Source organism: Schistocerca cancellata, chromosome 4, assembly GCF_023864275.1.
Source record: "Schistocerca cancellata isolate TAMUIC-IGC-003103 chromosome 4, iqSchCanc2.1, whole genome shotgun sequence".
Taxonomy (NCBI): domain Eukaryota; kingdom Metazoa; phylum Arthropoda; class Insecta; order Orthoptera; family Acrididae; genus Schistocerca; species Schistocerca cancellata.
In genome coordinates this window covers 598,678,736-598,750,824 of record NC_064629.1, presented here as the reverse complement: position 1 = coordinate 598,750,824, position 72,089 = coordinate 598,678,736, and the positions used below count along the sequence as shown (strand labels likewise).

Genomic DNA, 72,089 nt, shown 5'->3' with positions numbered 1-72,089 from the left:
ACTAAAATTACAGCAACGACCCTTTGAAAAGCTCGATTGTATGAATGTTTGCTTCTAGCGACTACGACTAAAACACATGCTGTGAGGCATACATATATACATGGCAGACTGTGTTGCCGAAGGCGTTTGCTGCCGCCGCTTGTGATGTTGTCGCTGGCTGAACGTTTCATCTCCTAACGCAAATGACTGGCACGCAAGCGAACAAAGGAATACCATGATTGCTGATAAGCACACAATCAAGCACGCTGGTAAACTGACGAAGGCAGAATGAGAGCGAGTGCACCACGTCCTCTGACCCTTCCACCTGCCTTTTTACCCAGGGAGCCAATAGGAGTGCGACATCCTACCCCACCTGCAGATGAGTGCTCGTCAGAGCATGCGGGACGAATTGGTACCGGCCATGGTTTTCGCGTGCTCTTGGATGCGGTCGGGAAGACCCTGGCTTCCGGACTGCACAACAGTCTGTGGTGAGCTGCGGCCGAGGGTGGACCTGCCGACACTTTGCATGCCCCAAGTTACGACCGTGCCTCTTGTAACAAACTATTGTGATAGTGTGTTTAACAATATTTTTCAGGATCGTCTTCAGAGTTTCAACACGGTGTATTTGCACTCATTTATTTTAGCAATGTAATTTTCTTCCGAGTGTATTTTGCCATAATGTATTTCTGTTCCATGAGCACTTGGGAGGACAGTGCAGTGTTTCGTGTGTGAGTGTACTTGAAACAAATTGTTTAAAGCAACATTTGCAAATGTATTGAGGTGTTAAACACTTTACTTGCATGCAAATATTCTGGAGTAGTGGAGGAAAACTGAGAGGTTTCATAAGTGTGCCGCAATCTTTTTTTAGAGTCAGTGGCGGTATACATCGCAAAGTTGAGGTAATCTACTATGCATCGATCTTTTTGAAAGTGTATTTAGAGACTTATTCAATTGGATTTAGTAACTTCTGAAGCATTTCATGCTCAAAGACAAGCGTTTTTCCCACAAAAGCGCGCGAAGAGCTTCAGGGACGGTTTCATAACTCTGCCGCGATCTGTTTTTAGAGTCGATGTTCGAGAGTGGCGGTATACATTGCAATACTGAAGCAAACTATTGTGCATCAATCTGTTTGAAAGTGCGTTTAGAGATGTATTCAGATGGATTTACTAACTACTGAAGCAATTCGTCTTCAAAGACAAGTGTTTTTCCCACAAAAGAACGCGAAGTGTCTCTGGGATGGTTTCACAACTATGTCGCTATCTTTTTCTTTTAGGGTCCGTTTTCAAGTGTGCCGGTGCCGGTATTCCTCGGAATAAAACGTCTAATTGTTTAAACGGGATGAATCTAATCGTCTGCAAAGCTCTCTCTTTCTTTGTGCAATGATACGATTAGTTCCTGTAATATCTTCAAGTTACGTATGTGACAATATACCCCAACACAAGATGCAATAACTCGTGAAGCATTTCGTGTTCAACGACAAAGGCTATAAATGCACCGAAGATGAGAATGGGGGAGGTCGCGAGTATTTCCAGTATGTCAGGAAGTACTTAGCGGCTACCGTGCGACCGTGCCGTAAGCTGGCGTCGAGACTTGGGAGCAGATAGCCAGGCACGTTGCCCTCCTGAGTCCCTGGGCCTGTTGGAAGGCGCCGTGGGTGAACGTCTTGCCTCTTGCGCTTTGGCTGGACATTCATCAAATGATCTACAATTACAGCAACCACATTTATCAGTATGAGTTTCGAAGTGTAACTTAGCCCTTATTTGTCTTCATTAAATATCAATGCTATCGATACAGTCCTCAGATGCTAATATAATCTTTCTCCAGCACAGACATCTCGTCCATCGAACACAGTAAACAATTACATCTATCCTCCCAGTCCAGCAGCTAGACACAGACTGAGTCGTATTCCCGCCATTATTCCCCAAGGCCGCCGTCTTGCATTATGTCACTGAAAGGGAGAGGGGTGACAGCGCACTCTGGTGGCGATACTGTGAAATAGGTCAGTTGGACTCGAGACCTTACTGTCAACACACTGGATGGAGCTACAGCCTATGACAGGTCAAGTTGTTTAAATAAACAGTGCATGCAAAATAAAGACTTATGTCATCTGATCCAGCACCCCAGCACAGACTGAGTCCTTTTACTGCCAATTTCCAGATGACATGGGGAGGGGTGGGGAGTAATGGATACAAAGTAAAGACTCACATCTGTCCTATCCTGCAGCTCAGCACAGACTGAGTCTTTTTCACTCCAATTTCGAGATGAGGGTGAGGGGAGGGAAGGAGACAGGAAAGGGGAGATGTTTAGGTTAGTGGAGGTAGACCAATTAACCTATTTTCTCGCCAAAATTTGAACTTCCAACCATGACGTCATTGCGATGTGCCACATCTATGGTGGCCATCATGGATCCGTCATCTTGAATAAATTTGGCAACAATGCAGAGTTGGGTGACGCCGGCTTTGTCCTACTACTTTTGTGTACTAATGATTCGAGGAGATTTGAGCACAAAATGGTTCAAATAGCTCTGAGCACTATGGGACTTCACATCTGAGGTCATCAGTCCCCTATAACTTAGAACTACTTAAACCTAACTAACCTAAGGACATCACACACATCCATGTTCGAGGCAGGATTCGAACCTGCGACTGTAGCGGTCGTGCGGTTACAAGCTGAAGCGCCTAGAACCACTCGGCCACACCGGCTGGCAGATTTGAGCACACCACGTTATAATTTTTACATGGAAGAAAATCTGTCTTATGTCATTAACCCACAACCATGGGTTTCAGGGAGAAAGAAAAAATAATTCATTGAGCCATATTGAGCTGGATCTTCTTTGTTTTATACCATCCCATGTTTGAGCCAGGCCACCTTCCGAACTAAACTGAGCACATTATCACTGAAGTGACTGAACTCCATTGAAGACATAAGTATTTTGTATTAAATGGTACAAAACACTTAAATTAGCACACGTTTAGTAAACAGCAGAATTTTGGTGTGAGTAATACAGCAAATTAGATAGTCAGGCCAGCTGGACACTATGTCTACAGGCAGTGCCGCTGTCGTCCAACCGTGCACAGCACCTCTAGGGAAGCCCAATTTAGTCTGTCAACCACCCGTAGACTACCCTCGCAGATTTGCCATAATTGTAGTTTCAAATCAGTGGTTAAGTGCATGTTATAATAAGAGTAATGTATCTCAGTGGTGGAGTGAACATTCAAACGTAATCTTAAGACGTAATTGGTCATGAGGGATGATTATTACTGGGATGCATGGGCATTGCCAGAAGATAAATCGCGGGATGTGGTAGTTCTTTAAGTGCATACTGCACCATGGGCAGCAACACACACACTGCACACTCTATCTTCATTTCATATTTGTGACCCATCATGTATATATTGCAAGTAATAGATAAGCTAGTGTAAGACTCATTTTATTTTTTGGTATTATGGAAGTCAATTTTTGTATTCGCATTATCAGTGACTTTCTTGTATTTTTAATTAGTGGATTGTCACTAGACGATTACTGATGGCATGTATGAGGTGCAAAGTTGCACATGGCATGTGACAGCGCATACATGCAACACATAGTGTCAGTGCACTGGATATGGAGGAGTCTTTGCAACCAGATGGCGGGTGCTAGAAAATACCCAGTTGGTGTGCTCAGCTGACTGGCATCCCGGTTTCACGCCAATAGCACTTAACACAGCGGACCTTTTGAGGGATGTGGCCTAATCTACCTGGGTGGATGCAGCGAAGGAAAGCAAGAGTGACAGCAGACATCCCAGGAAGATGGACACAATGTTGACAAACTCGAGAGGTAGTATACAGCAAAACACCAGGAGGCAGTGCAGCCAAAAAGCTCTTTCCCTGGGCATTACTATCTGGAGAATTCCCATGTGGCTTAACACCTCTTTGGCAGACTGTCTATCATGACCAACTACAACAATATATCTCTGTAATCCAGTCTAATAACCTGCACAAATTCCTTCTTGACGACTGAGTTCCTGTGACTCAGTATCTTCACTCAGGCTGTAACCAAATGAAGCTTTAGTCCATGAGATTACCTGTAACATACATATACATATCTTTTTCTCCTAGCGGAAATAGCCAGCTTCTATTGGCTGTGAAAATGGAACTGGTCAGGACAAGCATACATCAACTGGCAATTTGGATAGCAACAACACGACGGTTGTGCTACTTCTTTCTGAAGATATCTTGCTCACCTTAGAGTCACGTCTATTTCACTATCAATCTTGTCAGACACTCATAACAAAGAAGGCCAACAGCAGGAGTTACATAATCGACAGATCATACCAGAGAACACCTAAGTGGATCCATTACAACAGCCTGTACACCTTTCATGACTGCCAAGCCATCACCCTATGCTGCCAACACATCCACAAGAATATATCATTCTACCCCATGCTGCTTTTGACAGGAGGGATAGATGTTCATTATTGACCACAGCTGTCCCACACCCAGAGGCAGTACTGAGGGGAGATCATTGCAACTGCCCACCGAGTCTTGAACAATATGCCTACTCAACAACTCCTGCCACAATTCACCACTCAACTGAAAGTGACAGTGTCGTATACATTGCAATTAAGAGTTATTGTGAAGTCACTTGACACTCAGTGCTACAATAACGAGTTTTTGAGATTCCCATCATAAAATTCTTGACCAAATTTCTAAAAATTCATATCTAACAATTTGTATGTTTTGTGTAATATCTTATTATTATTTTTATATTGTAACACTCTACACTGTCTTTAGCCAGGCACTTGATGAACACCCAAAAAACATATTCTCTGTGTACTCATTTTTTTGACTATGACTGCAATGACATGATGCATTGATTGTTGTTGTTTTCATGTGTATTTATTATGTACCTTTTCCTACTTACCATTTACTAAGTTAATCATTATGAAGTTAATATGTTTTTATTCTTGTGATATCATGTACAGTGACACATATCTAACAAATATTTTGTTTGTATGTATTTGCACCCTCCAAATTTTGCTTTTTGTTTGGACACTGTAAGAATGAAAATAAGGTTTATTTTACATACGCGCCATAATAGTCATGAGGGTTAGTTACCTTTGAGATTGGCTGAGATGAGTTGATGTTAGTCAAGAATGCCTTTAAGGTGACAAAGACGCCATTATCAACTCCCTACAGAGTTTCAACAAGGTCGTGTAATTGAGCTACGAGAAGCTGGATGCTCCTTCTGCGATATTCCAAGAAGATTTGGCAGGAATGTAGCCACTGTATACGATTGCTGGCACCGATGGTCACGAGAATTTATGGTCACAAGAAGACCAGGCTCCAGATGGCACAATCAAGAGCAAAGACCATCGTGTTTAGCATATGTCTCTGGCGCATCGTACTGCATCTGCAGCAGAAATTTTAGCAGCAGTTGGCACCACAGTGACACAATGAACTGTTACTAATCTTTTTGAGGACAACTCTGACCCAGACATCCTGTACTGTGCATTCCATTGACTCCAAACCACCGCCACTTACGACTTCAGTGGTATCAAGCGAAAGCTCATTGGACAGCATGTTGGAAGTTGTTGTGTTTTCTGATGAAAGCTGGTTCTGTCTTTGTGCCAGTGATGGCCGGCAATGTGTTGTTAGAAGGAGGCTGGTTACGAGCCTGCAACCAACCTTGCAACCAGCCTTTGTGCATGCTAGACACACTGGACCTACACCTGGACTAGTGGTCTGAGGTGCGATTTCGTACGACGTCAGGAGCACTCTAGTGGTTATCCTATGCATACTAATGCAAATTTATTCATCAATCTGGTGACTCAAGCTGTTGTGCTGCCATTCACAAACAGCATTGTTAGGGCCATGAACAGCAATCCAGGGGTGTTTTCCAGCAGGATATCGCTCACCCACATACCACTGTTGCAACCCAATGTGCTCTACAGAGTGTCGACATGTTGCCTTGTCCTGCTTAATCACCAGATCTGTCTCCAATCGAGCAAATATTGGACATCATCGAACGACAACTCTAGCATCATTCACAATCAGCATTAATCATCGATGTATTTCCCGGGCAAGTGCAACAGGCATGGAACTGCATCCCATAAACTGTATCTGACACGTGTACAATACAATGCATGCACATGTATATGCTGGAATTCAACATACAGGTGGTTTCACAGGTTATTAACATATTAGAATTTCACGTTTGAAATGGCTTATCTTGCACTCATCTTAACCTGTGATCTTGAAATGATATCATCAGACAACAACTCTAACACCATCCACAACTAGTATTGATTGTCGCTGTGCTACATGAATTCGTGATGTCTGTCCAAAAGAACAGACATCAAGCAGAATCCACAGCTGTGAGACATTATATATCCCTGTATTGACTGCCCAAGTGCAACAGGCATGGAACTCCATCCCACAAACTGACGTCTGCTACCTGTACAACACAATGCATGCACATTTGCATTCAGTATTCTCACGATTGCACCAGTTATTAATATACTAACATTTCACATTTGCAATGGCTTACCTCACACTCACATTAACCTGTGATCTTCCAATATTAATCGGTTAAATATTTTACCTAGACAAATGAGTTCCCAAAATTTCATTAGTCTACATTAATTATTTTTTGGTATTGCAATTTTTTGTCAGTCTATTATTGTCACATGTCACATTCGATGTCTCCAGCTAGTTTCATATTTATTATCTCAATACTTTGTCCAAGTACACTGTGTTTTACCATAGGCACTCACACATTTCTAAATGTTGATATTATGCACACATGTCACACATCAATTGTCCCACTAGCTATTACTTTTTCGTGAATGAATGTTAGCAAGAGGAGGGTACTGAAGCCAGATAAAAAGACAATTAAAACATAAGTTTCTTGGAATTGTTATCAGGGAGACCATATTTTTGTAGAGATATAGAAATTATTTAATATTTTAAAAGTCTGTTTTACATATTTGTTCTTTGGCCTCAGTAAATAAGTTAGGTTTCTTTTTGGACAGCTGAATTTGTTTCATTTGAGTTTTATTTATTTTTATAGTGTAACTGTGAGGCTGTACTGTCCTGTCAAACGTCAGCAACATCCACCATGGTCTTCAGCCCCGTATTCAGCAGTAAAATACGTATATATATATCTGTTGGGATCCATGAGAATGTTTGTGTGTTGATTGTTGGCTCATCTTTTTCATGTAATGTTTAATCACCACACAAAATTCTTTTTCGTCCATTTTTTTGACAATCAACCGACTTCCTTGACTCACATGAATAGCAAACACAAAGAAATACACCAATATGGCTGAAACTTGGTGTGCATTCTTTCCAAAGATTCTAATAACTAAACATGACCTCAATACGCTCTGGTGGTGCCAACTCTCGGACTTTGCAAGGACTTTTCAAACGCCCCTCGTAGATGCGCAGGGCAGTGTGGTTTCCCCCATGCATAAAATAACACTGTGTTTATTGGAATGTAGTCTGTCACATCAGAAATCAATGGATGTCTGTTCGATGCCTCGAGATGGTGTGGAATTGAAGGAACAGTTTTTTTCCCGTGTTATGGAGAGAGGATGTATGATACACAGAGTGATGCAATATGGGTGTGAGAGTGCTTTCCGAGTTTTGAATTGGCAGCTTTAGGTTTTTGGCGCAAGCGCCATGTGGAGCTTTCTGCGGACTTACATACAGTGTGAGGAACAAGGAAGTTTTCCAGTCGCAATCCATGAAGGAATGTAGCTGAATTTCGGTTGTGAACTGAAGAAGAGATCTGATTTTTTGGACTTGGGCGCAATGGGCACAATGGGCGCTGCAGCTCGAGTTTTATGCATCCGTACAGGCAAACCTATGTTTCTGGCATTTGTAGACTTAGAGAAAGCGTTTGACAATGTTGACTGGAATACTCTCTTTCAAATTCTGAAGGTGTCAGAGGTCAAATGCAGGGGGCAAAAAGCTATTTACAATTTGTACAGAAACCAGATTGTAGTTATAAAAGTCGAGGGGCATGAAAGGGAAGCAGTGGGTGAAAAGGTGATGAGACAGGGTTGTAGCCTATCTCCAATGTTATTCAGTCTGTATATTGAGCAAGCACTAAAGTAAACAAAAGAAAAATTTGGAGTAGGAATTAAAATCGAAGGAGAAGAAATAAAAACTTTCAGGCTTGCCAACAACATTCTAATTCTGTTAGAGACAGCAAAGGATGTGGAGGAACAGTTGAACGGAATGGATAGTATCTTGAAAGGAGGATATAAGATGAACATCAACAAAAGCGAAACGAGAATAATGGAATGTAGTCGAATTAAATCAGGTGATGCAGAGGAATTAGATTTGGAAATGAGACACTTAAAGTAGAAGATGAGTTATGCTATTTGGGGAGCAAAATGACTGATGATGGATGAAGTAGAGAGGATATAAAACATAGGCTGGCAATGGCAAGCAAAGCGTTTCTGAAGAGAAATTTGTTAACATTGAGTATAGATCAAGTGTCAGAAAGTCTTTTCTGAAAGTATTTGTATGTAGTGTAGCCACGTATGGAAATGAAACATGGATGATAAATAGTTTAGACAAGAAGAGAATAGAAGCTTTAGGAATGTGGTGCTACGGAAGAATGTTGAAGATAAGATGGGTAGATTACGTAACTAATGAGGAGGTACTGAACAGAATTGGGGATAAGAGTAATTCGTGACACAACTTGACTAGAAGAAGGGATTGTTTGGTAGAACATGTTCTGAGGCGTGAATGGACCATCAATTTAGTATTGGGGGGGAATCACGGAGGCTAAAAATCGTAGAGGGAGACCAACGCATGAATACACTAAACACATTCAGAAGGATGTAGATTGCAGTAGTTACTCACAGATGAAGAAGCTGTCACAGGATAGAGTAGCATATAGAGTTGCATCAAACCAGTTTCTGGACTGTGTTTCACAGCAACAAACATGGTTGTCATTTTGCAACAGTGCCTCTAGGAATCTTTTGAGTGAATTTCTCTTACTTCACTGCATGCCCACTCCAGCAGCAGATGTTGTACAATTCCAGCACATCATGGTACTTCGTTTCAGGGTTCAGCTCACAATCTTTGTAATTAGCATTAATCATGGTAACATCGCGCCATCCATTTTTTAAATCACAATTAAAGCCAAGTCATCACCCCAGGTTCAACTTCGTCAGCTGTCTATCAGAACACTTCACTTTATGAACACGAGCTAGAGTATAATCTTTGTGTTATGTTGACCTACGTACTATTTAACTCATGTTTTCATGAATAAATCTGTTGAATTTTATCTATTATTCAAGTATACATGAGCCCATGATCACCTTTAATAATTTTACTTATTGATGTATGAAATAATAGCAGTAATCTTCAAGTAAAAAAAATACAGCATGTCATCTTCAGTTTCACTACACAGGACCTAATTTTATAGTCATTCACATTTAAATCCATTGCATATGATTTCCACAGTAGTCTCACTGAAGTGCTGGTTCTCTGCCTTAGAGATATTGAGAGGCAGATATTCATTAGAGGTACTCAAACGCCTACCCACCAGAGAGGCATATTGTATGGTTTGACATCTGGAGACAGTGACTTTGCTATTGTTATCATATGGAAGCATGAAGAGAGTCGTTTATTCCTGCTTCCATATGCTAGTGAAAGGGAATTACTAACAGTCATATAGTATATCCTCCACTAAGCAATGTATGGTGGCCTGCAGAGCATGAATATAGTTTTAGATGTAGATGTAATGCAAAGTCTGTCAGTGACCCCCAAGTAAGTATCCAGACACTAATGGCTGACGCATAACAGGAACTAAAGGTGACAAAACAAAGGCAGAAATGCAGGACCCCATTTTTAAATTTTCCTTTAAAAATGGAGATCCAGGAAAACTGCTGCAGATTAATTGTTGCTCCACTGCCAAGATGAGTGATTTAGATATTAGTGTCGATGACATCAATGAAATAACTAAAATTAGACAAGGCCCCAGGGCCCAATTGATTTACATTCTATAAAAGATTTGCATCTGTGTCGGTTCCTGTATCAACCATGATTTACCATAGATCTCTCAACAAAAGGCCTACCTGCAGGTGTTGGATGAAAACACTGGTAACACCAGTTTACAGAAAATGTAGCAGAAATAATCCATGAAATACTGTTCAATATCTTTGACACCTATCTTCCTTGCAAACTTGGAAAATATCCTGAACTCAAATGTAACATAATATACCGAACAGAATGGCATCCTCCAAGAAAATCAGCATGGTCTCCAATAACACACCACACAAAACCCTACTTACGCTTTTATCACGTAACACCTTGAAAGCCATGGATCAAGGCAGACAGGTAGATGCAATATTGCATGATTCCCAATAAGCATTCAACTCACAAGGTAATATTTCCATGTGTAAATAAACGACCTTGATCAAACCTGGTGAGCATGTAGAGGGAGAAAAAATAATGCAATACATATTTTTATGTTTGCATCCAGTTTCAATTTTAAGGGCTAAAACACATCACAAAAGGCAATTTGACATTTCAGGTTTAGAGGGAATATAATAGAAACAATGATATGTAAAAAATGTTTTTTTTTATAAATATTGGTATGGAATTAACAGTCTTGCAAACTATATAATCAACTTTTGTAATAATTTGAAAGTTTGCAAAATAACCCCCTACTATTAATCAATTTTGAAAAATGAAGACTTTAGTTACAGCAGAAATTAAAGAAGCTTTCAAGCCACATACATTTGTGCGTAATAAAGCTCATTTTTTAAACAATATTTTCGGAAATTAAGCCATAAACAATGTGCTGTCAGTATTAGCATAATTAATTAAAATATGAAAATATTATTAATCTAACTGAAGTGCTAAAAACCATTAGGGCCTAAAGCAAAGTGTCATCGGGTTTGAGATTTTAGCATGTATGGTTTCTCTTAACATCTGCGCTCGGCTTACAGTGAACCAGCTTTATCTTTTCCTGTAGCCCCATACAGTATATATGAACATTCACTGAAAGCTGTCTCACCGATTTCTCGGATGTTAATTTCCATATGGGCCCAAAGCACAAAGTGAATTTTGTTCCTTACTATTGTTCCATTGTTATGAAGAGTACACAAGTAATTTAGTGTCTGCATCATGCATGTGGTAGTAATACTATATAATCAGAGGTGTATTGGCAGTTTTATTTGAGCCCCAAGCCACAGCATGTGCTTAATGAAAATGATGATAATGAGGACCATGAAGTGTTGCAATAGGTCTTAATTGTGTGTTTGTGAGTGATGTATCTAGTATTTGTCCTTTATGTTCTGATTTAATTTTACATTAATTACAAACTTTACAGTTGTAAAGGACACTATTGTCACTAGCCTGTACGTGGAAAATTTTGTGAACTAAAACTAATAATAAATATAATCTTAAATATTGATTAATATTTCATAACACAATGTGGGAAATTAATTTTTAGTAGGAAGTATAGAATATTGAGACTTGATTAAAAACCAGTTCAGACCTATGAGACTTTTAGTTTGTCTACAAAATTTATTTTCACAAGCAACTATTTTTCTCAAAACTTTATTTCTGTACTATGGGCCCTTATGGTTCTTAATGCATCAGTTTTTATTTTACTTATATTAGTCTCGTGTTTTAAATAGTCATTTTGTGTTTACATTCTTTCTCTGTTTTTTCGTTTACCATTTCACGTACATCTATTTTGTTACCTGAAAATAATAAGTAACCCATTATTATGATACAAAATCAATACACTAATGTTAATCTGTAAATAAATGCTTAAAACATAACAGTTTTTTACATCATGTGGATATCAAACTAAAATTGTAATTGAATTTAGAAAATTTTAATAGGGAGGGCTCAGCAACCTGTCTTGGATGGAGAGTAGTCATCAGCCCTAGTAGTAACTTGTGTATGCCCTGGAGATGTATGTTCGATCCCTTATTGTTGATATATATTTATAATTAGGTGGAGTATATTAATATTATTTTCAGAGTTTTTTGTTCAAATGATGCAATTATCTAAATTAAAAAAAAACACTGTTCTTTGCCTTGTTTCACAAATTTTATTATTTTTACCACAAAACACAGGTTTTGGGTTATAAGCCCATTTTCAAATACATTACAGATTCCAAAGATGGTAATGGCAATATAAACATGATGATAAGGCAAAGATAATCATCTGAGCTTCTTAATCTATCGATCCTTGGCTTAATGGAAAATTACTTTAATGACCATTTTCGACAAATTACATGTGGAATTAAACAATTCAGCCATTACACTAACATGTCGAAACACACCTAGGAATAAAGCTATACATCAGTCAAGAACCTTTTATCTACTGATAGATTGAGGCCCAAAGTTTTACTTCTATCCTGGAGTTGTTGGCTGATGTATAACATTATTCCTAGGTACGTTTAGTCATGTTAGTGTAATTGCTGAACTATGTAATTCGATGTGTAATTTGTCAAAAATGGGCACTGGAGTAATTTTACATTAAACCAAGAATCCATACATTAAGAAGTCGAGATGACAATCTTTGCCTTAGCATCAAGTTCGTCTTTGCATTACCAACTTTGGAATCAGTAATGTACTTGGAAATGGGCTGATAACTCGAAACCTAGGTTGTGCAGTAACAATAATAAAAATTGTGAAACAAGGCAAAAAACAGTGTTTGTTTAGTTATTTTGCAATATTTCACCAAGAACCCACAGCTGATTCAATTAAAACAGATGCAGTTCTCTATGATGGAAAAATTGCACAAATTTTGTCTGTGGCCTAGATAACTTTCCAGTAAGATGCTTAGATTAGCAATCTGTTTTACATGTTTGTTAATGTAAAGTAATAAACTTCACAAAATGTAGAAAAGTGACATCATGTGAATGTAATATAAATGAATCGCAACTGAAGTCAGTCAGCCTATGCAAATACTTGAGTGTGACAACTTCTGAGGATATGAAATGCAATGATTATACGGAATTGGTAGTAAGTAAAAGAGGGGTCAGCCTTCTTTGGTTCATTGGTGGGATACTTCGAAAATTCATTCAATCTGCTAAGGAGACTGACTGCAAAATTTTCATGTGACCCGTTGAAGAATATTACTCAAGTGCGAGGGATCCATACGAAACAGATCTAACAGATCTTGAATGTATACAAGGGAAGGCAGTACAGATAGTAAAAAGTATGTTTGACCCAAAGCAGAGGATCAAGGATGTGCTGAACAATCTTGACAGAAGTACTCTTGAAGGTAGTCTCCCATTACCTCCAATAGTTAAATTATGAGCTTCAGTATTCAATATTAACTGTGGAATCTTCGAATATTCTGCAGACCACCATGTGTCACTCGTGTATAGACTGCAGAGACAAGTAGTCTAATCACAGCAAGTACAGAGGCATTTAAGCAATCAGCCTTTCTATGTTCCACATGCAAATGGAATGAGAAGAAACCCTAATACATGGTACAGTGAGAGGTATGCCTCTGTCATGCATTTCACAGTGATTTCTAGAATATGTATTTATTTTTCATCCAAAAGCTCTTTCCACATTGTGGGATATAGTACACATACATACTTACATGAAGTTCAGAGACAGTAAGACTTCAGCAAATAAATGATTCTTTCTTATCCATTGTCTTGTTTCAAGTCTCTTTTGTTTCACACATTCTAAAAATTCTGTTACTGAACAGAAGTAGTGATCTAATAAGAATACCCTCACGTTTTTACAAAAAAAAGCGAACAGTGAAACAATTTTTACCTTATATGGAAGACTATTGTAAATCAATACAGTTTTAGAAGTTTGTGTCCTCACTGACTGAACATGAAGCTTCTCATTTTGCCTTGTATCATGATAGATATTAATTTTTTATTTGTGTTTTTTAAATTCCTTGTAACAAATTTTCAAGTTTGTAGCTCATATGAACAGCAAAGTGGGAAGATTCACAACTTTTGTAAGAGGCATTTTAAAGGATCTGTTTTGTCCAGGATGTTCCATTTCTCTTACAGATCTTTTCTGAGTTAAGAAAATGACTCAACCAAGTTGTGTATTACCAGTATCCCAAAATACAATTCTATAAAAGCTGGGTAATTGGATAAAGTAGTCGATTCAGACAGTATGAACACTTGTTTTAGCTGAAAGTAGATGCACGCTATCATCTTATTTTCCTTCAGCTTTTGTCCCGTGTGGCTGCGGCGTCCGCTACATGCGTCCATTGTCTCCATTTCGCTGTACCATGGGCTGCATCTGGGTGGATGTTCACGCATTTAAGGTCTTTATGAATCGTATCAACGCAACGTGGCGTACGTTGTCCTTTGGGTCTTCTGCCAAGGACTTCAAGCGTGTAACCCATCTTAGCAATAGAGTCATCCCTGGACTGTAAAACATGACCAAACCATCGAAGACGACTCTCATGCATCTTGTCTTGGATCGGTGCAACACCAAACTGTTTCCTAATGCTGTCATTGGAAACGTGATCTAACTTAGTGAGGCCTGCTGTCCACCTTAGCATCTTCGTTTCCAGTACACTTAGATAGTGTTCTGTCTCAACTGCAGTGGGCCAGCAGTCACAACCATACAACTCACAACCATCGTATAGTAGATGTAGACTATAACATATTTTATTTAGTGTCTCTTTTTTTGTTTATATGTGTATTCCATTTGAAGTCATTTGAAGTCACATGCCTGAAAGCTTTGTGTTCAAAGAAAATGTAATCTTGTTGGAGTCTGTTGTTACAATGATGCTGCATAGAATATCTTTTAATCAGAAACACAGGATTTTTTGGTGTTATCATCACTGTAATAACCACAAACCATCTATTTAGCTAGGCTATGGTTTTATTTACAGCTGCTAGTGATTGAGTTTGTTGTTTCTTATAATAAGGATGCTTGTGTCATCCGCAAAAAAATTATTTGTGTCTTAACTGCTAGGTCTAGATCATTTGTATACAGCTAAAAGAGGGTTGGCGCAAGAATTGATATTTCAGGAACTCCTTTTTTCGAATTTGAGCGTCTGAGAAACGTGACTTAGTATTCTCCTTCAGTTCACGTTTTATTTGCTTTTTCTGTGTCCTGTTTGTCAAGTATGATGTGAAACACTTCAGTAAAGTGCCTCAAATACCATACTTGGAGCTTCTCCAACAGTATGTTGTGTTCCACAGAGTCGAAGGCTTTACTTAAGTGTAAATAAGTGGTAGTGGAATTTTGTTGATTGTCTTGTGTTTCTAGAACAATTTGTGATAGATCATAGATGGCTTCAGTTATCAATTTATTTTTCGTGGTTCCATGCTGAGTATCAATAAGATTTTTGTCTAAACATTTCTTTAACCTACTACCCATTACTTCCAACTTTTTCTATGATTTTACTGAAGTATGAATCTATAGTTTTCTGCAATTTATTTGACTTCTTTCTTATGAATAAGAATCACTTTAGCCATTTTTATTCAGTTTGAAAGTCCCCAGTTAGAAAAGATGAATTGACATCCGCTTGAAGCAAAAAAATGTTTGTAACACATTGATTTGTGATGTAATCTGGAATATGATCCATTCCAAATGACATTTTATTGAAAGTTGATGTAAAACAGATGATTCCATGACGAGTTGTTTCGAAAATGTATATTGAAGAGGAACAAAAGTGTACTTTGTTTTCCTATTAGTTTCTTCTTCCACTTTTGTACTGACTATTAAATTGATTGTGATATTTGTATAGGCTGGGGATCATAAACACTATTTTTTATGATTCAGATTGATATTTTCTATTTTAGGGGATGCTTCATTTGCTTCCGTTTTTAATACTTTCGACACTACTCGGCTTTTATTTCCTGACTCTGAATGTAAATGTAAAAACTCCATGTGATACTTGAACGCTATGGTGAGTGGTCTGGATCTGCAAGTTTTGAGCACCTGTAGAAGGCGGCTCATTTCAATGAAATCGGTATCAAAGATGTTGATTTGCAAAGATGTGACTGATGCTAATTTGTGGATTAGCTGGGGGTGTAAAAATATCTCGATCAGGGGTTTTGGTATACGACATGTGTATGTTGTTCTAGTGGCATGAAGAAAGAAATAACGAGTAGCACAAAACTTTTTTTGTGTTGAATACAGTGAATTGAAGTGTGGTATAGTTAAGCTTTGACAACTGTCTCGCTATGGCTTCAAAAGGTGGACCAATTGCTCTTGGCACGGATGGAGCTGATTTTGTGCATCGACAGCGTGTAGCAGCACAGTATCAGATTAGGTTTGTGTTATTTTTTTTAAGTAGATTATTTGAACTTTGCTTGTCAGTACTTTAGGTATCGGCTGTTTCTTAAACCAAAAGATGCTGTACGTAGTTTAAAAAACACAAATGAAGTTACTTCCAACTAAGTTCCATAAAGAACCTGTTATGCTTGTAACATTCAGAGTTTTCACCAGTTGTAAATTATGACGCAAGGAAACATGTGATTGGAGTAGATGTTAATCAATGGGAGTTTCAGCGAAACTTTTTAGATTGCGGATTCATGTATTTGCATGTGAAAGTTTTGGAATAAATAACTTTCCGGTTTAAGCGCTTTCTTATCGCGCAAATTTTCTAGAAATTATGATTTTGTGATTCAGTGTCATACCACGTTATTAAAAACTAACAAACCAGTCTGCATTAATCAAGACTATAAAGAAGAATGATTGATTGTATCAGTATTTGGAAATGCATTGAACATCGTCATTGTAATGGAACAGTGCAGATCTTGTTTAACCAATTCACTAACGAGTAGTCGGACTACCCAAAATAGTTGCGAGCTGTACCCCAACTTCACCAGATCAAACTTTCAGTGTAAAATTTACATCATGTGTGTTTCGTGTTTACCTTGAGATCTTCCAACAGAAGCCTTGTCATAGTCATCATGTTTATTTTCGTAGTTAGTGTCCAGTACTCCCTCCTACAATATTGCTGCTTTAACATCTTTCCTGGGAGACAGTAATAGTTATAGTCTGGTTGTACCTCAGATTTCTTGTCTCCCCCATTCTATTCAGCACCTCTTCGTTAGTTACATTATCTAGCCATCAGATCTTCAGCATTCTTCTTTAAAGCTTCTATTCTCTTCTCGTCTAAATGTGTATCGTCTGTCTTTCATTTCCATACATGGCTATATTCCGTACAAATACAATCAGAAAAGACGTCACAACAATTAAATCTATGTTCGATGTTTACTAATTTCTCTTCTTCAGAAATGATTTTCTTGCCCTTACCAGTCTACATTTTGTATACTCTTTACTTCAGTCATCATCACTTATTTTACTGCCCAAATGATAAAACTCATCAACTACTTTCCAAGTGTCTCATTTCCTAATCTAATTCCATCAGCATAGCATGATTTATTTTGAATACATTCCATTATCTGTGTTTTGCTTTTGTTGTTGTTCATCGTACATCATCCTTTCAAGACTGTCCATTCTGTTCAGTTAATCTTTCTGTCTCTGACAGAATTACAGTGTCAACGGCAAACCTGAAGGTTTTTAATTTTTCTCCCTGAACTTTAATTCCTACTCCAGATTTTTCTTTTGTTTCCTTTACTATTTGTTTAATGCACAGATTGAATGTCTGATTCCCTTCTTAACCACTGCTTCCCTTTCATGCCCCTCAACGATTAGTATTGCCACTGGTTTCTGTACAAGTTGCAAATAGTCTTTCACTCCCTGCTACCTTCAGAATTTACAAGAAAATATTCCATTCAACATTGTCAAAATGTTTCTGAGTCTACAAATACTATTTACATAGGTTTGCCTTTCCTTAACCTTCCTCGCAAGGTAAGACGGAGCATCAGCGTTGCCTTGTTCCTACATTCCTCTGGAATCCAAATTGATCTTCGTCAAGTTCAGCTCCTACCAGTTTTTTTTATTTTTCTGTAAAATATTAGTGCTGGTATTTTCCGACTGTGATGTATTAAACTGACAGTTCAGTAACGTTCACATCTGGCAACAACTGCTATATTTGCAGTTGGAGTTATTACATTCTTCAAGTTTGAGGGTATTTCACCTGTCTCATAGATTTTGCACACAGGATGGAAGAGTTTTGCTGTGGCTGGCTCCACCAAGGCAATCAATAGTTCTGATGGAATTTCGTTTACTTCCGGGGCATTGTTTCTACTTAGGTGTTTCAGTCCTCTGCCAAATTCTTCTCACAGTATCATACCCCCATTGTATGTTCATCTACGTCTTCTTCCATTTCTATAATCTTCCGTGTATGAACTTTCGATATACTCCTTGCACCTTTTCCTTATTTGTGTAGGGGTGGTTTTCCATCTGAGCTGTTGAGATTCATACAGCTGCTTTTCTTTCCCATAAAAGTCTCTTGATTTTCCTGTAGGCAGTATCGATATTTCTCCTTGTGAAATATGCTCCTAAATCCTTAGGTTTGTCCTCTAGCAATTCCAGGTTAGCCATTTGCACTTCCTGCCAGATTTGTACTTTAGATTTTTGTATTCCTTTTTTCCTGCTTCATTTTTGTATATTTCCGTTCATCAGTTAAATTCAATATTTACTTGTGTTATCGAAGGATTTATACTAGGCCTTGCCTTTTTACCTATTTGATCCTCTGCTGCCTCCACTATTTCATCTCTCAAAGTTACTTGTTCATCTTCTACTGTATTCTTATCCCCTGTTGTAGCCTGTCATTGCCTAATGCTCACGTCTAAAACTCTCAACAGCCGCTGTTCTTATGAACTTTCCAGGCCCATCTCTGTAATTTCATACCTATTTTCAGTTTCTTTCGTTTTAATTAGTATTGTATATTAAATCTATTAATGGGTTATCTGTCCAGTAGACAGTGTTTGAAAAGTGTTAGTGTTTATTAATCTAATCTAATCTACAGTTGAACTTGTATCCGCAGATTTAATGACTTATCATATTTTAACAATTTAAATACTTAAAATTGCATTATACAAATTGCAGTAGTCATTTATAAAAAACAGATTTGTGTAAGAATACACCACTTTGTGTTTGCAAGAAGAGGGCAGTATTATATATAGACTGAGTTTGCACTGACTTTAAATAAAAGAGAATCTTGTTTGATAGCTGGAAGTAGAAATCCTCTATCAGACTTTGATTTACGAAGCAAGATGGTACAATAGTTGACTCACACTGCGATGACAATGGTTCAAATCCCGCTCTGGTCATCAGATTTAGCTTTTCCTAGATTTCTCTAAAATCGCTTAAGGCAGATGTCAGAATGATTCCTCTGAATAGGCTTGGCCAGTTCCTTCCCCAACTTCCCCATATCCAAGCTTGTGCTCTATCTCTAACTACCTCATTGTTAAAATGATTTTACATTAATATTCCATCCTTCCTATGTTTGGTTTCACTTATAAACTTCTTGTGAGTACTAAAATGTTTCTTTTCTTTGCACTGGTATTTTAAAGCCCATTATTTGTAACAAATTATGTAGTATTTAATCTCTGATAACCTTACTGTGGGAAATGAAAATAGTTATAAACAAATATTTAATACTTTAAGATTTCTCTAAAGTTGGATGAGCTGTAATGATGCAATATGTGTGACTTGTAGCAAAAATGAAAAGTGTATAAAAATTAAACTTGAACTCATTACCATTATAATAACCATTTGGGGATTACAGAAGTGGCCGATTCCACCCATCTGCATTGACCCATGACGTCATCAATATGACGGAAATTACCATTCTCAACGTCTTGAATATGGCGCCTGTGACATCCCTACATAAACACGACAACAAACACGAAAATACATATAAATACAACAGTAACATTTCCCTCCAAAAATATAATCAAACTAATGCGACAACCACTGGGTTTTTTGGGTGGGGACTAACTAAATATGAACGTATAAAACCACACACTACAACCCAGTGGAGTTGGAGTGCATAACCAGCAGCAGCTAGTGTTGCACTAGATGTAAATATTGAATTCTCAAAACTTTGTGAATTGTGACGAAAGCACTGTGTTCTTGCGTATGGGACCCCTGCTCTCTCTCTCTCTCTCTCTCTCTCTCTCTCTCTCTCTCTCTCTCTCTCTCTCTCTCTCTGTGTGTGTGTGTGTGTGTGTGTGTGTGTGTGTGTGTGTGTGTGTGTGTCACATTACCATCATATGTGCAGTCCTGCACTTAACAGCATGTTGCTTAGGTGCAAGCCCCTATTATCCAAGTGCAACAAAACTGACTTATCTGTATTAACTGTTTGGTACAAATTGGATTGACAAACTTACATATAAGTGTTGTTTAACTACAGGCAGGGTAGTGCTATAAACTATAACAAATCAACAGAAGGTTTCATTGAATTTACGGCAGCTTGTAACCCAATCATTTATTATCCAGCAGCAGTTACATTTCTTTAAAATCACTAAACAACAACTTAAAGTAAATTAATATAATGTTTTTTTGTGATTTTGCCAATAATTACATATTCACCTTGAAGTGACAGGGTTTCACTGGAAAAATTCACAGGTTACACTTCACCCATTCATAGCTTACTACAGAGTTGCAAATACTAACACCATGTGTCATATGTGGAAATAGCTGACTGCCTTCTGTACAATACAGTGTGTGTGTATTCTTTCTAGCACAATTTCACCAATTTCATAAAATGTCACTTTCCAGCTCCAAAGCACATTTATTACTTTCTGAATGGATGTGTTGCCCAATACAAAAAAGGTCATGAATATGCTCTACCATGAGGAAAACTTTGATGTTACAGCAGAATGGCAATTTTCCCCCCTCCTACAGCACATGGTGAACAACCTTGTGATGGGTTGTAGGGACTGTGGACAGATTATCCACACTTGCCAACCTCAAGCAGCCTCATGGAAACCATGTTTTGACATCACAGCAGTTGTTTCAATGGTGCAAAGAAAATATTCTTTCATGTTTTGTTCACTATACACCAGTTTTCCATCACGATAAAGACTTTGCCAAGCTGAAGCAATGTTTCAGGAATACAAGGATGATTCTAGAAACCCATAAGTTTCATTGTGTAATATCTACTGTATTAACAAAAGTATAGTGAAAACAAATGCATACTCTGCTTCTTCAGTGAGCATAAAATAGCCAGTGGTTGCTATGGTAAATGAAATGCTGTTAACAGACATACATGGATTTCTTGCCTGTATGCATGACGTCATTGGTGGGTTGAATATGCCTTACAAATGAAGAAATGATGTACAGGCTAGCTTAACATCTCCATAATTTGTCTTCCTTGCCAAACAAGACAGTTGTGTTATCAGAGCATGTGACATTCTCACAAGAATGTGACATCAACTGCAAGGACATACACTAACCCTGCATTAGATATGATGAACATAAAAAATTTAATTGGAGACTTGTGAGATGAGATGCAACCTCTTTATATCGCCTTTTCATTGAAGTTACACCATAAATTGTTCACCTTACCACTGCAATTATATAAACTATATTGATGTACAATATTACTTATGAATTGCAGTTTATAATAATAAATGTTTCATATTTGTGCACTACCTACTGCATTTTAATAGTGTACTGATGCTGACAGGATAAAATTTTGGGCATGATGCCTTTGGTGTACCATATTAATATTTGCCGTGTTTATAGTTACATACATTTTTTTTCCCTAAAAATTGAAGGTGGGGTGTTTTAAGATATAAAGTCAGTGACCTTCAATGTGAAACCCACTGTGTTGAAAAATCAATGAAGAGCTCTACTCATTAGCTTTTCAATGAAATAAGTTTCATTGCTGTATCTGGATAATGTATGTTCAGACAAATGCATGTAAATTTCACACAAGTTCCGAACTTAGGTGCCCTGTGACTATACCATCTCTAATGGGCCTGTGCTTAGTAGAGCACTGTGGTGGTCAAACCAATCTGTTGGTTGACGACAGTTTTTTTTTTTTGTACACAGTATGTCTGAAATAGGCTGACTTTACCTACTGTAATAAATATTGAACTCATTCATTTTATTTAACTGTACAATGTGTACCTTCAAGTAAAAAACTATTTGCAAGACAAAGATTCAGACCACGAACCAGGTGTTTTGCACTCCGTGCTCTCTGAATTAACGCCATTTAAGCATATCTCAAATACTAAATGAAAGTTTTAACTTGTCATACGTTCCTTCCCTTTGTTCTTAAACTCTGCAGAAGTTATCTCCTAGTATTATGATATCGAAACCTCCAAGGTAAAGCACATACAGGGAAGCTTGGCCTAACCAGAATTTGAAAGGAATAAGCAGTTGTCTGTGGGAAGTTAGAACTTTCAGTTAGTCCATATGTTATGCTTGAATGGCTTGATTGGTTGTACACTTTCCAAGAAACTCAGGGTGGATCCTTGAATTTGACCCAGCATACTGTTTTAAATCGTATCTCTGTTAACTTAAACTTGGGCATGAGTTGTCCTTTCCTGTCTTTAATGTGCAGTGTTTATGTAACTTCCCCAATTTTGCTTAATATTTAGCTCTTAATCAAACATTCTTAGTTTAATGCTCATTCTTAATATTAAATTTGTGTGTGTAAACTAACTCTACTCTTTTTTATTCAATTTTATTTCTATTTTGTAGCTTTTAGTTAAAATCAGCGTATTGGATTTATAAGCCATCGTAATATCATCTTGATTCAAGACCAGCCATATAATATTATCCAAGTGTGGGAATGTTGTTATTTCTGGTGAAGTAATTTCAGGTCTAGAAGGATTAGGCTTGCCGCTAAATGCTTGACTTATTCTACTTTTAAACAATGTGTTTTCATAATGAGGCTCCTGCAAGGAGTTCCCCCACACACATATAAAACGTAGTAGGATAGGATTAGGTGAGGATAAGTCGGGAACTGAGATCAATCGGTATTTTGACTGTGAAGCAGACATTCATTTATATCATGATATAATAATGACTGAATAGGATAGTCTCTTTTGAAGAATAATCAGCTAAAGAAAGTGGTGAAAGTAGTTCTCTAGAGTAAGGGGAAAAAACCTGTTAAAGAAAAAAATTAATACATTGGTAGGAGATGCGTATATGACAGATTTAGAAGTTTGAAACCATCGAAGAACACACTAATTTTACGAAATTAGATGTGTGTTGTTGTTGTGCATAATTAACATTTTAATTGGCTACATATACATGATTTGTTATTATGTGCAATTACATGCTGGCCATTTACAAGTAATTAAATGGCAAAAGGGTTTAAATTTAATAACATTTTATACATTTGTTGTGACATAGTCTCATTTAGTAACCAAAATAAATGTAAAATGTCAAATCGAAACCCCTTCAGCCATCAAAATTTCTGGTTTTATTTATGCTACCCATTTCAGCATTACATTTCGCTGAAGATGGTGTAATGTAATGCTGAAACTGGTAGCACAAATAAAATAAAATTGGAAATTTAGATGGCTGGATGGGATTTAATTTGACATTTCATATTGAATGGTTGAGACCCCACAACCGTCTTCTATACAGATAGACTTACAGAGAAAAGGAAATGGGTTTCTTTTCTGTATTACTCATGCTGCTCCTGTCTAGAAACAAATCCTTCTGTGGAATAAGATGGACAGGTAATGTGAAGGAGGATTTACTTTTGCTTACTTTTCGGAGTTGTTGTTTGGTTAGGTACCCTTTTTTCTTTTCCTTTTTTTTCCCCCACAAGTTTTATTTTGAGCCCAAAGTTGTATAGTTGTGGCTAGTACCACAATTATTGTCCCACCTCATAGTCTTATGTTAGTGGCTGTTTATCTTCCTTTGAAATTGGGATTATTCTCATTTTTATAGAAGGCTATAACTTATAAACTAGTAGCTCCTCTCATTCAATAGTTAAGTAATTTTAAATCTGCAAAACACCTAAAGCATGCCCCATTGTGAGGTTCTTTCTTTTTTCTTCTGTGAGTGCACTTATTCAAACATGAATTCACCCTGTAGTTTCATATGGCATACTAACTGTTTTACAATGTTCCATTACTGACATAGATGAAGGACTGCCAGACTTAAGTGTTATTTAATGCTAGAAAAAATCCTTGCACTGACCAGAAATCAGACCTAAAATCTTTTAGTTGTGGTAGGAAATACCATTTTCAAGTTGTCCTACATAACAGGAAGAATACCTCAAGAAATGATGGAAATTCAAAATTATTTCTACATGAATCGTAACAATAATGTGCAGGAAGTTGCATATAGGTACTCACATATCAAAACATTATAATAGAAACATCTTTGTAGGATAGGTTAACACTTAAAACATCATTTCCAAATTAACTGTTGTCTTTGTCGATAAAATTTACATGAAAACCCGAAAGAAACCACAATTTAAGAGAGTGGCTTTTGTATGCACTTCACCACATATGTACATAAACAAACATGCATTAAATCCCTCAGCTAGTACTGTACAATCCATAATGATGATAAAATGGAGACTGAAACGCTCATCTAAAACTGTACACAATAGAAATGTATATTTATATAAAATCATTGAATACCTTAATGTACTACTGTCATATGTTTTCTACATCACATATCAACTAGTATCTGTCACAGTTGTACGACATATATCAATGGATCTGACATTTGCAAATAGGCTTCTGTGTTAAACATGATAATAACAGCATTACAAACATGCAGAGGATGTTGCGTGTCAACTGTAATATGACTGCTGTCAGAGAGCCTTCCAATGTTTTAAGTAACTTGCGTATTGAGAGTGAGTGTGGTTTTTATCAGATATTAAGGTAAACCTGAATTGTGACACACATTCATTCTCTCATGAAATGCAACTTACCAGAAAACACCATGCATTGGGTTCTGTGGCAGACATCATATTACAATCATGAGACAGAAACGTCTTTGAAATCCGCATCTTTGTAATATAACTATCGATTAAGGTTAGACCCATTGCCATTGTTGTGTGGTGGAGAACATATTACAACAGTACAGAAACTATTTTATATAAATGTATCATGTCTACTGTGCACAGACCAGGTTTTAGAATGTTGTCTCATTTTCATTTTATTAACATTATAAATTTTACTATGCTGGCTGAGAAATTTAATGTACATTTGTTTTTGATAAATTTGTGGTGCAGTGCATATACATGCTGACTTGTGAAGGGTGATTTCTTTCACATTTTGATGTAAATTTTCTTGACAAGGATAACTTAACTTGTATATGATATTATACATGTTAGCTTATAGTATGTATAATCAATTTGATACTTCATGCTTGCAGATAACATAATAATATGTATAACAAATAGAAAAATTAAGTGTGGGTTGCATGTTCCATGGATCATAATTACAAGCTCTTGCTATGATATGGAATGAGTCAGTGTTAGAATTATAGTACACCTGCTCAGTGGAAAATGTGGCAACATGCTCACCATTTACTTCATTTCTTAAGTTTATTTTTCATGCGTACAGTATTTTATATTTAACTATGCTGTGCAGCGCTGGTGAGTCATCTGTCATGTTTGTATCACTTGGATTGCCTGCTGTCCAATAGGGTGTTTCCTGGTAACTGCAACAGCACATGTAGTAGAAGCTGAAGATACTTGTGGCTATTTAGAATCCCAGCAATAAAACAATGACCAATGACATGAAAAGCCCACATCATATATTGACAGACCAATGTCATTGATTATCAATTTCTCTCACCTTGGGTGGGCTTTCAGGTGGCCTATAGTACACATTTTGAAGATTGATTTGCCTGTGGTTTGTAAGTGAAAATCTCTATACAAAATCTTACATAGAAATACCATGTCCCTTTGCCGCTTTTGTAGAACCCATTCAGAGAACTGTAACTGATTTGGAAAGACATTGCCGTGAAGCTGTTAATGATGTGCAATGTGATAAAGATAAAATCCACTGGTCTAAGGTATTTGTGGAATACTCCTTGGGCTGATCCCACTCGCACACACAAGTTGTCTCATAGTGACGTGGATTGTCTGTTACTGCTGTTGAAAAGTTAGCTACATTTTCTCTCAGCAGTTGCTGTTTTATTTTCCAACATTTCCAGTTTTTTGAAATTCTTTTTAAAATTTTTGCTAAGACAGATTGTGGGTGCTTGGTGCGATCATAATACCTTTCAGCATCCAGCCCCAGTGCTGCTCCAACAATTTGACAGAATCTGCTATAAACGTAAACCATTTCCATTTTTACAACTGCTTTATATGTAGTGAATGTTTGAGGAGTTTCACGAGTAAGTAGTCTGATCACCACTAAAGCGACACATGAACCGTTGGCCTTCTATTGGTCAGGTAAATGTTTGCTTGCCATTGGCACTGTAGAAGGAAATATGTTTGTGGGACCTTGTGTCATGAAGGAAGGGCAGTGGTTTGTGGTACTGTTGTCTTGTTACTGTTTAATAAACTTCCATACTTGTTTGGTTGTTGAAGTCTTCTTTGAAGGTTGTTCGCAATGCCACAGAAAAAGTGTGTAGTAGACTACCATTGAAAAGCAAAAAATCAAAGTCTGTATCACAGTTTGGCTGTATAAATGTTAAAATTTACTTATGTATGTCAGAAAATGCCCTGTATTGTCCACTATAACTTATTGAAATCTGGATCTTGATATATTTTCACTTTCTGGAAGGCATTAATAACAACAACATACCTGCCCAAAAATCTCATATTTCATAGGGTCTCAATACTTTGATAATTAAAATGTATGTGTTTGTATAGCATTGTAATGACCATGCTGCATAGCATCACTGATCAAAATGTATCATTCTTCACTATTGTCCCTAAAAGGTATACTTTATACTGGATACTTGTAGTCAAAAATTTATGAAAGAAGTCTAAAATCTTCCATGTCAAGTCAGTATGTCTCAACAGTTACAACCCATCCCAAAAAAGACTATGCTGGAGAATTTCCTATAGCATAATGATAGTAAGATGTTTATCACATGTGAACACATTATAAATATTACCTCAAAACTGTTTGAAGAATAGCACAAATAGTATTTACAGGAGTCTACAATTTTACAAAGATTATAGAGAAACAGCAAAAAGATGGATTTTGGTGTATCAATAATGTATAAATATGTCAAAGTCAGTTTCCTTTCATTGTACCTGTCTGCTACTCAATGGGTCATTTGTATGGTGAGTAGCAATCTATCCTTTTCCTAATATTGTTGACAATCCAACCTGGAGTTTCCATTTGTTGATTTCAAAGTCAGATTTGATCACCATGAAGTGTGATAATGCATTCTGAGTCCCATGTGGCCTTCAAGATATTAGCAAAACGACCTACAATGAATAAAGAACACCTGTGCACAAGAGAGGGATATCATTCTCCATTTGCAGATTTTTGTCAGTTGCTTGTACAGTTACCCATTTTCTATGCTATGGCAGGAAGAAAAAAATAGTGCGCTGTATGTCATTGTGTGAATATCTCCTGTGAAGCAAAGTAGTCCTTCAAGGTAATGCATCACTCACTTTTTGCTACACAATTTTCCTGAATTAAGAAAATGCCTGTTGTAAATCTGAGTACCTCAAAATGGATGAATAGTAGTATTACAGTGATTACCTTGTGCTTCTAAGTGTAACAGCTAAGTGGCATTTGTAAGTGCATGTTGTGGGTCAGCTAGACTCATAAGCAATAGCTTATAAAGTAATGTTCAGCAAGGTATCTGTGTGAAATGACAGCATTTTGCTTTAGTACAATTACCTGTGCGTAAGTAAAGCTGTCATCAAACCGAAGTTCGAGTGGAACGCAACAGTTTTTTGTAATAGTCCTATGGGGAGAGATTTTCACTTGTCTTCCTCCAACCTTTAGCCTATTTTACCTAGCCAGTTACAGGATGGCCTGCAGTTTAATGCGCTCTCAGAACCACAGTACAGCTTGACATTTTCCACATCAAACAACTATTGCCAAAGGAGAAAGAAGCAATAAGTGGCAAAAAAAATCTGAGGACCAACCTGGGATTGAACCCAGGTCATTAGATATGGAACCTGGCACTTACCCATTGAATTATTGCTGGTACTTGTTTTATGGGCATAAGGCCATGCCCCATGGCATAATTATCTGCCTGATGTTTTGTTTTCCAATGCTGGAGACATCATCAGAGGCTTTAACAACTCAGAAAGCAGTTCCAGTCTCGAACAAGCTCAGCGAGCTGAACTGTTAGTATGTATCCATCCAATGGTCAGTTACTGATGTCATCAGACTACTGCCCAAGATCATGAAGTCGTGCAAATGTTAAGTTTTGGAGCTTTTAGTGTGGAAGAGTTAGCACTGTTTGTTTCATTTAGCACTAAGGCCCACGACATAGATAATTTCAGTCCTTCTTTTCTTTTAGAGTTTTTTTGTGCTTTTGAATTTCTATGGCTTCTCTGCACTTCTTAGCATAGGAATGATTGGGTCTTGCTAAAACCACAGTATCAGATAAATGAATTTGGTGGTTCCCTTGTCCCAGTGCATGACAACTTTTCTTGCATTCCTTAAGGTGGTTGTTAATGTGGTTCTCCCCCCCCCCCCCCCCCCCCCCACCCTCAAAAGTTCATTGAATGTTAGGCAGATGTCTGATGACATCACAAATGAACCATTTCTTGTATACATATAAACAGTTCGACCTGCTGAGCTTGTTTGAGACTTTTAACTGCTTTCAGAGTTGTTAAAAACCTCTAATGATGTCTCCAACATTGGAAGATGTAATGTTAAGCTGAAAACTTTGCCTTAGACTGAGGCCTTATGCCCATAAACCAAATATCAGGCATGAAAGCCTGCGTTCTATGACGACTTATCCACTGAGCCTAAAAGCTACACTCCTGCTTGTGCCTGCAACAAATACAGTTTAAAAAGCTAATATATCTTTGGTAAGGGACTACCGTCTCAACAAGAACAACTGACTTGGTATCAATTAGAGTAGAGGTCTGTTTGTCATCACCACATTTCATGTTCACCAGTACCACTTACAGTTGCAAGCAGTTGTTTCACTGAATATGATGATGGGTTCATTGTCCTTGCCTATACATGCCATTCTAAATTGAAAGTGCTAAATATAAATATTCAAAATTTAAGAGTATTCTACAATACTCCTTAGACAGGTATCAGCTGAGCAAAATTGTGGGTGATGGGAAAGATCTGTGGTGCTTCATCAGCTGCTTTAGAAAGCTGCTTCAGAAGCAAAGATAGCTTCACTACCAATATAAACATAGTCAAAGACTTGTAGACAAACGAAAATCTGGCTAACCCTAAAGGAATGTAAGGCTTGCTATGTGTGAAGCAGTCTACAGATTCAAAAGTAATATTTTTTCATCTCCCAATTTCACAGAAAAGTCTAAGAGTTTTTGATGAACATTGCATTAGTTAAGCAGATGAAGTTAACTACTCAGTTACATAGTGGTACCAAAACAGAAGATGATACAGAGAAGGCCAAAGTGCTAACTTCTGTTTTCCAAAATTGTTGTGCCTAGGAACATTTTATTGTGATTCCTCCTTTCAGTTCACACGAGCACGAGAATGTCGGATATTGAGATAAAGTGATTTTGGAAGAGAGTCACCTAAATTAATCAACAGAGGAAAAGTGACTGGATCTGATGGAGTACCTGTACGAGTCTGTCTTAAGTTGCTGGAGGAATGAGACATTACAGGTGATTGCACAAAGGCACAGGGCATGCCTATTTGTGAGAAGAGTATGCGAACGGAACTGTAGACCTATATTGTATATGTGAATTTGTTGTATAATTTTTTAACATGTTTCTGAAACATGATAAAAAATTGGCATGGATTACACGAAGAACGATCGTGTGAAAGCCATCATGCCTGTTTGTCCACAAAACCCAGAAGGCAATAGACACCAGAACCCAAGTTCATGCCATGTTCCTTGATTTCCGAAAGGTATTTGATACAGTTTACTCTGTTGATCAGTGAACAGAGTAAAAGCTTACAAAATATTGGGCCAGTTTTGTGATTGAATTGAAGAGTTCCTAACAAATAAAACACAGCATGTCATCGTCAACAGATGATCAAGATTATTTTCTTAACAGAGATGTAACACTAGGTTTGAGCATGTTCAAAGGGACAGGCTGACTTTTCACAATTGCCTAGGGGGTAACATCTGAAACTCTGTAAGGCTGTTCATGGATGATGCTGTTGTATACAGAGAAGGCACATCCATAGAACACTGCAGTAAAATACGGGAAGAGCTGCAGGGGATCCACCCTTGGTGCTGGGATTGCCGACATCCTCAACATAAATAGATAGAATGTTTTGTACCTAAATAGGTGAAAAGACTTGTTATTATTTGATTATACAAATTGCCAAATAATCACTAGAAACAGTCACATTGATTAAAGACCTGTAATATGCATACAGATAAATTCAAAGTGAAATAATGATGTAAGATTAATTGCAGAAAAGGCATATGGCAGACTTGAGTTACACTGTAAAAATCTGTAGGAAATGTGTTTAACCCCAAAGGGCACGTTCTTAGAAGATTCAGTGACTATATTTCCTCTCCTACATATATCTCACAAAAATAAAATTAGAGAAATTCAAGTTCACAAGGAAACAGACTAAGTTTTCACCCACTATTCCTGACTGGACATGGAAAAGGATCCCGTGCCAGAATCCATAAGTGTGGTTGTGAAGTATATATAAATTGCATATGTTCAACTGTTTCTTCCACTTGTTGAGATTTTGAGCTACATAACATGTGAAGCTTTGCGAGCCCCTGCCTCTGTGAGCAGCTTTGTCCTCACATAAACATTCATCTTATGTGCCATTTAATGAGTGACACTCATCATGATTCATTTTGATGTAGTGCATAGTGTTGTATTTGTTTGAATGCTGTGGTGTAAATGTGGAAGTGGTGAATTATGTTAATAGTGTTTTCCACAGAGTCACAGAACTATCCATGCCAAAGTCTTAGGACCAGCTTCAAAAGCAGCCTGTTCATAGTGGACAAAGAAATGCCATTCTGCAGGCATGTACAGGCAACTTACAGGGTAAAATCAACAGAGAATGTCATATACTTTCCTGTCAGGAGAACAAAAATCTGGAAAGTTATGAAATAAATCTGTAGATCCAAGTAAGAGTTCCACTTTGGATAATCATTCGACGACTACCACAATATTTTTGAAAAAGTTTAAGGCAAATGCAGATTAACTCAAGGTACTTCTGTACTAAGGAACTGAATAAATCGTATGGCATTGCCAGCTGGGAGGCCCCATCTGAGGAAGTTCGGCCGCCGAGTGCAAGTCCTATTTCAGTCAATGCCACATTGGGCAACTCGTGTGCCGGTGATGAGGATGAAATGATGATGATGACCCCCAGTCCACGAGTGGAGAAAATCTCCAACCCAGCTGGGAATTGTACTAAGGAATTGAGTGTTCTTGACTTCTTGTGGTAATGTTGCCCAAAAAACCCTTCTTCTCATTTGAACACAAGGCCACATGACGTGTGGCAATTCCACAATAAAATACCTTCGATATATATAGCATTTGTGACATTGACATTTACTCATCAGATCCTCCTAAGCTATTTTTGTCTGTGAGAAAAACACACACACACACACACACACACACACACACACACACACACACACACACACACACACACAGAGAGAGAGAGAGAGAGAGAGAGAGAGAGAGAGAGAGAGAGAGAGAGGGGGGGGGGGGTTAAACTCCCCTACACAATTTGCGTATTGTGTTGTGAGGTTGCATAAGAAAGATGCTTGATCAATGGTGAATTATTATTTGTGTGATACACCCACATCTTTTGTTAATTACAGCTTCAGTCCACTCTTAAGTGAATGAAGGAGTAGCTGGAAAGGCAGGCTTTTATTTTTTATCAGTAATTTTGGTGGTGAAATTGTAACTTTTTTGACAGTATTTTAATTTATTGCGGTTGTACCTGATGGGCATTATTCTTGATTTTGAAACTTCTGTGAAGTTCCTGGTCTTACTATATAACAGAACACTTCATTTCCAGATGTGAAGGAACTTCAGGCAAGGACTGTAATTGTAGTGTCTCAATAGAAATAATTGTGGTTGAAAGATGATTTTGTTATATTAGAGTTATATTATCAGCTGACTCAGTCCAGTCATCTGGAGGTAAAAATACATGCACAAACCGTGATTAATAAGGCTGGCAACAAATCGAGGCTTGCTTCACAGCTTCTTCAGATTTGAATCCTCATTTAGCTCACAGTTTTACCTCTAATGTATAATTACAACAGTTTTATTGCTGCATATAAACCTAGTCATAGTTCTGTTTGCTTTCCATCCTTTTCTAGTTTCCTTCTATAAATTTAAGTCAAACTGACTTCCTTTCTTCAGGAGGGGCAATTTTCTGGAAAACCGGGAATTCTCAGGAAATTGAGATTTTATGTGGAAATCTCAGGGCATTTCTTAAAAATCTCTTGGAATTCTATGTTCTTAACATAGATTGTAATTTAATTTCATTGAGCTTCATAAATCACAAATTTTAAAATACTTAATTCTTCAAAGTTTGTTAATTATATGAATATTATTCCATGTAAATTATCAATATTTAAAAACCCCAGGTTAAACTACTACTTATTGGCTAGTATCTTTCAACCGTGAGAAAAAAGAAGCATTATTGTAATGTGAGATAACCTACCCCTGTCTGTTAATTTATCAGATGCTTCTTATGACATCATCAATCTGGAATTACCCAAAGAATTCTTTTATCTTATTTTATTTTTTGTCCCATGTTTGAGCTGTCACCCTGTTCTAGTACAATAACAGAGAATCACTAAAGATGTTGAAACTTCATTGAAAAAATAATTTCTTTAGCTGTTTGAATTAAGTGATTACTCCATTATTTATGTAGTGGGTAAAAGGGCTGCGTTTGTGCAGGACATCCCCTCCTTCACAGTGGAAAAGAAAAAAAAAAGTTTCATGTTAAGAGGATATATAGGAAGTAAGAACAACGATGCACAGTGCATAAAACGCTTTTTCCCTGCATAATATTACCTGCTAATTGAGGAGAAAGATCTATGGTAAAATAACTGAATTAGATGCAAAATGGCAATTAAAGCAGCTGCCTGTCCCTGGCAAAGTTTGTACCAGTTTTTCAGATCCAGTGAAATCACTCTTGATGAGGTGTGGCATGAGAAAAAGAATCTTCAATATGAGGTGGGCTTCTGTTGTAGGTAAATCGTTCCATATGCGTGTATCGCGATATACCAGTCACAGTGAACCACATTTTAATTCACTGCTTTTCATGTAGTAACAAGGAGCTGTCATTACATCCAATTTTTTTTTTTTTTCCGTATCTTATGTGGTAAGATGTGCCTCATGGATCTTCCTGGCAGAGTAAAACTGTGTGCTGGACCAGGACTCGAACCTGGGACCTTCGCCTTTCATGTGCCAGTGCTCTACCAACAGAATCAAGTCCCAGTCTTCACTTAGTCATCTTGTAATCTGCCAAGGAGTTTCATAACAGCGCACACTGTGCTACAGAGTGAAAATTCATTCTGCACACAATTTGCCATGGTGTGGTTAAGCTATGTCCCTGTAATATCCTTTCTTCTCCTGAGTTGTGCTCAGGTAGCTCAGTTGGCAGAGCACTTGCTTGTGAAAGGCAAAGGTCCCAGGTTTGAGTCCCAGTCTGGCACACAATTTGTAATCTGCCAGAAAGTTTCATAACACTGCGCATTCCGCTGCATAATGAAAATTTCTTCTGGAAGTCTGATGGAGGTTTTAAAATCTTGTGTGGTGGTCTAAGTTACTACTTTACGATAGGTAAGAGGGAGGGAGGTAACAGATTAATCTGTTGTATTATTTTAGTGTTTTGTTGAATTTTTCAATATTTTCAATAACTTTCTGGATTTTTCAACTACATTGGTCACACAGTGTAATGACAAAGTTGAAGCTGTGCTCTATGGAACTTCAGTACCTCTCGTAATTTTAGACATGAGTTACTTTTCTAATTTCCTTATACTTTTCTCTTTCTTCTTCCCTCTTTATCTTCTAATGGAAAAGTCCAGAAACATGAAATTTTCTTAAAGTCAGTGGATCTGTTGTCTATTTTACTTACAGTTTTTTCAGCGAGTATAGGTTTTTAATCTCGTAATAATCAGTTGATCGTGCATTTCCTTACTATTTCCTAGTTTGGAATTAATTATGGGATAATGTATTTCTACATATTAATAATGTGACTTAGAATACGTAATAATAATTTATTGCTTATATCAGTAACTTCTTCTACATGAAACTTCGTAACTACATTCTTTATAAACTGGTGCAACAAAGTAAAGTACTACTGTATACTTGTAAACTTAATTATACTCATTATTTTAATTATATCGTACATCAATTTGTGTCCTGGGAGGTTTAAGGAAATAATGTTAGAAATAGTACTCTATTTGTAATGCAGTGCCTTATTTTTTTTCAGTGCTCTAAATAAATCACGGCTTAAATACTGCATATTTTTTCACTACTTATTATTCTTTGCGATGCTTGCAAAACTGTCTGCAGATATTCTGGATCGCTTGGATATATTCATTTTAGAAATAGAAGAACTTCAGATCCCAGAGGTATACAATTTTATATTTTGTTTGTGACTGTAAGCAAATATTCTTTGTTTTCGTGTTTCAAAATGTCATCTGTATGAACAGAGTTCTCAGCAGACATGCTCCATTTGTTTCTCCACTTCTAGAAGTCTTAAATTTGCTTGGGATAGTGTGGAGTGATATTGTATGTATGATGGTGTAACCATTCCATTGCATTGATTTTTCATGTGTTGAAAGTGCAATAAAATCTATTCCTGCTGTCTCGAGGAAGGATGTAATAGAGACCAGCTTGTACATGCATGTATACATAATAGGTTTTGTGTAGAATCTGAGCTCCTATTGTACTGTATTCCTAGATCAAATTATTGGTTTGGAAACCATCATTGTTGCATTCTGTGTGTTTCTTTTAGTTTTAAGAAATCATCATACTTATTCATATGTGGGCTTGTATTTCTGAAAACTTTTGCAATTGAGTTCAATTTTATTTTCAAATTTCATATCATCAGTTTGTCGTACACTGTTTTGCTATCAGAAATTGCATGCAAACCATCTCTTTGCCTTGAGGTGTGTGTATTGTGTAGTAACAGTAATAAAGGAATGTTATGTGGGCTGCAGATGAGATTTGCATTATTCTACCATGTTCTGGAGAGAACTGAAAAGCATCTATCATAAAATAATAATAATAATAATAATAATAATAATAAGGCATGTCTAATTGAGCAAATTTTATAACTCCCCCCATGGATACTTTCACCTGTTGTACTTGTCCTCAATTTTCTTGTCTTTTATGTGTGAATATTGCATGTCTGTTCATGTATGTGTGTACTGCTGTCTTTAATTCTGAATTGTAATGAAAAATATCAGTTAGTGCTTCATGTGTGTTTCTTTCTTGTTTTAATATATTCTTCATAGTGACTTGTGGTGGAGACAGTATGACAAATCATAATTTCTAATTTCTATATAGAATTTGCTTTAAAAGAAACTCGCTGTACAAAATTATTTCCGTTTCATAGATTGTCAATAGTGGTTTCATGCTACACATGTAGAATGTGTAGACACCGAGGAGACAGTTTCTTGAGAATGGTGTCCATGCATCATATACTGACAGTGTCTGTAACAAACACTGTCAAGAGCCACACAAGCTCACATCAATTTTATTTCTTGTACTCATGTTGACATTTATGACATTTCAGCATCTAAACCACATTGATAGTAGCTTTAACCTGGAATTACATTTGTGAGATTTACAATAAATGTTTGCAATCGGTGGTGTATATGTTGTCGACTTACTGTTAACAATTCAGTGAGGCTGCATACCTACATCAAATACAATTGTGTAAAATTACTTTAATTTTCATAAATATCATTCATCATTTTCTTATTCTTTTGGAAGTGACTGTACAATACTTCCAGCTGTAACTAAAAGGATTGAATCACTATTTGTTGTTTTTGTTTCACTTGTAATGAAAGGTCACACACACCCTACTTCATTGTTTTTGTGCTGTTACCATGTTTTGTTGTTTCAGAATAGCATCAAGAGGGGGGGAGGGGGTGTCAAACTCTGTCAACATCTGGTGGATAGATCATGATGAAGTGTCACACAGGATAGGTCTAAATACACGCTATTGATGAACGATACAGGGTGTTTATAAATGAATATCAGGATTTTAATGCTTTATAATATTTATCATATTAAAGTTGCAGTTATAAATGATGTGTCAAATGAAACAGCAACTCAAACAGTTTCACCAAGAACCTTATAAATGTTCAATGTGAGCACCATTTGTCACACGGCACACATCAAGTCTATAGCTGAGTTCTTCCAAGACATTGATAAGTGTGTCTCCAGTGATTGTAGCAACAGCTGCTTCAATCTGGTTTCTTAATTCAGGGAGGTCTGCTGGTAGTGGAGGCATGTACACACGATCCTTGATGAAGCCCCAAAGGAAAAAATCGCATGGCGTTAGATTCGGTGAACGTGGAGCCGTGCAAAGCAATCCCTGTCATTGGGCCCCTTGCGGCCTATCCAGCAGTTGAGTGCATGGGTAAATAGACTTGATGTGTTACGTTTGACAAATGGTGCTCACATTGAACATTTATAAGGTTCTTGGTAAAACTGTTTGAGTTTCTCTTTCATTTGACATATCATTTATAACTGCAAGTGAAATGTAATAAGTATTATAAAGTGTTAAAACCCTGATATTCATTTATAAACACCCTGTATAATGATCATGAGCTGTATCCCATCTCGTTTCTGCTGATGATCAATTTCCTCTGAAGAAAATTGCTCCTGCCAGTGAAATGTAATAAGTATTATAAAGTGTTTAAACCCTGATATTCATTTATAAACACCCTGTATAATGATCTGAGCTGTATGCCATCTCGTTTCTGCTGATGATCAATTTCCTCTGAAGAAAATTGCTCCTGCCAGTGACCAAACAAGGTGACATAGTGGTTAAGACAATGGACCCATATTCAGGAGAACTTGGGTCTGAATCCCCATCTGGCCATCCAGATTTAAATTTTATATGGTTTTTCGAATTCACTTAAAGCAAATCTTACATTGGTTTCCTTGAAAAGGACACAACCAATTTCCTTCCCCATCTTTCCACAATCTAATCGTCAGGTCCATCTCTAACGAGATAACAATATGTTGACCATCAGGGGTGAAACAGGCTACCTCAGAGTCATCTTCCACTGCACTAGCACACATTAATTAACCCCGTAGCAACAATAAATGTACCATTTATATTAAACAAACATTCCTTGAAATATTGAGTAACATTTATCTCAGTAAACACCTTACATTCTCATGTGTTACATAATTTATTTAACTGTCTTGGTAGTAAAGCTTTCTAAACAAGATCATTGATATCAGCTACGCAATAGCCATCTTCAGAATCTACAATAAAACTAAAAGAAAAAAGTATTGCTGTCTACTACATTAAAAGGTTAACAAAGAAAAAAAATTATATTGTAAACATGATATACCTCTCATTGTGCTCCGCCGAAACAAGTCATAAATATCAAAAAAAGCACAATTCAGAGTTTCCATACATGATTCAGCCACTAGAAAATATGCAAATGCTATCTTCAAGGTCACTGACACATGCATAACATACAGATAATTGTACAAAGTAATTAAAATAAGATTCATTTAGAGGCACAGTTCTTAAAAATATTCTCAATTCTATACAAGTAAGCAAACAAACTTCTATATTTAATCATGAAAAAATCTATGAGCTTTCTGACAATTACAGCTGATCAGAATATAGCAAACTATTAAAAAAATAAAATTTAATTACCAAAATCATGCTAAAATTGAATAGATGACTTCAGAATTAGTACTGGGTGGTTATATTTATAGTGCAGCTACTCACAGAGATCAAGTGGGAGCTGTAATTATCATATGGCAACGACACTTGGTAGATATTCTAATGAGTTAATGTGGACCCAATTTACGCTGGTGTAAATCGTGCTATACAGCATCTTGTTGATGTCTTCAGTGCTCATCTGAACCAGCTGCACAACAATCGGATTTTACAATATCCAGTTTTATGGCACTATACGATAAGTTTGTTGATTCGTAAAAGCATATGGCGCCTGTAGATGGCAAAATGAATTGCTGAAACTGGTTGCTTTCAGAATAAAATAAAATAAAATATCTTAAAGTGTATGGCTGTTGGTAAAGTTTATTGAATTGAAAAATTGTGCAAGTGGTGGTTAATAATAAAATAAACTTTCTCTTTCTCACTTGTTTGCTCTTTTCTGCCCATGTTCTGTTCCTAATCCTATACATATTGTGGTGTCACCGTCAAACACCACACTTGCTAGGTGGTAGCCTTTAAATCGGCCGCGGTCCGTTAGTATACGTCGGACCCGCGTGTCGCCACTATCAGTGATTGCAGACCGAGCACCGCCACATGGCAGGTCTAGTCTAGAGACTCCCTAGCACTCGCCCCAGTTGTACAGCCGACTTTGCTAGCGATGGTTCACTGTCTACATACGCTCTCATTTGCAGAGACGACAGTTTAGCATAGCCTTCAGCTACGTCATTTGCTACGACCTAGCAAGGCGCCATATTCAGTTACATGAATGTATTCTGAACAGATATTGTGAATCATGTACCGTCAAGAGCGACATTCATCATTAATGGATTAAAGTTTAGTATCAAACTAATTACGTCCGCTTTCAGAATTCTAATTCCTTGTCATGTTCCAGACCTCACGTCAGTATAGTCCTTCCCTCCTCACGCCAGCCCGCGTGAGCTAAAACGCGTGCATTTCGGCCTCTAGTAGTAACACGGTGTTGACTCTTCTGCCAACACAACACATATAGAAACATTTCTATATGTCTTTCTTGTGTTCACAATGCCATGTTTGCACATGCCGAAATTTGAACTAATTCTCTCCAGCATAAATCAGTTCCACATTAACACATTAGTATATCTACCAAGTTTCGTTGTCATACAATAATTACAGCCCACACTTGACCTCTGTGAGTAGCTGCAGTTTAATTACAACCACCCGGTATTTCTGAAGGAAGACTGTGGAACAAGCTTTGAGCGCACATATATCAGTGTGTTTCACATACTCAAATTTATTTTGTGGTTAGAACAATAAGTAAGAAAAGTGAAAATGGAAAGGAAATCAGGTGTGAAATCACAGAAAAGAGTAAATTACATCAACATTTCAAAAATAAATGAGAGATAACATAATTTACGTTGTGAAGATAGTGAAATTTAGCAGCTATTGCTAGATGGTGCTGGGTACTTGTAGTTTGATGTTAGTTTATCTCGCCTACAGTTCTTGTTGTGCCATTCAATGTAGCAGACGCTCCTGCAGGGAGCAGCACACAGCCCTATGTGCCATGCGTACCCTAGAATGCTGTCTCTTAATGACAAAAATTTAAATACCATCTGATAAGATATCTACTTTTAGGAATGGGGTGCAAAATTTTCACATTGTGTGCTATGTCCATTACTTTTTAATTTTGGAGTTTTATTGCAGGTGTATGTGTTCTCTTTAAATCTTGTTGTGAAAGTATGTCTCATGTGCCCAGTATAAATAGAAAGCAATTGCAGTCGTCACAGGTAGTGGTTGAAAATGCCTGCGCATTTATAAGTTGGGCCAAATGCCCAGGATAAATGCTTGGGCAAATACCCAAAATTTGTAAATGCCCAGGCATTTGTGCATTTAAGCATTAATTGATAAGTGGTGCTTATAAAAAAAATTCTAAGCTGATATTTTGTATTGGAAAATATGTTTTGCAACACTGCTTCTGTAGCAGTTGGGTAACTGAGCTGAAAAAGCTGCTTGAGAGTTAGGGGAGGTAAATTGGACTGTGATCATAACTTTTTACATCTTTAATGATGTCAGTGCTTGGGGTAGTACGTAGTAAAAAAATAAAACAAGATTCAATGTTAAAAGTAATTTTTGAAATAAAGTGTAGTTTATATAAGGTGAGTAGCCTATAGGTAGTATTTTTACTTATCCTATACTACTGCAAAAAAATTGGAGTAAAAATTTATCCATAATGATTTTAGTTAGGGATATGTCATGTTCTGATTCCGATTCTCTAGGAATTGATTAGTATTGGAATCAATGATTCCAACATCTTGGGCAATGATTCTTTGTTATTAAATCTTTTTTATATTAGTGTTCTCATTTTATCATCACGAAAGTAGATAGAAGAAAGCAGCAGAATAGAAAGCTACAGTGTGTCTCAAGTGTCACTACATTTGACAATGAAGCATTTTTTCACTGAAAACAGTTTAACATTTAAGAATACATTTATCATCAAGAAACACATTCCAGCTGTTTAATACATTCAATAATAATTTTGTTAGCAATAGTCATTCTTCAATAATAGTTTGAGATTTGACATGGATTATAAAGTCTGTTACATTAGAAAGCGATGACCTAAGGGTTTTTTTTTCCCTCCCCCAGTTTATCACTACATTATCACTACACAGCTGTTCTACATGGTGTGTATGTGTGTGTGTGTGTGTGATTTGTTTCCACATGCACGCGCTGTAGAAAGAGACCGAGAGTGAAGAGTAGAACTGGTAAAAAGAACAACAACATTGTAAGTGATAAACAGGTGTCAGCAACATGCAAACTGCACCCCCCACCCCCACCCCCCCAACCCCCGCCCTTCGCACAAGAAGTTGGAATGCTAGTAAAAAATAAACATGCTTCTCTCTTCTTTCCTTTTGTTCTTAGTAATAAATGCTTCTTCCGTAGAAATACAAATTTTAAAGTCACCAGAACATGTTCAATTTTAGCATGATTTCTGTAATTAAATTTTACTTTTTGAACACTTTACTAAATTCAGATCAGCTACAAAACTATCAGAAAACAATAGATTTTTATGTGGTTAAATATAAAAGTTTGTTTGCATACTTGTGTACAACCAAGAATATTTTTAAGAACTGTACCTCTAAATGAACCTTCTTGTAAGTGCTTTGTACAGTTATCTATGTGTTATGCATGCACAAGCAACCCCCAGGATAACATTTGTATCTTATACAGGGTGATTCTCGAAGATATGCATATATTTTAATATGTTATTCTACAAGTAAAACTAAAGGAAAAAGTTAATATAAACATAGGTCCGCAAATGTTCAGTTACGGAGTTACGGCTAATAAAAGATTTTGCCTGAAATTTAGCAACTTTGCTGATATGAAGCCATCACGAAACTCTACAAGGTTAAAGAAAAGCATGATTTCAATCTTCTTTTTTTTAATGTGGTGAATGTAATAAAACATGTCTCAGGCGTGTATCTGCAGTAGTTTTCCAGAACATCCAGAGATGCAAAGAAGTAATTTTGTAATTTTTTTATATTATTTACTGCTTGTCCCAATTTGTTTTTTAAATTTCAGACAATTGCACAAAGTTTTCAACAGAAGTTCTAGAGAATTTAATTCTGGAAAAATAATGGTAATGACATTAACTGAAACTGTATGAATGTATCAGATAACCTGCTTTTATTAATACCTTAGCACATGTGAATTCATGTTAAAGCAGAAAAAACAAAGCTCAGTGTTAAGAAAGTAGTACAATGTACATACAATTCCACAATACAATCACAATAAATGTTCATAAATGTCTCCACCGAGTTCCATACATTTAGCTGTGTGTGTATGATCAGGTTTTGCTGCTCATTTCAGATTCACAGGGTTGTTCTTTATTTCGTCTATTGCATTCATAATGCTAGCAAGTAATGCCTAACGTGTATTGACTTTTTCCTCATAAACTATGTCTTTCATCCATCCCCATACACAAAAATCCATTTGTGTTAAATCACACAATCTGGATGGCCACAGACATGTAGCACCGTGACCAATCCATTTCTGGGGAAAATGTTCATTTAAATTTGAAGCAACGGCATTGGTGAAATGTGAAGGCATGCTCTCATGTTGAAAATACGTTTGCAATTGCGTAGCAAGTGGAACATCTTCAAGCAAGTGAGCTATTTCTTCTTGAATGAATTGTAAGTACTTCTCGCCTGCACTGTTGCATGTGGGTTTGCTTCAGACCATACATGCTAGTTACATAGATTGTTTATACCATCTTGAGTAAACTGTGCCTCATGAGTAAATAAAATGTATTTGTGCAGCTGCTGATAAGTATTTAACCAGTTGCACAACTCCAAGCAAAGGGCAGGATCTTCCGGATGTAAATGATGCACTTTTTGTGTATAGTAAGGATATAGATTATTGTACTTCAGTGTACACCATACCTTAGATTCTGAAATGCCTAATCGTTGAGAGAGATACATCCTGTATGGGTACTCGGGCTATGTTGAACAACATCCATAATATTCTCATCATCGTCTTCACATATCAAGCGCTCATACTGATTATGAACACAAGGTAGAGAACCTGTCTCCCATAACATTCAAAATACTCCACTAATGGTTTGTGCATACGGAATCCTCAGAGTTGGATATCGTACATGATATTCTTTAACTGCTGCCGTAGCATTACCATCATATTTGCCATAAATAAACACCATCAATACATATTCCTCTGTCATAAATTTGAAAGGCATCCCTATTTCATGAATAATCTACAGACTACAACAGTTACTATGTGGTTTCACTTAAATACACTATTGTTATCATGTTCTTTTGCTGAACAATACAGAAAACTAACTCGTTTCATGGTTAGGAAATGACTGAAACAACTCACTAACAATTGCTAACAATGACATAAACGTTTCTACATTCTTAATGGAAAGGAAACAAATTTACTTGTGCAATAATCTTTGCAACTCAGGACGTTCTGGAAAACTATTGCAGATACATGTCTGGGACATGTTTTATTAGATTCACCAGATTAATAACAACAAAATAATTGGAAGTCATGCTTTACTTTAACCTCGTTCAGTTTTGCAATGGCTTCATATTAGCGAAGTTGCTAAATTTCAGGCAAAATCTTTCATTAGCCATAACTACTTAACTAAACATTTGCGAACCTATGTTCATATGAACTTTTTTCTTTACCTGTACTTGTAGAATAACATATTAAAATATTTGCATATCTTTGAGAATCGCCCTGTATATGCATGTTGAGGCGTTCATGGCAGCTTTCACTCGTGTTATTTTGTGTGTTGATGAATTGCTGCAGATCCTTCTTATTTCTCTGTACAGCCTTTATAGAAGGGGCTGGGAAACCATTGTGTGCCCCTGACATGTAGACTGCAATGCAAATCAGGATGGTAAGGCCAGCTGATACTTTTCCCACACAATCTACCAGTTGTGCAGGGCAGCCTATATGCCAGGGACTGGGAAAAACACATTTTGGCCCATATATCTGGTCCTATTGGAGCTAAGAGGTTATAAACCACACAGTGCTGATACTTGGGGCCTGCTGTTTGTGTGCCAAATTTGCTTGAAATCAATTCAGGGGTTGGGGAGGAGATCCGGAACATGCTCTGCTTTATAATTGGTTGATTTCGGTTTCATTTTTAACCTTTTAATGTAGTAGAGAGTAATGCTTTCGTCTTTTACCTCTGTTTTAGATTCTGAAGAAAAGAGACTGGAAATCTTGTTAAAAAAACTTTGTGATCAAGACAATTAAATAAAAAATTACGTAAAACTTATGATTGCTCTCCAGGTGGTCATTTTATGCCAGATTTTACTCACTCTCATGTCCGTTTTTTAATTTTGTGAACTACAAATTTAAGCACTATTTGTGTGTGTGAAACAGGATTATTTCCATAACAGATTTTCCTGTTTACTGCAGCTATTTTTTTATTCCTTGTTCAATTTTACTGTGTCCAAATTAATTTTTCATTGTTTCTGTTTTTGTATGTTGTCAGTAGCGATTTTTTTGCGTGTTCATTTGTCTGACTAAGCTTACTCATTGCATATGGTATACTCAAAAATATAAAGTCATTTCACCTATGTATATTCATTAAATTACATTAGTTTGTATGGTACACAAGCAGTCAGACTAGAAATAGGACAAAATTCTGCTAACTTATCTTGCATTTTGCAATAGTTTTTCACTGACACCTCTTTGTAAATAAGACCATTGTTTACAGTCTCAGGAGTTGGTAAAAATATAATTTTATGAAATTTCCATTGAGTTTGTTCATGTACTACTTTGCATTCCTCCAGAAAAAAATAGTTTCCAACTCTGTATACTGATAATTTTCTCATTTGCTGCTTCTTATCGAACCATGAACTATTTTTAGAAATTATTTTCAGTCATGTTATCACGATTGTGCTTTTTACTATTTTTTGAGGAAGGAGAATAGAGATAATAGCAGAGGATCTTAATGACTGAATGTATTGTGAAACAGTTATCAAAATACTAAGGTGTTTAAAGACATCTATGCAGGACATTCTATTGAAACTTCCTGGCAGATTAAAACTGTGTCGGTAGAGCACTTGCCCACGAAAGGCAAAGGTCCCGAGTTCGAGTCTCGGTCCGGCACACAGTTTTAATCTGTCAGGAAGTTTCATATCGGCGCACACTCCGCTGTAGAGTGAAAATTTCATTCTAGGACATTCTATTACTAACTTCAGATCCAGTTACCAAGTGAGATGTCACAGTGATAACTCACTGAACTCGTATTTGGGGGGACGATGGCTCAAATCTGTGTCCAGTCAGGCAGATTTAAATGTTTTGCTTCATGATTTCTGTAATAGCATAACGCAAATGCTGTGACATTTCCTTTGAAAGGGCATGGCACACTTCCTGCCTCATTCTTTCCCATTCTGAACTTGTGCTCCATCTCTAATGACCTTGTAATTACATTAATAAGTAACTTTCATAGAACCCAATAGAAGTTGCAGCTTGCTGACATCAGCCCCAGATATTTTGTTGTCTACTATTCTTGCAGCATTTGTTGTGCATGTTTGCACTTGTCTTCTACTTATATCTTGACTCACCTGTTACTGCACATAGTAGATACACAAGAACCTCATTTATTCAGCCCTCGTTAATCAGGAGATAGATATAGTTGGTGCAGTACAGTATATGTACAGTTACTCTGTTGGCACCACAGGCAGCACACAGATCACCTATCATATGCTCCCAGCTACTGTTACTGCAGTCAGTGTAACTAGTGTGACTATGTTCCTTATAGAGTTAAGAAGCTATACTGGAACTGTTGTATTGTTCCTGTGTTTCGAATGTGCCTGACTGAAATTGGTTTGAAGCGAAAGTAAGTGGTTTTGCGATGGACAAAAAGTTGAAAGTACTAAACAGAACTGTCAAAGGAGAACTGCTGGAAAACATAGCTGCAGAATATGATGTAGAGACATCAGTTGTGTCAAACTGGAAGAAGAACTGAAAGGAAATTGAAGACTCCGCTTCAAAATGATAATGAAAGACAGTTTGCAGAGCTGCAAGTTTGCAGAACTGCAGTACAATAAAGAAAGCAAGAAATGAAACGCTGGATGAAACATTATTCATATGGTTTAGTAAATACCAAAGATGAGGTTTTTGTGCTTGCACCTTCTTGAAATCAAGTTACCTAACTAATGATTTTGAAGTTGCAGAAAACAGTATGGCTTGCTATTTGTGTTCCACCATCAAAGTTTGTGAAGTTGTCAACACCTCTGAATTTCATGAAATGTTAGCATAAATTCATGATTGTTTGGATGTAATGTAGATGCCTGGTTGCAGAATGACAGTGATGCTGGATATGGCATGTTGAGTAATGACAAAATTTGTTGCGTCACCTGCTGTACTACAGATAATGATAGTGATGGTGAACTGCTTCGTTCGCGGGCAACAGCACAATTAGAAAAACTACGGTTAACTTAGATTTTAGAATGTCTGCTAGAAACAACTCCAGCCCAACTGAAGTTAGTGAAACTCCTCCATGAATTTGCTGCTGCTCAGACTCCACACAAGTTCCAAACTATTTCAGTAAATTAACATAAGTAGACTTCAGTAACTATGTAGTATAATTAGTTGAATATTTCCAGATTTTCAGTAATTTGGATTACATCTGGTCTCATCTGGTCCAGATAAACAAGGTTCTTGTGTAGTCTGCATAAACAGTGCAACCTCTTGCTTCTCTCGCGGCCCTGGTTTTTCCAGCGGAAGCTCGAGGCAATGTCCTAAAAGATGAGCGTGCAAACAGAGCCTTGTGCTCATCCTGCAGTTAGTTCTTTCAAAAACTGTTTTCTAGGGCAGGTCAGTTTGGCTCTTTTGCCACAACAATAACCTCTTGGACAATTATAGAGGACTGTTGGACATCAGATGTTCCACAGTTGTGAGAGTAATATCAAAAACTGATATCTAGTCTGCACAGTAGCAGTGGTAGAAATTCGTAGATCTTATTGTGATTTTGATACTAAATTTCATTCTAGCCATGTACAGCTCTGATACTGAGTCTCCAACGAGATCTGAACTATTATGTAAATTTATACTTAGCAAAACTTCTCAGGGGCTGAGAAAATAAATTTACAAAGTGTCTCACCTTACATATGAATTACTCAGAATATTTCGTGAAGTTGACAAGACTATATCAACTGAATTCAGTGGGCTAATGCTGGGCAACACCTGTAAACTGGCAGACAATAACAGAGTTGCCAAACATTTTTCATCACATTCATAGTGGGGGCTTGGGTGATTTGACTATCTTACACTATTAAAGAAAAGCCAACTTTTCCAGCCTTAAAAGATGAGGTGCGGTTGTGAGTCAAGCTGAAAAAAAGAAAAGTACTGAAAGGATACTCCATAGAGTTTTAATCCCACTTTTGTAACTAATGTAAGGTGCTGAAGCTTACCTAGAAATAGTGTCCATGTGAGGTGATAGCAACGTAAGCGATAAATTAAGAGCTGGTGATTCACCAAGCATTTCAGTGGTGGAATGACAAATTACAGGCCATACTGTTTCCTGCGACTTCAGAATCATTAGTTCAGTAACTTGATCCCAAGTAGATGCAAACATAAAAACCACATCTTGAATATTTACTGAACGAAACAAATAATGTTTCATATAGTGTTACATTTAACATAGTTTCTTTATAGCACTGAATATAAAAAGTGCTTCAAAATGTTTAAGAACTGATGGTCTAATAAAAAAGATAATTAATTTATGATATTTTGGGAAACAGTGCAAGAAAATGGTTTAGAAGAAAACTTCTGTGGTGGGAAAGATACACTAGTTGGGAATTTTGTATGGTACATTTAAGTATACATGCAACAAAACATTCTTATCTAAAACAGTAAAACACAGCAATGAAACCAGGATGGTTATACGCTAGCAAATTGGACAATATCTTCATGTATCATTTATTTTCTTGTGTGTGGAAGGGGGGTGGGGGGACAGGGGGAATATCAACAAGCACTAGAATTTGAAAGAGAAAGAAAGAAAGAAACAACATAAGAGATGTGGTAGTGCTAGAAAGAGAAACATTTAGGAGGAAAGTTTTAAGAATTGAAGATTTTCAAGGGAGAAAGGATAAGGAAAGAGGTACTAAATGGTGTAAAGAAAGGAAAAAGTGACAGAATGCCAGAAGAAATTGAAGAAGCAATGAAAGATAAACAATTTAAATTAGGATGTAGTCCCTAGAAGGCCTTAATTCAGGAAGAACGGAAAAGCTGAAGTGCCCTAATTGAGTAATGTCGTACAGTGATTAGCATATTGGAGTCGGGTGTGGCAGGAGTGGGGCCCAAGTCCACAAATGGCCAATCAGATCCATACTTAATTACTAATTTTTGGAGGATATGAATCACGTCAAGGTGATATGCCCCTGTGTATAGAACAGAAATGATTTTCCAGTGTTTCTCCAAAACTTTGAACCAAGTACCAGGATGATTCCTTTGTAATAACCATATGCAGCTTTATGACCAGTTTGTCTCTTCACTCAAATTCTTCTGTCCTCCTGGTGGACAACATTTGATTCCTTCATTGCAAATCATCATGTTCAGTCCATAGATGAGTTTCATGCAGCTCTCCTTCCTAGTCTACCCTGTGCAAGCCACTTCATCTCTGCGCAACTGCTGTAAGATACATCGTTTGCATCTGCTGACTGTAGTCCAGCTTTGGTCTCTCACAATTTCCCACCCCCCACCCACACTTCCCCCCACCCACACTTCCCCCCACCCACACTTCCCCCCACCCACACTTCCCCCCACCCACACTTCCCCCCCACCCACACTTCCCCCCCACCCACACTTCCCCCCCACCCACACTTCCCCCCACCCACACTTCCCCCCGCCCACACTTCCCCCCACCCACACTTCCCCCCACCCACACTTCCCCCCCGCCCACACTTCCCCCCCGCCCACACTTCCCCCCCGCCCACACTTCCCCCCCGCCCACACTTCCCCCCCGCCCACACTTCCCCCCCCCCCCCGCCCACACTTCCCCCCCCCCGCCCACACTTCCCCCCCGCCCACACTTCCCCCCCGCCCACACTTCCCCCCCCCCCGCCCACACTTCCCCCCCCCCGCCCACACTTCCCCCCCGCCCACACTTCCCCCCCCACCCACACTTCCCCCCCCCGCCCACACTTCCCCCCCCACCCACACTTCCCCCCCGCCCACACTTCCCCCCCGCCCACCGATCCCCCCCCCCGCACACCGCTCCCCCCCCGCCCACCGCTCCCCCCCGCCCACCGCTCCCCCCCCCGCCCACCGCTATCCCCCCCGCCCACCGCTCCCCCACCCCGCCCACCGCTATCCCCCCCGCCCTCCCGCCGCCCAGTTTTTTAGTTCTTGATTAATACGTCCTCCCAGTTAATGCCCAACTGGATATTTGTCTAAAGACTTTCTTGTGTTTTTTTTTTTTTTTTTACCCACTGAAGCCCAGTTATTGAATTAGGAATAAGTGCATTTCTATGAGATGAAAACTATTGTCAAAAGCAGTGTAAGTTATGCTATTAAAGGAAATTCTGGTCTTTTTTTCTGTAAGAAAACTGGATTTTGTACTAGAGAGACAATTAATGTATCTGTTCTGCCACCAGCCATGTCCCAAGTTTGTAAGTAACTCCTTTTTATGCATATAATTTTTGATGGAATGAATAAGGCATAAAATCAAATCCTTTAGATCACATCTTTGCTTCGTGCTCCCATAATGTGCATGACATAACAGTATGTTCAAAACTGCCATTTATATATAACAACACACTGTAGTATATAAGTTTGGAGTTGGAAGAGTCATCGTCTGGTTGAAAGCTATTGCTATAGCTGTCGTCATTTGTGTCAGGTTCAATTTTGTGCCTGGCGATCTTCATTTGTGTACTTGAAACACTGTTAGCAAAAGTGTGAGAGGGGCCGGCAGAATTAGAGAGACTGAATTGGTTTTTATATTTTCTCCCAAATATCCTTATGTACACAAGAAGGTCTGTGCTGTTTTTCAAACATTTGATTTAGTCTGAAAGTAGCTACAGTTCAAGTGAAAAATAGTGTCTATTAACACTTCTATATGTAGTGTAACAGCTTTCTTTATATAAAGTTTCCCACTGCTTGGTTTATTTTCCACTGCTTTTGTTTTGTAACCTGGTGGTTTATTTTTGAAATTTTCTTGTCTCTTTCATCCTCTGGTGGTGCATTTCCATATTTGTTCATTTCTGCAGCCATATTTCTTCCATCTACTAAGTGAAACTCCTGCTTAAAAAAAGTTTGTGTACTGTGACAGCCTTTCATTAATCAGAAAGAAGAAATTGCCGATTGTAGATGTCCTTCCTGTAGTATCATGCCGTATAAATTGGTGTCAGTCCACTTGAATAAGAAATCTGCAAATCAGAAGTCAAAAGTTCTTAGAGTACAAAAAAACCCTCTTGAAAACAGCCATTATCTTTTCAAAATGGAAGATTAATAAAATTCACAAATAAATATAAACTGTTTACCCTTTTTCCACTGATGCATATAGTCAGCAGTTTCTTCTTTGGTTTTTGGTCATATATATATAAAAGAAAGATGATGAGACTTACCAAACAAAAATGCTGGCAGGTCGATAGACACACAAAATTCTAGCTTTCGCAACCAACGGTTGCCTCGTCAGGAAAGAGGGAAGGAGAGGGAAAGGCGAAAGGATTTGGGTTTTAAGGGAGAGGGTAACGAGTCATTCCAATCCCGGGAGCGGAAAGACTTAAGGTAAGTCCTTTCGTCTTTCCCTCTCCTTCCCTCTTTCCTGATGAGGCCACCGTTGGTTGCGAAAGCTTGAATTTTGTGTGTATGTTTGTGTTTGTTTGTGTGTCTATCGACCTGCCAGCGCTTTTGTTTGGTAAGTCTCATCATCTTTCTATATAAATAAATCTTTTACATCATTGCTCATGTACTCTGATGGAAATATTTTGATTAGAGCTCCTTGTCTTGGGCACTATTTTTCTGTCCCAGATCTGTTTGGATCTTCCCAGGTCTAATATGTAAACATTTTTTCCTTATCCTTATTTCTCCTGTATGTACAGATTTATTTATCTTGTACTTACAGATTTACTGTACAGGCCATTGTACAACGTATTGCAGAAGTTAGTTGGTATAATTTAGCATCCTGTTTCCTGTGTTGTAAAGTGGAAAAATAATTATGCACATCCCATTTGGCCCAGATACCTATCATTTTATCTTTGTTTGCTGCGTATGATGAGGGAAGGAGTAATATTGCATATTCTCTGATACATGCCACATAATACACTTCTTGTATTTTTCATATTGATTCACCATCTATGTTTAAGGCCCACTGCTTATTAAACACAACTTTTCACAATGTGTCTATTTGTCCTAAGTATATTTTCAGTATTTTCTCACATTACAAATTACTAAGAGTCATACCCATTCTAAGAGTACCAAAGAAAAGCCCATATGGGAGTTTTAATAAGAATTCCTATTATGAAAAACTAAAGTTGCTCAGAATGCTTTCTATGAATTGAAAACTACTCTTTGCATTTTCTGTTAGTTGCTTAATGAATATGTATCAGGTGTCATTGCTCTGAATGGGTGTCCTGAAAGTATCTTGCACATACATGACTGATATGAGTAATGTAACACTAACAGACTCAGAACTAAAGCATGGTTTATGTTCACTGATAGAATTGACTACATCATCATTTGTAAATAACCTTCAAATGCTGCTGATGTTGTTTTCAGAATTTATTTTACTGGTGTACCTAGGATTGACCCATCATACTTTCTGGATAATGTACATCATTTTTGCATGATCTCTCAGACGTACTTTTATCTGTTGGTGCCCATGCGACTAGTCCTCCAGTTTATATTGTCGTTCTGAATTCTCGAATGTAGTGTTCCAACAATTGCATCAAACTTCTTGACCAAAAGTGTCTTGTTCTTCAGCTTTTTCTAATCATCACAACCTGCCTCCTCTTCGTGTCTGGTTATTCTGTTTTCACTACGTTCTTCAGGTTCAGCAAAGCGATGCAGTGGTTAAAGCATTGTCCTTTTATTAGTGAGAAACAAGCTTTACATTTTTCCAATCCAGAATTAGCTTTTGCACTTTTCCTTCTTTTCATAACATTCATTTTCCGGAATATGTGTTATTCTATGGACAGTTCAGGTATACCCAAAGGAGATATACTGTCCTCTTCTGCTTCATTATGCTGGACAGTTTCTTTGTATTTGCTGTCACTCTACATTAAACAATTCATACGCTAATGCATTCAGTTGGGCGTTGAGCACATGAGGCCTATATATTGTGTGTGTTCCATATTTCAAATTTCTTTCAGTAAGACTTCGTTAAATTTTAAGAACCATTATATTGCATTATAAGTCCATTTGGTTGCTATTCTAAATTAGTTTGTAGTGTAGTATTTGTTTACACCCCACACTGAATGCCATTTATGATGTGTGTAATTTTATATTACTAAAAATGATTTATGTTAATTATATTTATTAACTATAAAAATTGCGCTTTAGTGCAGCATTTGTTATAAGTATCAAGTGAAAGGATTACACGCACAGCTGCAGTAATATAATTACTATCTAAAGTAACTGCATTTTGTAGTCATTGAATGTTCCATTTTGGGCTGCTGCTAATTTTATTGCAGTTACTCTTTATGAAACATATTCTGAAACAGTCAGAATCTTTCCATCAGACTCCAGTATTAAAAAGAAAACATTATTCTCATTATATTAATAACTATAATTGGTCACCTACCAAGGTGTTAATTATTATTTTGAGACAAACTGAACAATGACAGGCAGACTTTTACTCGAGGGCTTGGGTGTATGCTAATTGCCAAGCAATGCACTGACAATGAGACTCATGGCACTTAGCACATGGAGAATTTTTGCTTGGTTGGTGTGAATACAGCAGTTGGACTGTGTGATTGTGACCCATTCCAGATAGGGTCCCTGCTGTTATCACCAGTGACTCTCACCATTTGTCATTACACTCAGATGTTGTCTCGAGGAATATCAAATCACAAGCTGAAATGCCTTACATCACACCTTGCAATGAAGTACTCCACACAAGGAGTACAGCTGTTCCATAGCAATCTGTAAAATTTGCTGTGCGCATGTCCTGACATCTGATTCCCAACCAAATAATTTGTTAGCAACTTTTTTTCTTGCATAACACTCTCCTTTTCCGATGCTTTTTTTTTTTTTAAAGCATTCCTCTGTAAAAGCATTCATGTGTGATCTTAAGACATGTTTAGTTTCTTCAATATCTGCAAGTTCTGTTTCCTGTTGTTTCATAAGTATTGTCTTCAGACTAGTTTATTGTGCAATTTCACTGGCAAACAAGGTGACAGCAAACCTTCTGTCTGGTCCTTGGAACCTGCATGTATAATGGCCATCCACAGTGCATAGCATTGTCCTCTAGTGAGATCTTCCTGTACCTGGGTCTCCACCAAAATACAGAACGGCTCAAATTGACTATGCGTTGACAAATATTTTTTTATATCTGTTAATGGGTTTTTGTCACTGCAATCTCTCTGTATAGATTTTATTGCTGGATTATTTTGTTACATACATTCTTCACTTGACTCTTTATTCCTTTTTGTGCAGAACTCTGATTCATTGAACCATGTTGTAATCTTCGTAGTGAGGCAACTGAGTTATTATACATCCTTAAGATGAGTAGTTTCTACTTTCACAAACCTGATAAGCTTTTGACGCTGTGTGTGTTTGTGTGTGTGTGTGTGTGTGTGTGTGTGTGTGTGTGTGTGTGTGTGTGATATCATTGCTTGCTTTCCTCATCTCAGATTTCTTGTATTCACTTTTTAATAGTGGTAATTTTTGCTGTCATCATTCTGGAATCATTACTGAGTGTCACTCTTGTGTGTTGTTATAATTAGTTGATATTCATTCTGTAGTTTGACTATTTCCTAAAGTGTCAATTTTTGGTTACCAGCCCTTTATATAATCGACACCAGATTATTTCTGCACCATGTGTGGAATAATTGTGTTCATTAAGTAAGATCTTATGTGCATTAATATTCTGAAACTCTAAAGTTATTCAAGTGCTCCCGCAGATATGTTTTGACAGATTTACAACAAAATATTCTGTATGTTCTTGCAGTACACACACAATTTTTTTTTGCACAATATCTTCTTTGGAGATGATGATCAATGTATGTTTAGTGCACTGTGTTGTCCCAGAGCTTCTTTAAAAGTACTGAATTTCTAGTTCTAATGTCACTTTTGGATGAAAATTGTTGCAGATGAATAGTAGACAACAGTTTGATAATGGTTAGTCAGAAGGATGGGAAGTAATGCTGTTTCCCTTGGTGCAACTGTGGTTTTGCACTGACCTTAATCCAATCAATCCATATGCAAGCCTTTGCTGAACAGTGCTGAAAAAGTGTCCCCAATCTTTTTTTTCTGCCAATTCCATGCACCTCCTGTGGTTGCATGCAGAGAATTCGGTTTTACACAGAAAATTGTGAGACTAGCACCCGAAGAACACTGTAGTGCTACACAGTATGTGTGCTTTTTCAGTCACAGCAAAGTCTTTGTGCAAAATTGTTTGTCATCTGAAAATACTTGCTGTGTATTATGTATTACAATTTTGTGAGTATTTAAACTGTCTGCAAGAGCATGATCAATTGTTTTTACATTTTATATAGCCATTTAATCAGGCTGTTGTGAACCAGGATGTGGCCTGAGGCAGATCATATCATGCCCACTTGTGTGACTGCAGGAAGTACTCCATATTTTCACTAACTGTTTTGAAGCCACTATAAGGGAACTTGAAACACTAATTTTGACAAAATAATCTCTGTTATAATACACAGTACATCATTGGAGTGTAACAATAGTGTATATGCACTCTAAAGCAACTCTTGACAAGGTGACAGATGGGAGTAGCTTGCTTTGAATGAAACTGAAAAATGCTAATTAGTATTTAATCCATTCTGCACTACCAGCTTTAGATAATATTGTGTTTAATAGGACTATCATGTCAATAAATAAGGTGAAGTTGACATTGCGCAACAGGGTAGCTTTTCTCTCACTTTCCTGTGTTGAGCAGTACAGTGACAATTTCAAAAGCATAGGTGGAGACTGACTTGCAAATTTTTTTATTTTATTTTATTTTTCACAAAAGTCTTATAAATGTGCGACATTCAGGGCTCTTGGAGCAGTTTGGGGCTTGAGGGTAAGCACCAGTTTTCTGGGATGTAATAAGTTTTTTGTGTCACTTACGAAATTTAGTTCCTGTGGCATGACACATCTCAAAAGTGACTAATTTATTTATGTAAAAAATGCAAGTCTTGCCACCCACCTCAGCATATCTGTATCTTCCATAAATATCCATGAAAATTTGTCACAGCGTTTGGATGTAAACGGGATACTAGGCAAACACTACTTACAGCTGTTCATATGAACATACTATTTTTGTAATTATTCTTACTTAAAAAAGAGAAGGCAGCAATAGTCTTCACGTAATATTTTGGTAACCAATGTAGTTGTCTTCATCAAGTGCTACATGCAGTGATTTTAAAATGAGCTTGTTGATTAGACTCCGACTAGAAATCACAAGAAGTACTTTGATTATATTTCATACTGGAAGATGTGTATATGTGTTATTAGATTAGCATAAAGGTTATTTAGTCTGCTTAAAATGTGCAGCTACAAACACAGTGAAATCTGTTTATTAAAGTGTAAGACCTTCAGATATCATTGCTTGGGTATCTATTGGTAGTGTGTTAATTTTGTCTGGATGATACGCTTATCAGTAATTATCTTGCATTTCATCAGCTATCTGTCATGCAGTATATTCAAAGTTATTCATGCTGTAATACAACTGTCCAGAGGTGAAAGCAGTTGGTTTTGCTAAATAAACCATTGCGGCCAGTATGTCATTTATTGTCTAGGAGTCAAGTACATCTGCAACTCATAGGACCAAATGTATCATGTATTACCATTCTAAGTTGATCTCCTCATTAAGACTATGTAAGGATGACCTTTTTCAGTAAAAAGGGGATATCCTTATAAAATATCATTTATTCTTTATATATATTTCAACGTTTACACTAGTGTTTAACAATGTTTCAGCCGCTCTGGTGGGAGTATATCTGGTGCATTAGTCTGCTCCTGTCATTTCTTGGATTGGCAGCTGTACGCAAGAACCGGATAAAAACCATGAAACAATATATGATGGGAATAATTCTATTTGGATTTGGCCCACTTATGTATGCAGCAGTGTTCTATTTCACTGAGGTGTTGGAATACCTCAGTGATGGTGAAACTGAGGAAATTCAGATGTGGCAAGTAAGTATGAAGAGTGTATACATACATGTCTCCCCCCTAACTCTTTCACCCTCTGTCCTCCACAACTCCCTGCCACTCCCTCTCCCCCTCCCCCTCCCCCTATCCCTCCCCCCCCTCCCTCTCACACCCTCACCCCACACCCTCCCCGTCATTGTGCCTCACCCATCCACCCACCCACCCGGTTTCCCCTGCTAATCCCTCTTATAACTTCTTTTCTTCCCTCTCACCCTCCTTGGCTCACTCTCACTCGCACCACCCCTCAGTTACCTCTCGCCTCCGTCTTGCCCTCCCCACCTCTGCTCCAACTCGCCACTCTCACTCGCACCACTCCTCAGCTACCTCTCGCCTCCGTCTTGCCCCCCCCCCCTCCCCACCTCTGCTACATCTCGCCCTCCCCCCCCCCCCTCCAAGGTCCATTTCAGCCCCCGTTCATTTGACATCCCTTCACTCCATCTTACCGCACCCCACTCTGCGCTGTCCCATCCCAACACTGCTCCTTTGTCCCATTTCTGCACCCTTCACCTTGTCTTATCCCCCCCCCCCCCCCACTTCCGCACCCTTCACCTTCATGCACCTAATCATACATCGCCCCGCCCCTGCCCCATCGTGTCTCGTCCCGCCCCTGCCCCATCGCGTCTCGCCCCGCCCCGCACTGCCCCTGCCCCATACAGCTATTTTAAATAGTGGCTAGGAAACTGATAACAACATAATTAATTTTACTATGAGCGGTCTTCTGCTCAAACTTATTGGCAGAATAAGATAGTTATAGTTAGCTGATAGTTCCTGCACAGCATCAAGTACAAGATCATAAGTACTGGATTGGCAGATTAAAGTTTTTACAAGTATAATGATTTCATCTGTGTATGTACCTTTATGAGTGTTGTTCTCAAGGAGGTTAGTCTTTCTGCTTCTTGTGACTGTAAGGTTAATGTGTAGCTTCTTGTATTTTATGTCTTACCACTATAAACCTTATTTGCTGCCTAAATATAGCAAGTTTTTTCATCAGTTTAATATTGAAATTTTCTTTCCAGGGATACCCCTATGCACTACTGTGGTATGGATTCATCTTACTAGCTGTCCAAGTCCATTTCTTTTCCTTGTACTTTGCATGGAATCTTGTAACTGCTTGGAAAGCCAGAGGAACAAAAAAAGTTGACTGAAAGTGCATTTTTTAATAATTTCATGTATTCAGTTTTGTTAATGATGCCCCTCTGACAATTCATTGGTTTTTTCTTTTTTAAAAAACATTTTGTTCACTATACCAGTATTTTAATTCACAAGTTGCAGATGGATGCATGCAATAATGTAACATGCAGAACAGGCTTGTATTTAATGTCAGTGTGTTAATACTGCATAAACAAACTGATTATTTCATGAACATATTTATTTTCTCAACAAACAATTTATTTTCAAAATATTGTTTCAATCATTCATTACATTAGCTTTAATTATTCTGAAATTGTATCACTGTCACCATTGAAGAAGAAGAAGAAGAAGAAGAAGAAGGATGATGATGATGATGATGATGATGATGGTGACTGGGGGAAAATGGGTGCAGCATTTATTAGCTACCTCAGGTTCCTTAAAGCTGAATACCTTGGGAGCATTTGCTTTATTTTGAAGTGGGAGAAAATTATAAACATTTATTACAACTTTGGCAATCTTTCATGCTCCCTTTCACTTTAACCATCTTGTCATAATGAGTTCCTACTTTGTTTACAATTTAATGAAGCTGAATATTTGACCCAGCCTCCAACAAAAGTTTCAAAAGCTTACATGTTGTATGAGAGTGATCATGTTCTGAAACAAAACAAATATGTTTATGTTGCAGCCTTTCCTGTCCATCCTAGTTAGACATGTGCATAACCACAACACAAATTCTTAGTGATACACCTGCAATACCTTGGTGATATGTGCTGCAAACTGGTAGCAAAATGTGTAGTGTTGTGTGGACAACATAATTAATGCCTGTAACCCTATTGCTATGTTTTTTTCCCCCAGATGGTTGTCCTAAATTTGTGGAGTCTAATGTGACTGAATAATTGTCTTATGTATTGCTGACATATTTGTATAATTTTACTAGTATAAACAATCATTGTCACCTTTTTTTATTGATATTTAATAATGAAACTGCTGTATGTGAAGAAGGTGCAGTTCTACATTACACTTTTATATTCATGTTTTTCAGAAGTAGTACATGACATATCTTTGTGTTCCTAAAATATTTCATAGGACTTCCAAAAACTGATGGTATTAGAATGTAGCTTTGCTGGTAAAGCAAAACATGTTGCAGAGCCTAATTCCATTTAATTAATGGAGATTTTAAGGATGTACTGATTACTTAAGTCTCATGCAGCAGGTTCTGAAATACAGATTTTGCTAATAAACTATGCATCCTGGCCAGCTTCCTTTGTATGCAGGCATATATGGACTGTGAGAATATGCTCATTGGGTAGTATCACATTTTATTTTGTTTAGTCCCATTCTTACATCCTTATTTATTTCATTTTTCTTCATTGCCATAACATTTATCTGTGTATAATAATTTTTCTGATAATAGTTTTTCTGTGGCCTAAATCATTCATTGCTCATATTGCCCAGGCATAATTTTATTGTATTTGTACATTCGTTCTGTACATACTTTGTCAGAACTTTTACTCCAATCACAGCAAACTAGTTTTGGGTCGTTCACTACTCCCATCCTCAACTCTGTTGTCTCACTGTGCTTACTTTTTTTGTTTGTTTTACCATTAACTCATTAGCTTTTTTTTAAAAAAAAAAAAAAAAAGACAGAAATGAAGCATGAAATATGTGTAAAAACAGTACACAAATTGCAGCCTGTCTGTGTGGCCAGTGGAGAAATTCATAACTGACTACTGAGTCTCAGTCTTTTGAAGACATATGTTTCTTAATGCTGGACACTAAGAGTGGCCAAGATTCTAAAAACAATTTACTTTACATTCATTACGCCACCAGTGTGTCATTTATGCTGATGAAATGTCAGTAATATTAACAACCTTTGTGAAGGAATGTTAAGTTCATACCCGTGGACAGTATAGCATTAATCAATTGCAAAATCCTCAGAAATTGTCCACAGTCATATGCCTGTGACTACTTTATTCATGCTTAACGTACTCATCTAGTCCTATGAATTTAAACTCCACTCTTGTTTCTTCACTCCTTTTTATCAGTGTAAATCTAGATTCCATCTTTATTTGGTTAAGCTGCATGACTAATTAGCATTTGTTACAGAGTTCCTTAAATGTTAAAATCCAGTACAACAAATAAATAAAGTTGTGTTACTGGTAACACAAGCCCCATCTTTAGGGTAACTATTGGAAGTTGCCGATATATTTACTGGGTTCTAATGAAGTAGCAAAAATGATGATATTTTTTATTTTAATATGTACTTTAAAAGTTAATATTTTGAGGCACTAGTTAAGTGTGTGTGTGTGTGTGTGTGTGTGTGTGTGTGTGTGTGTGTGTCAAATTTGTTCCTTGTTGCAACAATAATTTTATAATGTGGTATTGAAAATATACATCATAGATGTCTTTGCATCTATTCCTCCATTCTGAAAGTTTTGTTTTAATAATTTTGACTGATAGTATTTCAAAACTGTTCCATTAAAGCTTGTTTGGAGGGTCTCTGTAATCTTGCATACTTTATTATGCATTTTTAATTTTCTGTGTAGTGTCACAGAACTGTATATTCAATTTATTATTGCAAGTTGGACAACATGGAGTATTATAGGACGAATGTATTTGAATTGCACAGATCATTGTTGTGAAAATTAGTGACACTATATTTCTAAATGTAGGACAATTATTTTCAAAGTGAAACATGGATGTCATAATTTTCCTGATGGATTGAGGACAACTGAATGGGCTATATTTGCCTACAAGTAAAATAATTTACTGCTGTCAGAAAACATTTGTAAATTTGTTTGAAAGGACTCTCTTGCAGGGTAGTTTCTAAAAGAGAGAGGAAGGCAGTTGCAAAAATGAAATCAGGGCCTAGTTACAAAGCTTCTTAAACAATGAGACACTCAAATAAGTTTTTTGTGTATATAGACTGAAGTGAGTAGTGAAAATTTGCACCAAGGCTGGGAATCTAACCCAAGTCACCTGTTTACTAGGCAGGTGCATTAGCCACTAAGCCATCTCGACACAGCGGTTCACACAACTGCATGGATTACCCCAACATGCCTCCCTCCCCGATCCAGATTCTCGTTGCCACCCCAGTCTACTTTAAATTCCCTCTTACACACAAACATAATTACCTAGGATCATGTTGTGGAGTAGCAGCTCATCATCAAATGTAAATGGGGCCTCCAGTCTGACATCCAGTGGCAGTTACTTATACAAATTCTGCTTCAGTCTATATACATAAAATCATATCTGTATGAGACCATTAAATTCGCTGAAATTGTGTCATTTCACTCAGATAAGTTTCTACTTGTCTTATAACTGACAGCATTATGTCAATAAATTCAAGACTCTGTGTACACCCACCCGTCTCCCTCTCTCTCACTCACTTTCCATAAACCTTCCACATCATGTTTAGTTTGTTAGCCAGACCACTGTTCCCCTTTACCTGTAACTGCTACAACACAAATTTTCATAATTTTATGTGTGTGCATGTGCATGTTCATGTCCACACATTTCCTATTGAAATGCTGAAGAAAGGAAATTGATTATGGAGAATAATATACTGACCACTGAACCTGCCCTCTACCTGTTCCCTCCCTTGCCACAAACCTTGTAAATTACAGTGTTTTGCTGTTCTTAGTGTAAGTAGTAACCTGTGAGCCTTTCATAGTTGCTGTCAACTACAACACTGCAAAACAAACAGCAGCACCGTGTCTGAAATGTTATATTTCTACATAATGTATATTCCACTGTATTGAATATTTGTGACAAATACTGTAATGTAACCTGTATGAATCTAAAGTCATTTCTACCACACACAGTCAGGTAATTGTTAGAGAAGAAAATAGCATTGTGCGAAAAGTGTTCATTTTATGCTGCTGTTGCTAGTGGATGCATACAAAGTTATGAAAATGAATTTGTAATATAACTACTTAAACTGACTATTAATGTCATATATGAGCTTCGCATGGAAAAATATTTTGTGATTCTGTAATATAAATACTATAGTAAGGTACAGTGGCACTCACTGATTGCTTCAGAGCACAAGGTCCAACATGTCTACATTGTGGCATAAGGCTGCCTTATTTTTACAAACCTAGTATCTACCCCACCACCTCATACCTTCACCTACCCATTTCTAGTTGTGCAAATTAGGTTCACATAAACAAGAAAAGATTAGATAAATATCACAAAAGTCATCATATTTGTCTCCTATGATTTTAGATGGGAAATAAATATTTTTGTAATGTGTGCATTAAAGCGTAATGTCAAAGTCAAGGTATATAAAATTTTCTAACAGTCATCGTAACACCACATTGTAGCAGTTACAGAAGAGATTTATGAAAATGAATTATGGAGTGTTTCTGAAATTAGTTTGTTTACTGAAGTGCTTATGAGAGTGCATTATGTAATGCATATGTTACAACATTTACAGCAAAGATAGATTTACAAATGACATGTTATAGGCTCCTCCAAAAGAGCACTGGTTTGTCCTAATAGGACTGTAACATGAAAAATTTGTGAATTTATTGATACAACATTTGCATGTATTTTTTATCTGTACCAATCAGAAGTATTATGTCTTCTGCACCAGCTCTTGTTGACAAATGGGTTGAAAAATATGTATCTGGCCTAATGATGGAAGTTCTTGTTTTCTTTAGCAAGATTTTGTCCCACTACATTTGTTTTTGTGAAACAGAAAATACACACACTGTGCTTGTAAATTGGTGTCCCTTGTATTTTTATGGACCACATATATCACTGCCATGTTAGGCACTTATTAAATATGTATGTATATATATGTATTTTTTAGAAATTTTTTTATATTCAGTTTGTTTGTTTTATTGTTGTGTTCTAAACAACACATTTTTAAGAAAGATTGAAGTGCACATATTCCATGGCATTTTACAAACCTACTGCATGTACTAACTAAAGAGTTTTCGGATGAGAAGAGCTTTCTATTGCGATGTGATGACTTAATCCATTGACCATCCTGGACCAAGAGTCAATGAATGTCGAGCAACAGAACACAGCAACCGTATATATCTAGGCAATTCTGTCATAGCTTTTAAGGTGGAAAATCTCATTGACCTAGTTTTTATTATTTTTTAAATGCTACAACCATCATATTGTAACCAAGGTCTCAAAATTATTGTGCCCCCCACCCCACCCCCCCCCTCTCTCTCTCTCTCTCTCTCTCTCTCTCTCTCTCTCTCTCTCTCTCTCTCTCTCTCTCTCTCTCTCTCTGTGTGTGTGTGTGTGTGTGTGTGTGTGTGTGTGTGTGTGTGTGTGTGTTAGCTATAGTGTGGTTTTTCTTAATTTCCTAGTGTACATGTTAAGCTTTCTAAAATTTGCGTTTAATGTTCTAAATACTGATGTTTAAGTAACTGCATAAGTGGAGGTGTAAACAGAAAATTAATTCCAAGTATCAATTTGTAGTACCTGATTAAACGCATTGCATTGTATGGATGACAACAGCTTCTTTTGCCCAATCACAGCATAGTGAGTTTGATTTGGGTATTTTCACAAAGCACTTTCTGATAACCTTTTTTCACATTTAGTAGTAATTGTTTTATCAGGAATAAATCACCAAATCAACACAAAACTCTGTGTGCCACACTCCACTGTTTTTTTAGCTGTGTCCGTATATGATGGCTTGCAGTATCAGTATAAAAGTTTTTTGTGTGTTATTCCACATTTTTACATCTTCTGAAGCTATATTGTTAAGGAACTTGTTCTCTCGAAATTCTCTCTATCTTGAGTGGCTTTTGCTTAGGTGTTCCCCTCCCCAAACTGCTTACACTCATTACTATCTTTGATGTTTAGAGCATTGTATCACCTTATTGACATACAACTAGATAAGAAGACAGAAAATTTTGTTGTGTATTTTTAGCTGTGTACAGATTACATGCTGCTCTGTATGCTTATTGTTAAATCTGTACTGTAATTACTGGATGACCTAATAATGATTAATTATTGATGTTACTCACTTAAAATACTGAAGTTTTTCTGTTGTTGATGATGATGTTGTTTGCTTTGTGTAAACATTAAACAGGAATGTTGAATAAATATAAGTACACTGTAAATCTGTATTTTCCACACTTGATGCTTACTATGTTTATAATTTACACAAAGTGTATGCCATATGTTTCACTGTCATGTATGTTACATATTCTATATAAATTATCAGAGGAGTTTTTATAGACCAGTAAAAAAGGACCTTTAACTAATTAAAAGTTTCCACTTTCCTTATACAGTCTGATCTGTAACATCTCCCATGTGATAGTCATCCAAATAATAGGAATAAATCCTCTTTATTGCACAAGACTAGCCCTTTGACTGCTGTGGACAAATTAACTTGTCATGCTCTGCAGCTCCCTAAGTGCCGAGGACATATTTTAATGGCTGAGGACATAGTTTTCGATGTGTGGGGATGGGAATTGGCATGGCATGCACGACCATCCACTGGATATAAAAACCAATAACTTGAGAATGAAATGAGACATCATTCTGCCCTCAGTTTTCAGTTGATATCTGGTCTTAAATACACAGGAATACATGTGCTAAAATCGATCATATGCAAAGTTTATGCAGTGTGTTTTATTTCTGCAAATGCTTTAAAATTTCATGCAGTGTGTTACTTAACTTGATGCAGCACAGTTACTATGACAGATAACAAAAAGAAATTCAGTTAAGTATTTCATAGTGGCTGGAACGCCATCCCTTGGCACAGGTAACAGCATTAGGCAAGCAGTAAAGAGCACTGCGGTGGTGCGAGTTGGTCTCTCACTACCCTTTCAAACAATCAGTCTATCTATCTGGATAGCTTTCAGGTTGTCTGCCACTTAACTTTTCGATGGTAGATAATGATTTGCCAACAAAAGCAGCGTTCACAAAAATTTGGCTAAGTGCCTACCCCGCAAAGGCCATGCAGTTCCAGTACATGGGCAGTAACTGAAAGTTTGTTGAACTATCGGACATTTGGGATTCTTGCATGACTCATTTGAAAAAAAGGTCTAACATTTCCTTTAAGTTGGTTTATTGTCTTTAAGACACAGAAAATGGGTATAAAATCCGTATTTAATATCCCAACATCAATTATGCAGTGTTACTGGCTGTCCCTGTTAAAAGTTCATGCCCGAAAGCAGTCAGAAGATATTTAAAATGTAATAAACAGTCACAGACCCATGACTACTTGTGAGTTAACACATTCAGTCGTTCAGTGTGCTTCTTGTACAGAAGTGTTAGCCTTAATGTCTCGTAATCATGCGGAGTTTATGTACGACATGAAATGTTCACATGTGAATATTTTCTAAAATAAACCATTCACAAAGCTCAAACTTTCATGAAATACTCAATACTGTAGTCACTTTTTGTCAGCAACATGAGGACTGATGAAATGCGCATAGGTGTTTACCAGAAGATGGCTCCCGAGCAATTCTCTCCTCTCATAGAGCTAAGCCACAAAGCCCTACTCAAACATTTGGGAAATGCCAGATTCTTATTGGCTAGCACATAAGCAGCCAATCAGATCATCTCAAGCACTTCTATATTCTAATGTCTGTGAATCAGATTACCACAAGTAATTTAGACTAGAAATCTCATAATTCCGAAACTAAATAAAATTTAATGAAAACAAAATATGAGTCCTTTCCACAAAATTAATTACTAATAAATTTCATACTGAGCACTTCTTCTGGCTACCTCTCACAATATCAACCTCACTCGGACATACATCACAAATTCCCCTATCACACAACTTTCTCATGCATACATTTATATAGTTTTAATAAAATATCACTCTCTCCCTTTATGTTTGCCCTCCATTGAATCTCTCAGTCTCTCCAAAATACTGGCACAAGCAAAACATGAGGAAATAATAATTTTCCAAATCACTTTTAATTAGATCAGAAACTGTGGTAATGAAACTAAAGAAAATTACCGAAATTTAGATTATATGAACCTATCCTCTTGGTTGTGGTTTAAGTTGATAGTATAAATGAATACATTACAGTCCCTAACTCAGTTTCACAGTGCTACCACAGTTATTATGTATTTCAGGTAAAAACTTATGCCTCCAAAAGTATTGAACTTATTGATTTGAAATTTTAACAGAACAGTTGTTTTATCCATAGAATCTAGTATACTAAGTATGAAAAAGATTGGTTAATATTTCACAGTTGTTCTTCAGATTCATAGAGTGCGTGTGTTACATATTTCACGCAGCATTAGGCAAGCACACGGCTTGCTCGGTCCAGTAGCCAGCATGAGAATCAAAATCCCCCTCCCATGACCCAAAGATTGCTCTCAAGTACATTTGAGGTTCATATAATGGCAAAATTATTACCACAACGTAATTTTAACTGAACAAATGAAAACTAATTGCCCATGGATTCTTTACAAAATTTTGAATGCCAAAAATCTTATTGAAAAAATGAAAATTTATGGAACATTTAACTCTGTTACAGTAATACATTGAATTTTTGTGGATTGGACTTGATAACAATACACTGAAATTATTTACAAAAATTGTGACGAAAAAAATGTTTTATACAAAATTCAAATTTTTGATTCTTTTGAACAAAGCAAATGTCCATTTGGTAAAAATTTATTACAAAAATGAAAATTTTTTCAGACTTTTTTTTTAAAAAAAAAGACTTTACTTTCTCATTTTCATTGCAGAAATAAATTTTCATGATGAAAGAACCTACAAAACTACTTCACTGAAACCATATTTATATAAAAGGCACTTTGGTGGGTGCCCTTCATTACAAATTCATTACCATTCCTGAAATTCACTATGGTGAGCATTCATAGGAAACCTTGTAACATTACATAATCTACACTATTTCAAGGTACTATGGAGGATGTCTCTCTTTTAAGTGACTGATGACCATGGATGTTAAGTCCCATAGTGCTCAGAGCCATTTGAACCATTTTGATCTCTTTTAAGTAAGTACATCTTTTAACAAACTTCTCACAAAAAGCACTAGGGTTAGCATCCTTAAAAATACCTGATCTACAGTAGTACGAGAGGGGGAACCATTTCCTATCTTTCACAAAAAGTTTTTCATTGTGGTGAGTGTCTATGAGAATTATAAAATTTCAGCACCTACTTTTCAATGAAACAGCATGGGGACCTTTTTTCACATTTACTCTTACACCAATTCCATACCTGGGTACTTTATAAACATGAACATCCTCTCATCTGTGAGGTACAAGTGACTCTCATATCCAGTTTACTGGTTTACGTAATGGGTGTCCCTGCAAAATACTGTATTTCAAAGCCAAACAGTCATTACTTTGCTTCCTCGTAAGAAGAATGTTATATATATATTTCTTCCAAATACATACACTATTTGTTTCTTGTCATCATCAGTACATTTACAAAGACAATTTTCTGGATTTCATTGACTTAACATATCCAGTAGCAACATTACTCCACTGAGGTACTGTTCATTATAAATTCTTCTTCAGAAAAAATATTTTTCAGTATAAAGTGAACTAACAATTACTAATCAAAAGTAAATGGTACTCTAACTATCCCTATCTGTACCCAACTCATTAAAAGGCACATCACACTCAATTTCGTTCAAGCAAGTTACTGCTGAAAACATCTCTCTTTACTGTGCAAATTCTGTGCCTCTGATCATAAATCTTTCCAAATTAACTCTCAAATACCAGTAAACACATTTGTCAACTTTAGAAAATCTTTAGCACATTTCATTACACTAACATTTTACATTATATTATTCTTAAAAAATTTCACATATTTTCCTCTCTCATTCCTCATGCACTATTTAGTATGTTAGTACAGTATTTAGCACTGAAATTTGTTCAAAAATGGTTTGTCAATAACTTGTATCTCTTACAAAACACTATACACACAAATAGTGAAGAAAGAACAGACGATAGCGAAAGTTCTGAACGAAGAAGAGGTAGGTTGTCAATATGAAAACAAAAAGGAAATAATATTGCTAACAACTCGGGACACCTGGTGTTCGTCAAATACCTGACGTCGCAAAGAATATGCGTCCCCAGTGGCCACTTAGTTACAGTTACTACTGTCCCCATCATCTTTCTGTATATACTTCTTTAGGTCAATAACATTGCGTAGTCCTACCAGTTGGTGTGTCTTACAACACTCTAGCCTATAGGCATTCGCATGAGACTTGTCCACTATTGTAAAAGGACCCACATATTCATCTGTGAATTTCTTGGTTTCTGCAGACACCTTTTTTCAATTTTCCTTAGTTTTAATGATTGGCAAGTCTTCAGTCTGAAAACTTGTGGGAGGGTCCCTAGCATCGTGTCTTCTTCTCTCCCCCCCCCCCCCCCCCTCACCACCCCCAGGGGGCTCCTTCCAAATATTTGCCTCTGCTATTTTCTTTTTCTGCTCCATAGGCGCTTCTGTTAGTTCAGGGAATCCCACTAGCTCGAATAATAAATTATTAGATCTAATACCACACATCAATTCTACAGGCGCAAATCCAGTGGCTTCATGCTTTAAGTGATTAATCAGCTCTTCACAATATCGATTATAGTTGGCCCGAGCTAACTGTTTCTTACGACAATATGTCCTGTGAAGTCAATTCAGTTCTTTCATTATTCCTTCACACATATTCCCATGTGGGAAATACGCAGAAATCTTTATATGTTCAATATTTCTATTTCTCAGACACACTTCAAACTTCTTAGATACAACTGTGGCCCATTATCTGACATTATTGCCTTTGGTACACTAATGCTCACAAAATACCCTTTTCCAGTTTACTAACCTTTATTCTGTAATCTGCCTTTTTAATGGGGTACAATCTAACATACTTAGTGAATCCATCGACTAGTACAAATACCTACTCACAACCCCCCATTGAAGCAGGCAACAAGCAAGGCAGGACGACCTTCCCTAAATCTACTCTATTCTGAGGTTCTTCTGGATACATCTGTCCCTGCACTATTCTGTTGTTAGCTCTCACCTTTTGACATTTATCACAGAACTCTAAACGCTTTTAAATTCTTCTCCACATGTTGTTTAAAATTTTCTGATCCCATAATGACCATATTGTTGATGCACATGGTCTGTTACTAAATCGACTTGTTGCTTTGGAAAGCAAAGTTTGCTAGTCCTACCTACTGTTTTTTCTTTGTCTAAACAGCACACCTAGATGCAATCTGTAATATTCTACTAATTTTGGAAAATTTGGATGACTGAGTCTGCTTTTAACTACGAGGGTGAGTCGAATGAAAACCTTAAATATTTTTTTAAATATTATTTATTGTGCAGAAGTGGTACAAAGCTGTATCGCTTTTCAACATAATCTCCCCCACGCTCAATGCAAGTCCTCCAGCGCTTACAAAGTGCATAAATTCCTTTAGAAAAAAATTCTTTTGTTAGTTCGCACAACCACTCGTGCACCGTGTGGTGTACCTCTTCATCAGAACAGAACTTCATTCCTCCCATTGCGTCTTTGAGTAGTCCAAACATATGGAAATCACGTGGGGCAAGGTCTGGTGGATGAGGAAGACACTCAACATGCAGGTCTGTGATTGTTGTAACTGTTATACCGGCAGTGTGGGGCCTTGCATTGTCATGTTGCAAAAGGACACCTGCTGACAGTAATCCATGTCGCTTTGATTTGATTGCAGGCCGCAGATGATCTTTTAGGAGATATGTTTATGATGCACTGGTGACAGTGGTCACTCTAGGCATGTAATGCTCCAAAATGATGCCTTTTTCGTCCCAAAAGAGAGTCAGCATAACCTTCCCTGCTGATGGTTCTGTTCGAAACTACTTTGGTTTTGGTGATGAGGAATGACGCCATTCCTTGCTCTCTCTCTTCATTTCTGATTGGTGGAAGTGAACCCAGGTTTCGTCCCTAGTAATGATTCTTGCAAGGAAGCCATCACCTTCTCATTCAAAGTGCTGAAGAATTTCTTCAGAAGCATCAACACGTTGTTATCTCATTTCAGGAGTCAGCTGCCATGGCACCCATCTTGCAGACACTTTGTGAAACTGGAGCACGTCATGCACAATGTGGTATGCTGACCCATGACTAATCTGTAAACATGCTGCAGTGTCACTTGGCGGTTTTCCTTCACTATGGCTTCAACTGCTGCAATGTTCTGTGGAGTCACAACTTGTAGTGCCTGACCTGGACGAGGAGCATCTTCCACTGAAGTCACACCATTTGCGAACTTCCTACTCCATTCGTAGACTTGCTGCTGTGACAAACATGCATCACCGTACTGAACCTTCATTCGTCGATGAATTTCAATAGGTTTCACACCTTCACTACGCAAAAACGGGATAACAGAACGCTGTTCTTCCCTGGTGCAAGTCGCAAGTGGGGCAGCCATCTTTATACTGATACTCTGATGATGATTCTGCAACACTACTTATTATTACATGACCACTGCTGTTAGTAATTATCTGTTCTACATTTGTGAGTCTTGTGTCATGCTCTTGTAGGTTACCACTTACTGCTTTACTACATTCTGACAAGTTAGTTTCCAAATTGGTTATTCTTGCACACATTGCCCCCCCCCCCCCCCTCCAAAGCAGTCTGCATTTGTCACATTCCTCCTTAATTTTATTAGCCAGAATTTTGTGATCCTCATTACACTGTTTTCAGCATGATCTACTTGGGCCTGTACTTTATTCAAGCCAGCACTTAACTGCTCACCTAGCTGTTTACTACCTTGAGCAACTTGCTTTATATGGGTAGTTAGCTCACCTTTTACTGTTACAATATCATTCTTACATTCTTGTTTTGCATGGCAAATTTGTCCTTTCAAACTTTCATTAAGCTGTGATATCTCATTTTTTACAGAATCACTTAAGCCTGAAATTCTGTAATCCATTTCTCCCTGAATTTCCTCTTTAAAATTTTTCAGTTTATATTGAGACTGTTCCGACTGTTTTATAAACCCCAGACCAATTTCAAAAACTAATCCACTTATTTTACTATCCACATCAGACCCAAGTTCAATTATTTTTGTATTCATATTACTTATATCAGTACCCAGTCCACTTACACACATCAAAAAAGTATTTCATCACCTTGGTTCCGAGAGTTCTGAAACCCGTACAGAAAATTGGAAGAGAGATCAACATAAACATCATTTCCGCCCATTTTATTGTTCATGGAAACCACACATTACATGTTGTACCACCATACAGTGAGACTTTCAGAGGTGGTGGTCCAGACTGCTCTACACACCAGTACCTCTAATACCCAGTAGCAAGGCCTCTTGCATTGATCCGTGTCTGTGTTTGTCGTGGCATACTGTACACAAGCTCATCAAGGCACTGTTGGTCCAGATTGGCATAGATCATTCAGAATGGTTGGTGGGTCACATCATTCATAAACAGCCCTTTTCAATCCATCCCAGACATGTTCGATAGGGTTCATGTCTGGAGAACATTCTGGCCACCCTAGTCGAGCAATGTCATTATCCTGAAGGAAGTCATTCACAAGATGGGGGTGCGAATTGTCATCCATGAAGATGAATGCCTTACTGATATGCTGCCGATATGGTTGCACTATCGGTCGGAGGATGGCATTCACATATCATACAGCTGTTACGGCACCTTCTATGACCACCAGTTGCGTATGTCAGCCCCACATAATGCCACCCCAAAACATCAGGGAACCTCCACCTTGCTGCACTCCCTGGACAGTATGTCTTTAAGACGTTCAGCCTGACTGGGTTGCCTCCAAACACGTCTCCGACGATTGTCTGGTTGAAGGCATATGCGACACTCATCGACGAAGAGAATGTGATGCCAATCCTGAGTGGTCTATTCGACGTGTTTTTGGGCCCATCTGTACACACTGCATGGTGTCGTGGTTGCAAAGATGGACCTCGCCATGGATGTCGGGAGTGAGCTGCACATTATGCAGCCTACTGCGCACAGTTTGAGTTGTAACACGACGTCCTGTGGGTTCACAAAAAGCATTATTCAGCATGGTCGCATTGCTGTCAGGATTCCTCTGAGCCATAATCTGTAGATAGCGGTCATCCATTGCAGTAGTAGCCCTTGGGCGACCTGAGCGAGGCATGTCATGGACAGTTCCTGCCTGTCTGTATCTCCTCCATGTCCGAACAACATCACTTTGGTTCACTCCGAGAGGCTTGGACACTTCCCTTGTTGAGAGCCCTTCCTGACAAAAAGTAACAATGCGGGTGCCATCAAACCGCCGTATTGACCGTATAGGCATGTTTGAACTGCAGACAACATGAGCCCTGTACCTCCTTCCTGGTGGAATGACTGTAACTGATTAGCTGTCGGACCCCCTACATCTAATAGGCGCTGCTCATCCATCTAATAGGCGCTGCTCATGCATGGTTGTTTACATCTTTGGCCAGGTTTAGTGACATCTCTGAACAGTCAAAGGGACTGTGTCTGTGATACAATATCCACAGTCAATGTCTATCTTCAGGAGTTCTGAGAACTGGGGTGATGCAAAACTTTTTTTGATGCGTGTATTTTAATATCCATTTATTTCAGATCTTACTTCATTCATAATACTACTGCTAATACCAACCACCCATTTCATAATGTTTTGGAACATGGTTGCAATGCTAACTTTCTGCTCACCAGTCTCCAATGCTGGCTCTATTGTTGCTTCAGTAACAGTAAATGGTACTAATTTTAACATTAGGGCCAGGTGTCTGTTCCCTACTTCTTTCTTGAATAAGAATACATATATTTTTTCTCATCAGCTTCATAATCTGACTCCCTTCTTATTTTCTTCACAAGACCTGGTGCCATCTTAACATTAGCTTCCACCATGACTTGCTCATTGATTCACCCATAAGTATCTGAGACTGAATTTGGATAACCACTGTCATTAATTTGAGACACATCAAAACTAATATTTCCTCATACTATTATCTGCAAGTGTGGAATCGTGAAAATCTACACCCTCCATTTCACTTATTACAGGCTTATCACTTTTCTCCATCATGTTGACAATTTTCTCTCCCCACACACACACACACACACACACACACACACACACACACACACAACAGAGTCTGTCCGTCAAATGCTGCCAGCTCCGGTCCAGTTACTGGAACCCCACAGCACTGTCCATGGCTGCAACTGCTTCTACTGCCAGTCTGCTGTGGCTTGCTGCTCCAAGCTGTTTCTGTTCACCTCGAAGATGATGGATTCACACCCTCCCATCAGCATGATGAAGAAGGTACCGGGATTCATCAGACCATGCAACACTCTGCCACTGTGTGTAACAGGGGAGGGCATGACTAGTAGTGGTCTGTGGTACCCTCCATCATGCACTGTTAGGTGGCTTGCAGAATACGTACGTAGATGTAGATGTCTTCTCCAAAACTGACAGTGTCTTTTAACAGGATAGCTGTCCATG

At 37.5% G+C, this 72,089-nt stretch overlaps 1 protein-coding gene across 1 annotated transcript; it reads left to right on the top strand.

Moving 5' to 3' along the window:
* The first annotated feature begins 15,959 nt into the window (after window positions 1–15,959).
* On the top strand, window positions 15,960–60,191 carry LOC126183201 (protein jagunal). Its single transcript, XM_049924968.1, has 4 exons — window positions 15,960–16,208; window positions 34,288–34,429; window positions 55,336–55,551; window positions 56,583–60,191. The coding sequence occupies exons 1-4, from the start codon at window positions 16,120–16,122 to the stop codon at window positions 56,709–56,711; spliced, it is 576 nt and encodes a 191-aa protein (XP_049780925.1). The 5' UTR covers window positions 15,960–16,119; the 3' UTR covers window positions 56,712–60,191.
* The last annotated feature ends 11,898 nt before the right edge of the window (window positions 60,192–72,089 follow it).

Excerpts from the sequence above, each read along its gene's own strand:
- LOC126183201 (XM_049924968.1), top strand. The coding sequence starts at position 16,120 with ATGGCTTCAAAAGGTGGACCAATTGCTCTTGGCACGGATGGAGCTGAT. Across the intron at positions 16,209-34,287 it reads GCAGCACAGTATCAGATTAG|TGCTCTAAATAAATCACGGC; the intron begins GTTTGTGTTATT and ends ATTTTTTTTCAG. Across the intron at positions 55,552-56,582 it reads AGGAAATTCAGATGTGGCAA|GGATACCCCTATGCACTACT; the intron begins GTAAGTATGAAG and ends TTTTCTTTCCAG.